Source organism: Rhipicephalus sanguineus, chromosome 1, assembly GCF_013339695.2.
Source record: "Rhipicephalus sanguineus isolate Rsan-2018 chromosome 1, BIME_Rsan_1.4, whole genome shotgun sequence".
NCBI lineage: Eukaryota > Metazoa > Arthropoda > Arachnida > Ixodida > Ixodidae > Rhipicephalus > Rhipicephalus sanguineus.
The window spans coordinates 219,416,219-219,477,483 of record NC_051176.1 but is presented as its reverse complement, the minus strand read 5'-3'; the positions used below and the strand labels follow the sequence as shown (position 1 = coordinate 219,477,483).

The following is a 61,265-nucleotide window of genomic DNA, read 5'->3' as shown; positions in this document are numbered from 1 at the left end:
AAGAAAGAAAGAAAGAAAGAAAGAAAGAAAGAAAGAAAGAAAGAAACATTCTTGCGAAAAAATATTCTTCATGAGGCGGGATTTGAACCCACGTGCCTTCGATCCCAAGGCGAGCCTCCTAACCACTCGAATATCCAGGCACGCTATCAGAGCATAGCATAGCCATGTATATATAGTATAGTGTAGCAAGGGGGTGGGAAAGGGAAGTGAGCGTGAGGAGATGTGATGGTGAGGAGGAGGAAATTCCACTACTCACCACTAGTTCACTAAGAGAGAGAGAGAAAGATACAGAAAGAAAAAGGCAGAGAAAAATAGAGAGAAATAATGGGAATAAAGATATAAAAAAGATAGAAAGATTTGACACGACTAGTACGAAGCTGCCATAATAGGGAACCGGGGAAAGGCAACGGCGGCTGCGAGAGGAGCTAGGAGCGATGGAAGCCCTACGCCAACGACGACGTGCCCATAGATCTATGAGGGGGGCGAACGCTCGGTTCTGGAGTTTGGACATCCGTGCCGTGACTAGCCTAGCTAAAGTCTAGCAACAACATATATAAGCAACCAGATTAGACTTCAGAATCATCCAGTTTCGCTGTTTCAAGCCTTGCGTGACTTAGCGCAAGCTTCGCCCAATTTTTTTGTCAATATTTCGGACGATGACGACGATTTATTGTTTTTATGGCTCAAAGGATTATTCCGGATGAATACGTTAGAACTAAGCAATCTTTCCGTATAAACAAACAGTACAAGAAATACAAACTATGAGAAACAAATAAAGAGAGAAAATGTTTATTAAAAAAAAACCTAAGATCATTTCACTCGGTGAAGGTGAATGACCAATGAAGCTGAGGGGCGCGAAAACTATAGCATATAACGGCCCCGCTGTAAAATAAAAAGCAAAAAAATAAATAAAAAGCAAAACAAAATTCTGGACCTAGCTTTTAGCAGTAATCTTAGAATGACAGAAAGCTTACCTAGTGCTAGTTAGTTTTTGTGTTAAGTTTTTATGCTATAAGTGAGAAGTTCTTGTGCCCACTTTCTTTTGCGCCGCTGTGCGCCTTTTCAGTTGTTATAGTCGGCGTTTGTGTTGTCCTGACTTCTCTCGTGTGTCCGTGTTTGCACGCACGCCGTCTTTTAACATTTAGCAGTAATTGTTCCTTTTCCTTCCTGTCAGACCTAGATAGCCTAAAAAAATGTAACTTGGACAGGGATTAGAGCCGGAAATCTTGGGAGAGCCATAAACGCTGCCTTTTACGATGCTACTTTGTAGATACACGAACAACTCCAACTGGCCCCGCCACGGTGGTCTAGTGGTTATGGCACTCGACTGCTGACCCGAAGGTCGCGGGATCGAATCCCGGCCGCGGCGGCTGCATTTTCGATGGAGGCGAAAATGTTTGAGGCCCGTGTACTTAGATTTAGGTGCACGTTAAATAACCCCAGGTGATCGAAATTTCCGGAGCCCTCCACTACGGCGTCTCTCATAATCATATGGTGGTTTTGGGACGTTAAACCCCAGATATTATTATTATTATTAACAACTCCAACTGATCGAGGACACGTCCTTACATACACATACAGTGTGTCAGACATTGGCACTCAACGCGGATTTCTGGGCTTGCAGCATGTTGAGCGACCGACTACGCAATGATGCTTCATGGAATCCCGAAGGCAGGAAATGCGATGAAGCGCCCTAAGTCATTTATTCTTCCCCTCGCACCTTAAAAAGGAGTTTGCGCTGATGACCCAATTAAGCGTATATAGGCTTCTATGTGTCAATCTATACATACAACATTCGAACGTAAATTTTGTGGAGGTGAAAATGCTTGAGGCCCATGTACTTAGATTCAGGTGCACTTTAAAGAACCCCGAGTGGTCGAAATTTCCGGAGCCCTCCACGGCGTCCCTCATAATCACATCGCGGCTTTGGGACGGAAAACCCCAACAATTATAACGTAAATTTTACGTCCTTGCGCACTTTGCACGCCACTCAGTGCAGCTATCGCGTGCGCAGTAACCCGGCATCCGCTTTACATATACTATGCGAGCTGAGTTGATGAACACGACGTGTAAACATTGCCCGAAACACGCATATCACATGGTCTCATTGTCGACGCTCGCAGCAATATACGCAGGGCGGAAGCGGCACAGCGACCTTAGTCGGGCAGTCAGTCAGTCGGACCGCGAGAAGTGATGCTGTTAATTGTTTCCCAACGTATAACCCGCAGGGCGGGCGTCTCCGCACTTCACCTACATAACACGCGTGGTCCCCGCGGCGCGCGTGCCAAAAATACATCGCCGCGAGTCGACCGTGCCCGCGTTCTGGTTTGCAGTGCGGCCGCCGGCTGCTGTCTGCCGCTGTGTTGCGCTGCGAGGAGACAACCACACGCGTGCAATAGAAACCATGGTCGATATCAGCAGCCCTTTTCTCAACCTCCAGAAGGGGACGTCGGTCCTTCTTAACGTGAGTGAACGCTCGAGGTCGACAGAGCGAGTCGCGGCTGCATGCGTGAGCATTCGACCGCCTGTTTGCGGCCGCACATGTAGAGCTCGATGGTCACTCCGCACATATTCTTTTTCGTAAGCAAATAATTTTTTGTTTTCGCGCAGGTCCTGAACCGTGCTGATACCAATGGTGAGTGTATTTGCGCTCTATACAGGAGAGCGGATAACTAGGGATGTGTAAATGGCGAGTTCAATCTCTGTCGCTTCGCTTGGTACGTTACGAGAACCCGTATTGCCGGCTTAATTAGCTCCCTTGGGCCCCCGGTCAACTCGTACACATTCGATTATGTGGATTAAGCATCGTCGCACTCAACGCACTTCCTTCTGTCGGACCGTTTGACCATGCATTCATATTATTTGAACGACAGAGAGTTGAGGACACAAGAGAAGAGATCAACACAAGCGCCGGCGTTTGTGTCGTCTTGATCTCTTCTCTCGTGTCCGTGCCTGCACGCCAACTTATTTTATCGTGAATCATATTACTTGTAAATACGTGGAATGCAGACGAAATTCCGTGTGACTGCGTGCTCCGACACACAGTTTGCGCATGTGGCGATGCTTTGAAATCCCTACATGACCCTTTCCAATGGTGAGTCTCTATAGCTCACTCTTCGTCTAGCCTCTGAAACGAAGGAGCGCGTGCCCTATATGAGCATCGTATCCAACATGTATTCCATTCCATGTAGCAGTGCGCTGCCTCAGCTCTCGGTCTGGGTGATACGATTAGATTATGCAAACGTCAGCGCGCACCTTAATGTTGGATTACTGTGCACACGCGTCTCACGGCCGCCTGGGTTCCTCCCCACTCTGCCATTTTACCCCCTGCTTCGACAGGAGACGGCGTACTTGCAAAAGAAGAATTCCTCAATTTTTTCTGGGATGCTGTACTCACGGAAGATGAACTCTGCGAACTTTTTGAAGAAATCAACATTCACAGAACCGGGTAAGTAAAGGTTAGTCTCTCTTTAGGCAACACTAAGGAGGGCGCAGACGAAAGCCTGTGCTCACACGAGAGACACTCATTACATTAAATTGCTATCACGTTTTCAGTCGATTGCATTTCCCCCTCCCCCCCCCTCCACACACACAGGCTTTCGGCACTGCACGTGGCATTGCACAACCTAAGGGATCGGCCCACCTTTAACCAAGCGACGATGTGATTCGGCAACGTCATTGATGACGCCATGATGACGTTACAAATTCTGGTAGTCTGTGACATCATAATGGCGTCGCGTGACGACGTCCTTGATTTTATGACGTCACACGACGTAATTTTGTTACCGCTCGTGTTGACGACGCCGGACGCCCGATTTTTCGACTCATGAGGCATACGAGACTTTCTCTATTAATAGGTCGATTTAGTTAAACGCGAGTTAGCAGTGGGTCTTGACAATCGAATCTTGCTCGTGATGGCCTTGCTGAATACTATCGAAACCATGCTAACCGTCGCGTTCCATTCGCATACGAAACTTTTTTGTCTTTTGCTGCGAGAAGTATTTATATAAAAATTTCGTGTATACGTTTATCTCAACTTCGATCGTGATCGCAGCTAAAGCGAGTGCTACTTTAAGGAAATTGTCTGTTTTCTTCGCAGAGCTTTTTTATCGCGCGTTTTTCGTCGTTGTGTGCTTGCTGTAATAAACGTGTAGCACATGCTCGTAACGTTCCTTCTAGCCGAAAAAAAAAAAAACAATGTAGGCGACAAAGCCATATAGTGTCAATGAAACAGCGCTATGAATGCAAATGTATTGCCACAGTTGGCAGCGACATGCTTTGAGTGTCAATGAACGTTGCAGTGATGGACGATCGATTGATGGAATACCCTCGGTTTAGCTTTATAGATGCCGGTGAGCTCAGCGCCTTCGTGTGGAAGCACATGGGGAACTTCCCGGGACTTCTCGCTGCTCTGGAGGACCTGAGCGTGGCTGTTACAAAAGGACTGCAACAAATGGAAAAGGTCGGCGCATGCCTTTTTTTTTTTTTTTTGTGCCCACCATATATAAAATCGAATACCTACGCTAACGCGTGCGTGTGCAACGCAGCTGCATCCGTGCGCCAAATATTGCGATTTTAAATTGCGTCATTATTCGTGCCCATGCTTGGTCTAAGTCACTAAAATAATATCCGCTTGATATCCTTTGGACATGCAAGAAAGGAGAATGTGTCGCATATATGTGCTGAATGCATCTTGCGGCGGACGCCGCACTCACACGACAGCTTGCTGTGTGCAGGGACATTTGCGGGGATCATCAGGGACTATAGGCTCCGCCAAACATATTTTTTTGGGGGGTAGGTGGCTTCGAGCACCCCCCCCCCCTCCCAATCTCACCGCCCACCGTAGAAAAAAAAATCTGAGCATCTGAAAAGTTTGACTGCGCATACTAGCCTATATTTTGCCAAAAGGTAGGACGCTTCACCACGGGAAATGTACATAAGTCATCACTAGAGACTGGATTTTAGGCAAATGCCTATTTCGTCCCTTACGCTCCTATCGCGCCGTTTTGATATGAGCATCAATTAGAGGCTGAGGAGGACTTTTATAATGTTTTTATATTGCCTATAAGTGCCTATTTTTGGCGTTCGTGCCTATATGCCTATAAGTGCCTGTAAATGCCTATTTTCAAAACTGGCACCTATATGAACACTATTTAACCTCAAGTTTTGCTTCCCGGTGCAGTTTGAGCCCGGTATTCATGCTACCGCGCAACACTGACTGTTCGAAACTCTACGGGTTTCAGCCTACTCTCGGAAAGAATCGCTAGCAGCAGTGAAATGGGATGCACCGGCGAGCACATACGCCGCTGCGCTGACGGTGCGAGTGGTTGGCGAATGCGGAATCGGAGAGCCACCAGGGGAGAGTGAAGAGCAAAAGAAGAAAGAAAAATGTGATGTGCACGCGGCATTTGTTTAGTTTGTAGTTTACTTTTAACCCTTTCCCCACCGAAGACGAGCTGAGCTCGCCCACAAAGTTTGTACCGCTCCTATATACCGAAGACGAGCTGCAATCGTCCACGCTGAAAGAAGCGTTTGCGGGCAGCGAAATTAAGCTACCCTGATTCATTTTGCTGAGTTCTCTTTGGCTTGAACAGATGGTGCAGTAAAAAAAATTTAAGAACGCGCTCGAAGCATCCATTTTGGTCGACAGTGCACACTCGACTCACCATGTTACAGAATAAGCGGACGTGCCGTTTTCTGCAAAGCGTGCGTGACAAAGGACAATTGAACGGCTACGTTCAACTGTTTGTGCCTGTGTGCCACCTTAAACAACAACATTTCTTGTTTTCCTGTCGTAAATAGACGTCGCGCACGTCTTCCTTTGAAATTATTTGCATTTATGTCAACATTTATTGTGCCTATATTCACGATATTGGAGTCCGAAAACGTCGCCTTGCCTGCCTATTTTTGGCGCTTAAAACACGCTTTTAATGCCTAAAAATCCGGCCTCCAGCCCTCACGTATGATCGCACCAATAGCTGTTCTCGGTTTTAAGGAAAAACAAACTTCCACCTAGACATAGGCACCCTCACGAGGGCGTTATCACCCTCGCCTGCCCTCATCCCCTCCTGATGAGGTGAATTGAGGATTGACACTGCAAAATTAGTGACTATGGAGGAGGGTGCACATGGTGAGGTGAGGGCGAGGGAAGACACGCTGATGACGTGAGGCTAAGTGAGAAAGTTCATTTTGATTAAGTTCAAGCAGTCATTTAACAGGCTTTAATGGCGCAGAGGAGTCAGTTCAATACTATATGTGATGGTTCTGAAGCCTGAAGTTCTTGAAGCGCACTGATGCTCCAGAGGTTGGATGTACGATATGTCGCAGTCCGCTTGTAACTGTACAACTTAATCGTAAATGGCTGTTGATGCTAGTTGCAACTAAACCCTACTATATACTGGAAGCTGTTACAGGAACCACAGTCAGAACAATAATGCCGACTTTTTGGCATCACTCCAACGTTTAATGCTTTTCCAGTGATTACTACGTTTCACTATACAGTGCTTTATCCGAATTAAACATTCAGGAATTCACATTCACTTGCTCTGATTTGAAAGGGGCAAAAACTTGAAGATTTAGAGTGTTAAGACTTTGACAGCAACGGATGCGCCATGAATTTGTGCGAGTCGCCGATCCTTCAGCGTTCACGCGGGCATACGTGCATCTGTATGAGCATAGCAAAAAGTGTGGGTGCTCACCGCTCTTTGGTGATACTTCGATTATGTTCAGACATAGAAATCAAAGGGCACGTGAGCTTGTTGAAGCTGCGTATATCCACAAGCAGTCGCAGATGTGCCCCAGTGTACGCTCGACTTTGCATGAAAAAGAACTAACTTATCTTGGACTTGTTTGAAAGGTGTGCCTTGCTTGGTGTATCGTAGGTTTTTGCGTTGTGTGCGTATGAAAAGCTCTGGACACCATATTCTACAAACATAGGCGTGCGCATGGTTCCCCATCAGGGGGGGCGAAGGTTCATCGCAGCGCCCCCCCCCCCCTACTAAGTCAATGTATGGAGCAGATTTCGCGCCCTCCCCCCCCCCCCCCGTCTTTGGTGACTAAGGGTCAATGTACGGGGCAGATTTCGCGCCCCCCCCTCTTACAAATGCCTAACGTTTCTTCCATTTCGTGGCGACGAACTCCGCAGACATACGATGCCAGCAGCATCCAAGAACAGTTCGTCTCCAGATTCTTGGTGAGAGAAACGGTGTTTCAACTCTCCAAGCTGACCGCAGCGCTGGACACCTCTCAGAAGAGGCTCCAGGAAGAGGGCATCCCGCTCATCGACGGAAGCGACAGCAGCGAAGATGACGGCGACGCTCGACGGATTCCCAAGTGGTTAGAGAGCTCGGATGCTTCTTTTTTCTTTGTTTGTTTCGCAGTTATCCGCGGGAGGCACTCACGAACGACCAACTAGCAACAGTACAAAAGGGTCACCGAATAGAAATACAGATTCGATTCGGACTACAGTAGTAGACTCCGGCGCGCAACCGGCGTATAGAAGTGGGCTGCGGTCACTGTCCACTTACTAGGGCATGCTACACTGTGGTGTATGTATATATATATATATATATATATATTATTAGGTCGCGACTTCGAGAGTGAACAAGCGCCACGGCCACGATGATCCAGAGCACACACCCGAAGACGATGATGATGAAAGGCGAACGCGTGTTGATGAGAACAATAACGCAGCGATGAGGAAGAAGTGTATAATAGATGCCTACAATATATATATATATATATATATATATATATATATATATATATATATATATATATATATATATATATATATATATATATATATATATAGCTTCACGGTGAGTACAGCATCTCTAGATGTCGACCAGTGTGTCCAGGGACACACTAACGCTACTAAAGAATCGGCCGCGCGCACGCTTTCGAGGACTCAAAATAGCCTTTTCTTGGTTAGTTGACTAATAGTTTAGCGCAAATAAAAGATGAAAGGAACACAAGAACTGGCACCCGCAAACTGTAAACTGTAGCGTCCGTGCTGACCGGTCTTGGTGCCGTTTGTGAGTTTGGGTCATTGGTGCAGGCAGAGGATTCACCGGCCTTTCAAAAATTTACAGCGTTTATACAAGTCGAAATTCACGACGCTTGAACCATTTCGCTAAATCGACAAGTTCCGAAAATTTGTTTGGCTATTCGAAATATGCGATCGTAACGTATCGACAGCCAAAACCTACCGCGGCGTTGTATTCCCCGCTAAGCCACGTCTGCGCGCGTGAAAAGCGAGCGAGAGCGGCTCGACGGACATGGAGCCACCCACAGCACCCGGACGCGGGAGGCTCTATAGTCGGGCGATGCAGATAAAGAACACGGTCGCGTGAAGCTATGGCATGCTGCCGGAATGAAAGCACGAGGAGAACGAACGCAGTGATCGTGTGAGCAGGCCGAGCGGGAGGAATAAACTTTATCGATATGTAATGGGAGGCTGGACGGGGTGCTAGATTGGGACCCAGGGGCCACATATTATGGGGGTGCCCCAACAACCCGGCGCCCTCCAGCTCCCTCACCAGAAGCACGGGAGAGATCATTAAGGAGCACAAGATGGCCTACACAGACCAGGCTGGCGGACTGGTCTGCTAGAGTGGCAGGCTGAGCAACAATGCTGCGAGATGACAATTGTGCCATCTGTAGCATAACCATGACATGACGAAAGCAACCGCAGCCGCCCCTAGCGACGTCATCGATTGCTCAGTACGTAGTTCCGTGCATGGACACGGCGAACAGCCTCGTAAAAATAACGCTAGAGTCGTGACTAGCGCGTCTAGAAAAGCCACACTGAAAAACATAACATTTATTCTGAGCTTTTGATAAAGGCCTGTCCCCGGCCGGAAGCTCAGAATAAATGTTATGTTTTTCACTGTGACTTTCTGTTTTATATTTTAACTGATAGCCAGGAATATTCTTAATATATATATATATATATATATATATATATATATATATATATATATATATATATATATATATATATATATATATATATATATATATATATATATATATATATATATATATATACTTACTTTAGCGTGCGAGGTTTAGTGCTTATCTGTTTTTTTCGGGCTGTGCGCAAGAAATCCATAACATTCACCTTTTCATTCTCTGCAAAGCAGTGACATAGCCAAAGGAGTGGGGGCTGCTGATCGGGCTTCAGCAGCACCCCACCCCTTCCCGCAATTTTTATTGCGATAGCAATGATATGGACAGTCTCGACGAGTTTTTGCCATCGCCGTTGCCCTCATGTCCCTTCCGTATGAAGTCCAAATTGATAAGATCCCCCCGCGCATCGTATGTTCTACCGCGGGTAAAAGCGCGCGAGCGGGGCCGACGAACGCGGCCGAAGCAGAGCTCAAACGAGCCGACCCATTTCCGTCACTCGGAGGGTGCATGCGATAACATCACCCCACTCGGGAGGCCTGCCGTCGAAGCAGACAGGAAACACCACGCCCTTCTTTAACGAGCATGAAACGACGCATACACCCTCCGTCGCTCGGAGGGGGGGGGGGTGGTGGGTGTCGCGCGGGCAGCAACTTTGAACTTTGAATCTAAGGGCGCGGTCGCGATCGCGGACGCGCGCGCTGTCTCTAAAGCCGTCACAGCGGGCGGCTCGTACAACCTTCTACGTGCTGCACTCTCAACGCGAAGTGACTTCGGAGAGCATCTCTACCTGGAGCGGCCGTATTCTCTTACACGAGCGTTTTGTAGTTACGCGAGATCGGATACAAAACAGTTAGCTGCCAGCCTCACTTAGTATAACACTACAATTTGTTGCTATCGCATTCATTGCTTCGCCCTTGCGGTGAAACTGTGACTTTTCTCGCGCTGTCATGCATCACCGACCAAAACAAACACCTGCGCCTGAAATCATCCTGGATTTTTTTTTCTAATAAAATTCCTCTTCACACTCGAGAAGACACTTCGGCGCGAGCGTTAAGTTCTCGGGCTGGCTGTCATAGCCACGACCATGCACCCGGAGCCACATCACCCATATTATGTAGCCCAATCAGACAGAGCACGAGGCTTTCACAGCGTTCCGATGGCGAGCGCGCTCTTCGCGGCTACCCATGGCGACGCTGTGTCTTGCTGCGCAGGGCATGGCTGTCAAAACTACCCCTCAAACAGAGGCATAGCTGCTTTGTTTGCCCAGGGGGATCGCAAGATGTTGTTCCTTGAGGGAGGCACAGAAAGGAATTTCGTTATCGTTAGTCAAAATTTGGAAGCGTATTAGGTTGATTCCAGGAGCGTACTATAGTTTTCTAGAATAAAATACAGCCGGTAATTGGGGCTGCTATAGAATTCCAACCAGGGGTCAATGGGGGGTCGTAACCCCCCGTGGATCAGTGCAGGGTGCGGGTGGGGGGCGAGGGGACGAGCGCACTAATTTCCAATGCGATTCCGTCAGCATGCTTTGCTTGAGTTCCTCGCAAATAAACCATATAATGGTAAGTGGGCACATTTCGCGGGCGAGCTTCTTCCAAATATGAGAAGAATAGCACACTATGAAAAATTTAGCGCGCGATCTACAGTTTAATATATCAAATTTAGCTCCCTCCTCGTATGCTGTTTCTCTGTCCATGTTTAAGTTAGCGCTGTGTTTTTATGATGGATCCGTACCAACGAGCTCGCATCCAAACTCTTCTAAGTATCCGAAATGAACGAATACACGTTTTTTTTTACCGCATGTACTTCCTGTAAAGGTGGTTTCACTGCAGCTTGGGGCTGCTATGCCGTGAAACCACCTATCCTGGAGAAATCCGCACTGCCGCGAAGCCATGCTTCAAGGTTAAGCGTGCACACTACCTGCACCTCGATTACTATTATTATTTTCTTTTTTTTTTATTTCAAAAGCTTGTGCATGGCTTTATATGCACTGAGCAAAGCCAATTTTAAAGCGTACCGTATTTTACCACTTATAACTTGCACCCTACTGCTGTTCAAATCCTGATAATATTCGAAGTTGCTTCCACTTTGCTTCAAACCAAATAACTTGGAGGACGCTTGAGCTTCGCCTTCAAGAGTAGAACGCGTTAGCGTAATCGGGCACCGTTCGCATCGCCTTCTCAATTGCTAGCCCGGCTTCGGCTCTCTGTGTATGCCTCAACCGTGCCGTAAGGAAACAAACGACTGTGCGCGTAACATTGGCCGTTTCAAACTATTCTAGAATGCCTACTGCAAGTACAGTTGTTTAATGCCCACTACGCCATAATTCTTCATTTTGCGCATCCGTAAGGCAACACGCGAACCTACGCAGCTACTAACTTTGTTGATGCTTTTGCAGCTGATGAAGATTAAATATGTCTGAGTGCTTTGTAGTGCTTGGGCCGTTAAAACACCCACTCGTCGCGAAATTCGCGTTTTGACGCCTAGCGCGATTCTACGCTTCTGCCACAGAGTATTACATGCATTAAAGAGACTCCTTCCACTACATGACATTCATAAAGTGTTTTTTTTCCCCGAAGCAGTTTCAAGCAATAGCAACGCTCTGTGGTAGAACACATGCTTGCCACGCAGACGACCTGTGTTCAATTATCAGTTTTTTTTATTTATTTTATTTGCATCTTTCTCGATTTTTCGGTCATGAACAAAATGATGATTTTTCGCTCACAACCAACAACGGCGACAACAGAGTTTCTGCGAAACGAGCTCTTTAACGCTACCGCGTTAAAAAGTGACATTCGCATAAGCCTTGTTCGAATTCTTGAACATACTATTGTGCAAGTAAGTTGGGTCATGACCAAAATGCTTATTATTCTTTTAAATATGTGATTTAAACTATTCAAAATTATTCGACCAAATCACTATTCTCCTCGAATTCGCTTCGAACCTCAAGTTTACTATTCGCCCATGCCTAATATAAACATGCATGTCGACTCCGGTGCATGATTGATCCTGTTCCAACTAATGCTTGAGACGAACTGCTGGTAATGAAAATTATGATAGCATTCTTGTTAGCAAACGTGTTACATTGCAACACCAAGTGACTAGAATAAGGAGGGAAATTAAAATTTCTGTAGGACTACAACCCTGCTGATAGACACGAAGTTTTGCGAATGAGCCTCTATGATTATGCTTCATTTACAGAGTTGCATAGACTTTCGTGCACTTGCTTAAGCTGCTCCACTTAAACGAGTCTTATTTGCTCCCGCAACAGTAAGTGGTTACATTTCACGGGAAGCGTGCTGCCAACGATGCGAAGCATAAAACAGATGAGAAAAGGAAACCATGCAATTCATTAGATCGCTGATCTGCTATAAGCGCGTCATAGTGAAAGAGAAAATTAAGAAGTTTATATATATATATATATATATATATATATATATATATATATATATATATATATATATATATATATATATATATATATATATATATCGAAAGAGACGCGTGATTGTCAAGCCAGCTCCCCCAGCCCCCTCTTCACACACACACACACAAAAAAACGCCAGGCCTGCGCTGAAACCGCAGCACAGTCACAGCGAAAGCTGGAATAGCGGCGTTTCTAGAGCCCGTTGTAAGCTCTCTTAAGGCTACTAATACAAGTACACTAGCAAGGTACCCACTACGCCATAAATCACAATTTTACAGCGAACGCTGTTATGAGGTCATATCAACGGCCGTTTTTGGCGCCGTAGTTGTCCGCCGCCGGTGTCCGTAACCGCTATCGCACGAAATAAGAAAAAGAAAGGATATAAGAAAATATTTCCAGGATGCAACGAGGTTCGAACCTGGGCCCTCGGCGTGGGAGCCCAGTGCTCTACCTCGGAGCCATGCCGGTGCTTGAAACTGCGTTGCAAAAGGACCCTATACAGGCTTCGTGTCGCGAAGGAACCACATTAACGTATGTAATATAGTGTGGTCACACAAACGCGAATTCTGTAACCGGGCGTCACACAATGCGAATTGCACAACGAGTGGGTTGTTGAATACTTCCAACCCATTACAAAGGCCTCTGCGATAATTCTACACCGTCATCAGCCACAGCATCAACAAAGTGCACATAATGCATTACAGGTGTTTACGGAGTACCATGGTTCTCCGCAGAATGACGAAAAATTGCATATTGACTGCTTCCCTACTTCACAAAAATTATGATGATTTATGGCGTAGTGGGTTCCTCGCAAGTGCACTTCTATTGGTTGCCAAGGAAGCCCATAAGGCTCCCATGATCCATTTCCTCAGGGTTCTAATAAAGTTAATTCCCTCTCTCTCTCGCTCTCCGTTTCTCTGGTTAACTTATGTTATAAAGCATGGTGGGACAGTTAAATAACGACCGGGCGTCACACAATATGAATTACGTAACTGGTGGGTCGTTTAAAGCTCCCAGTCCATTACAAAGGGCTCAGCCATAATTCTTCATCGTCATCAACCGTCGCATCAACAAAATGCACATAATACCCTACAGATGTTACCTCGCTTCTCCGCAGAATAACGAATAATGTCGTGGTGGGTGCTTCGCAACTTCACAAAAATTATGATTTGTGGCGTTGTGGGTACGTTGCTAATGTACTTGTATTATTAGCCACAAGAGAGTGTATAACGGGCTCTACAAATGCCGCTCCCTGCAGCTTTCGCTGTGACTGTGCTGCGCTTTCCGCGCAGCTAGGCCTGGCGATTTTTTTGTGAAGTTGGGAAGCACCTACTAAGCCATTATTCGTCATTCTGTGGAGAAGCGAGGCACGAGCTACACGTCTGTAAGGCATTATGTGCACTTTGTTGACGCGACGACTGATGACGATGAAGAATTATGGCTCAGCCCTTTGTAATGGGTGGGAAGCTTTAAACGGCCCACCAGTTACGCAATTTGCATTGGGTGACGCCCGGTCGCTATTTTCCTCTCCCGCCATGCTGTATAACATACGTTGACGTGGGAGAGAGGGGGGGGGGGGGGCGAAGAACTTTACTGAGACCCCGAGGAAATGGATCATGCGCTTATGGGCTTCCTTGGCAACCAATACAAGTGCACTTGAGAGGAACCCACTACGCTATAAATCATTGTAATTTTTGAGAAGTAGGGAAGCAGGCACTATGCCATTTTTCGTCATTCTACGGAGAGCCGTGGTACCTGCTAAACGCATGTAAGGCATTACGCGCTTTTTTGATGTTGTGCCTGATGACGATGAAGAATTATCCGGAGTCCTTTGTAATGGGTTGGAAGCATTCAACAACCTACTCGTTGCGCAATTCGCATTGTGTGACGCCTGGTTACAGAATTCGCGTTGTGCGACGCTTGGTGCTTATTGTGCTCTTCTACCACGCTATATTACATATGTTAATGCGATTCCTTCCCGACATGAAGCCTGTATAGGACCTTTTCGCAAAGTAGTTGCAAGCGCCGGCATGGCTCAGAGGTTGAATACTGGGCTCTCACGCAGAGGGCCCAGGTTCGAACCTCGTTCCATCCTGGAATGTTTTTCTTTCGTTTTTTTTTTCTTATTTCGAGCGATAGTGGTTACGGACACCGGCGGCCGCGGCGGACAACTACGGCGCCAAAAACGGCCGCTGAAATGATCTCATAACAGCTTTCGCTGTAAAAAAGGCTACGCCACTGCTACACCGCATTAAACTCAGCGGCAACCGCTGTGGCGCTTCTCGAGGGCAGGCGACATAGTTCTTTGTACCTGTTTATAAGGGCCGTAGCCAGGGGGGGGGGGGGAGGGTTGGGGGCTTCAACTCCCCCCCCCCCCCGAAATTTTTCAGTTTTGCTTGCGTATATATACAGGCGCACATACAAACACACGCACGAACATACATAGGTATGGTTGAACCCCCCCCCCCCCCCCGAAAAAAATTTCTGGCTACGCCTCTGCTGTTTATAATTCAAGAAACAGGTTAGCACCACACATCGCATGCAAAGGTAAGGCGATCCGCTGGCGCAAGCGACATGATTTGCTGCTTTTCACGCCAAGATATTGCCGTGACGCGCCTCCATTCAAATTTCGTCACTTCCTCGACATGGGCAGTTCCGATCTAACGTAACAGAGTGGTCGCGTTTTCTGTGCGCCGGGTGCGGTCGCTTTCGATATCACCATTAAAATTCCATATGTCACATTACGTGCAACTTTCGAGATTTCTAAAAAAATATGGGTATGCCACAAATTTCGACGCCCTAGAACTTTTCCATACAAACAACTGCCCTCTAGTCAATAATTAAAAAGTTAAGTTTTAGTTAGTCACTTCAATATCACTTTGGCTGTGACAAAGTATTTCTGCCTCGACAAAGAGCTCGTGCGCAAAGACATGCAGCCAGACTGTCATACGGTTTTTATAAAAAATCTATTTTGTCTAAAAGGTAAAAAACACCCTGTATACTGCATGCATACCACAACAGCGCTTTGATGCTGTTGCTGAATTGCATAGTTCAAAAATGGAAAGAGTGCCTGAATTGTACGTATGGTTTTTGCAAGTTAGACAGTGAGCACTATGCCCTCGTGCTGTTTGCCCTGTAAACAATGCCCTCAAAATCAATAATCATGACACAAGCTTTGTATATAACTTTTATTAAACAAGCGGCTGTACATGTGCAACAGCAATTTTCAGGCTGCAGCTGGTCCCCAAAGCCTCCAAGTGTACAAGCCTTGCCCTAGTCGCCTGCTCCCCGTCAGACTACGAAAACAGGTGGTGACGCAAACATCGCTTCACTTAGAAGGTGTGATATTGCACTTCCTTAGAAGACTGCCTGCGATCTAGGCACATGTTATTCGACTCAGACTTTTCCGTTTTTATTTTCAGAATCCAGTCAAGACCTGAATGCTCAAATCAAGAAGTTGGAGGCAATTGTAGAAAAGCTCGCAAATCAGGTTGACAGATTCTCTCTTACAAATACTGCCTCAATAGCCAGATATGCAGCTGACCTCAGTCCCACAGTTCATATATTAAATGCTAGGCCACTCATATTAATCAGTTATAACACACAGTGCTCTGTAGTCCACATTTTTAAAGATTAAAATATTGATTTCTCGAGCACTGACTAAAGATTAATACAATAGCTGTAGGCAGAAAGGCTACGCAAAAGTAAACTAAACTGTAGTTTCATGAGAATTGTGCCCAAATAATTCGTCAGCTGCACAAACTACAGCGTACATTTTCATGCTTTCTTGTTGAAGCTGTAAGAAAAATTGCATTTTCAAAGATATGGGCTTGGCATGGGCTTTTTTCAGCCGAAATTTCAGAAACCACAAGAAGACGAACTGGACATCACAGAGGAAAGCTTGGTAAGCCAAAAAAGGTCACCACCTCTCTGACATTGCAACAATGCCTAATAAAGGCAGCTGTGTAGAAAACTACATAACAACCACTTCAGTCTTGCTCATGTATCACAGGAATAAGACACACCATGGTGTACCCTCTGCAATGTTCACAGTTATTTCTAGTGCAGCAAACAATGCCAGTGGAGGAAGGGCAGTTGGAAGGGTACAAGGAGTCACTGAAAACTTATTCTGAAAAAACTGCTGCCTGCGCTGGATGTCTCTTGTAAGTCACTTCTCATCAAAGTCTGTTATGTACCAAAATGAAACTTCTCTTCCAGTGTGTCTGTTCGTTTCTACAAGGACATAATCACATACGCAGTTTATGAAGTATGGGAAAATGAAGATACTTGGAACAAGTAAGAGGCTTCATTCCATACACTTCATTGAACAGCATTCCCGAGCGTTTTGGAATAATTTGACAGGAAGACAGAACAAAAAATGGCAGAGAAATGTAGCTATTTAGATGCAAAGAATCTCCCATCTGCATTTTGTGCTGGCACGTTTCATCTGGAACTTTATTTCACATTTTAGGCACTTACGGTCACATATATACAAGACACTACAGCATCAAAACATTGAGTGCCTGCGAAAGCCTGAATTCCTGAACACTATGGAGATACCAGGTAGGTACAGCAGCCATTCTATGAAAGAAGAGTGCCAAATTCTGAATACTGCAGGATCATGGTGGAAAACTGGATCAGAAGTTTGACATTCCACACCTTTAGACAGAACAAGTGCCTCTGCATTCAAGAAAACTCAGCCTTTCAAGGACCACACCTTTGCACACCGAAATAAACTAGCAGATATGTCTGTGCATGGTGTTGCATATCTGTCTGATTTCACGACATTTAGAACCCAAGACCAAATCAGCAACAGCCACATGACTGCATCAACTAACAGCGAGCTGAATGGAAATAAGTGGTCCAGAACATATACTCCTAAAGCATCAGCACTAAGCCTACTACTTCTAACAAAAGAACAAAGCATTGCGCAGCAAAAAAAAAAAAAGCAAAAGAGATATCTATTGCCATAAAAATGCACATTTTATAAAAAATGAAAACATCGAAGACAGAGAATTACAGGGTGCAATTACTTTGCACCATTTAAACACCATTAGTAGCTTGGCCAAATGCTAAACTGCACTGAGATCCACTTAGCAGAAATGTGAAACTGCAGCACACAAAGCATTTTAATCACAATTTTGCCAAGCCATGTATTAGCTTTTTGGGATGTGCAGCCACCAGCACTCAGTGTTCCAGGAAAAATAGAAGGCGTAACAAAGAATACACCATATTTAGCAGCCTGGCAAGCCAATAAATCACAGCAAAGCCAAAGTGCTAAGGTTAAGAAAGCAATTTCTCGCTGACACACATTAGTTCTCCTAAATGCAGGCATTCTATGCAGCATAAACACCTATAGAGTGCTTCAGCCGATCAAGTAGCAGGAATTGTAGAAAAAGATCGTTGATTGATGTTTTGACCTTTTATATGCCTAGGCAAAATGAAAGGAAAAGTACCTTCTCTAAAGACTGACTAAAGCTTAGTGTAACGAAGCTTTGCAATTGCTTAAACACCTCACCTGAGACCTTAACTGGACAGCCAAGCTAGGCACCATGCACTATGCGCGACAAGAGAAGGCATCATTGCAAAACTGGCAGCAATGCGTAATTCCCTGTGCAACCGAGCCGCTTGAGCAATACAATGTACACAGCTGCAGTGAGTGAAGCTCAATTTGCCAAGAAAGTTGTCAAAGCATTGATGGCACCATAGATGCGGTGCCATTGAAGGTCTGCGGCTGTAGGTGACCTCTGGGAGGCTCAATGTTAGAATAGGCTGTGCACAGGGGGCCCTGCACTTCCATACGGTGAAGGTTCTGGCAGCGCTTGCGGAGCTCCTCAAGGCTGAATGGGTATTCAGGACCAGGGCCACGGCCAAAGTAGTCTGGCTCCTCTGGGTAGAGGTCATCACCTGCGAAAGGGCCTTTCTGAATGCTTGAACATGGGAGACATGGGGGATACAAAGTGCATACCACTTAAACATGCATTGCTTAAACTGTAGGTTTTATGAAAGTGTTCTAACTATTAAGCATATGTAAGTTTTCCAGAGTAAGTTTTGAGTTTGATGTGAACAGAAAGAATGAACCTCAAGCGATAATAAAAGAATATGTAAAGTTGGTCCCCATGGCTGCTCTAAAGACCACAAGCATGTGTAGATTTATTAAAGAACAATGGGAAAGTTGCTGTTTTCTAATGTGCAAAAGTAACCACACTAGCAGAAACTTATTTCAGATATTAAAAGACAACTGCATAGAACATCAACCGAAAACTCCTACTGACAAAAAGATTGAGTCTCGTATTGAATAAAATTAGCACTGTTTTCCTTATTAAACGAGGATGTACATTTTTACTTCCTGATAACCAGTAGTGGTACCAGTCGTGATAACCAGTCGGGGGGACAGAAATTGCAGAAGCCTCTTTAAATATAACCCGAACTGTTATCAGGAGCTTCAGTTACCAGCACAATTTGCAGGTGAACAGACATGACACAGCTTTGAATCCAAAACTTCACATGCTTGACTTAATGAATACATATAATAAATAAAACTTTATAGTGCCAAACAATGACAAACGAATTGCTGGTAGCCATATTTGCACAATTTTGTTACTGCAAATAACATCCCAATTTGAGTTGTCAGAAATGATGCAATGAATAAATAATTTTATCTCTTCTTTAGCTCTTGCTTTGGCCTTGTAACGCCTGAACCACAGTCGAAACACAACATCAAGGACAATTAAAACATGTTAAGAACATTATCCTATTCCAGCGATAAAGTTACTCATGTGCATGGATTTCATAGCCAACCTTGTCTCTTTCATAACAAGGCGTGGCAGCCTTGTTATGAAACAAACAGGTTTCCCAAACATAGATGCCTGTAAGCACATTTCCCCTTACTAAGAACATCATTAGAAAGCCCTCCACTGTGCATGTAACCATTGTTCACTAGTATAGTCAGCTGTTTTGAAGCGACATCAACTGTTAACTCTTGCATGCAGCGGCACATTGACATACTGCCTGCTGATGGCCATGAACTATGATTTGATAAGCATATCTGCTTGAGAGATAAGCATCCAGATGACAGAGGCTGCCTGTTCACTGTTAATTTTAGAACTCTTGTGTAAAGACAGTAGACTAGTGAACTCATTAATTGGTTCTTTAGTCTGTGTATGATCTGCACTAGTAATTCCATGTTCCTACGCATAATTCACCACAGGTTATATTGTCGAAATCCAGCAGAAAAAAACCATAACGAATTCTTATTCTCTCAAAGTGTGTCTCCTCATGTGCTGCTCAATCATCTTGAAGAATTTCAAGATGATTGCCCTGATGGATTTCAAAGGCTTTAAAATTTTCACAAAGAAAAGGTGCAATTCAAACAACCTTAACAAAGAACATCTCTTCACAGAGCCAATGGTGTCACATGCACGAGATTAAGAAAAGAGGGCCATGGTACAGTGTGCCCAAGAGCGAAACGTGAGAAAAATTGTGAAGGAAACCAATCGATCGCAAATAGGAGTATGTCGCTGGTTTCCAATATTGAAAGGGCCTAATTGATCTTCAGGCACAGGGAACAGTCGCCTGCCTACAGGCTGGCTATGTGACTGCACAAGGCTCTTAACTGATAATAATAATATCTGGTGTTAAACGTTCCAAAACCACGATATGATTATGAGGGACGCCGTAGTGGAGGGCTCCGGAAATTTAGACCACCTGGGGTTCTTTAACATGCACCTAAGTTTAAGTACACGGGCCTCAAACATTTTCGCCTGCATTGAAAACGCAGCCGCTGCGGCCGGGATTCAATCCCACTACCTTCGGTTCAGCAGTCGAGCGCCATAACCACTAGACCAGTACGGCGGGGAAAAGCTTTGAACTGAACCTCCAGTTAAAGAAACAGGCAACATAAAGGAAGGAGAGTTAATAAGGAAGCAAATGGATAGTAAGATAGATTCAACAGATGGCCTTTAGACTTACCTGAACATTAAGTGCTTACACCATGGCATTAAACACAAAGAATTAATATTTTGTGATTTGATAATATCATTATTAAATTGCTGGTAGCTATTTACAGCGAAACTGAGGCGACCTCAATGAGCTACCAGCACCCATGTGCTCCAAGCAGGCACGTAGTCAAGCCCCCGGCCCCCTGAAATTCGTCCAGCCTTTTATATTCCCAGACAACTTTTTTTTTCTTTTTGCCATGAAAACAATTTCTTTCGAATAATTAGGCCTTGGGCCCCCCCCCCCCCCCCTAAAGAAAATCCTGGCTACGTGCCTGGCTCCAAGTATCTCACGAGTACCATACATGTGAAGCCTGTTTCATACGGTGCAACTTCACTTGGGATTTGAAGTTTGTAAACATGCATGTATTGCAAAACAAATATGCAAAAACACAACAACAAAGATTCCAACCACATATGAGGGCTGTTATATCTTGTTGGCAGCATCTTATAATATTGCCACTTTACAGTGTGCATGAATAACCTGAAAGGCTTGCAAAGCACTCACTGTCAACAACTGAAGCCAATGTGAAAATGTGCTTCATTTGCTATGTAGCACGAGAGAACAGAATCCAAAGTAAAAGTCTCATTTCTCGTCATCTAGATGTTGATGCTGATGGTATGTTCAAGATATCAAAGTCTACAGCTGCCCTGGTCCCTTTATAAATAGTTTTCTGTAGGCTTGTGCAAATATTCGAGCACTTCGAATATTCGGACGAATATTACAGTATTCGAATTCTCTTTGATTCTAATTTAAATTCCGAGAAATTTTGAAGTATTCGAAATGAACGAATAGGTGTATATTAGTCAAATAATTCAGGTGTTGACACTCCACTCCACGGCACGTCCAGATAATGTTCGGTGCTTTCGGTCCCTTCGTCGCAGCGCCCCCCATGAAACTGCGGACGGCGCATGTACTATGACGATGAGCTGCGTATGTAGAGAACGCAGTGTTAGAACCACGGTGTAAGAAGCTGACACCATGCCGTGGAGGCAGCTGCGGCGTTCGCCGCACGTGACGTTTTTCGGTCGCGAAAAAACTCGGCATGCGTTTTTAGCTCTAGTTGCTAGCGTGCACGGCGCTTTAAGAAAAAAGCAAGGAGAAAAACAAAAAGAAAAAAAAATGCCCCCACCTCCCCGAAGGGAATCGTGAGGAAATGCGAATGCATTTCTTGCGCCGAGAGTACACGGCGTAGTAATTTTAATGGCGTAAAGCTGGACACATCGACACGCTCAAGTGTCTCCCTTTTGGGCGCCTCTTTCAACGAACGCTTCCTACGTGCGTTCGTAATCACCTCAGTGATGTTGCCACCGCCTTCAATGCAGCACAAACGCGTTTTAGAACGCGCTGTTTTCAGGCTGTGCCAAGGCAGCACAAACGCTACAGACGCGTTTCAAACGCACTGCATTGAGGCGGTGGCGCAGGGAGGAGAGAGAGCGAACGGGGAGAGAAGGAGCGGCGAAGCACTGCACCTAAAGTCCCTAGATTTTTCCCTGTTCTTTCTTAAGTACCGACAACCATTGAAACGCCGCGACGAATCTCATTGGCTAACGCTCGTTTTCGGCAGCCATGTTCTTCCTAACTCTTTTCCAGCACCTGGTGAAACGCGTCCCCCATTCACTAATGACAGGGGGTTGACGGGAGGAGAAAGGCGCGTCGCGGTAGCATATTGTCCGCTGAAAGGTGCGTGGCTAATGTACTTAGACGCGCATGGCTTTGTAAATCTTCCAAGTTAGGAAGAAAATGGCGTCGGACGCCAGCTGCGCGTTAGAGAGGGCCGTGAAAGGAGGCAGTTGTCGGTACTTAAGTAAAAGCGAAAAATCTAGGGACTTTAATTGCACCTACCCTCTCCTACACTCTCTCCACACACGCGGGAGCTCCGCCGAGCTCCCGCGATGCGAGCGCCCTCACACGCCAGAGCGCGCTCCTCCTCTCCACTCACTCTCCGCTACTCCGCCCGCACCACCTGCTCCGGTAGCTAGGGGCGAGGATAAGCGCGCGCGCCCGCAGCTGTTGCTATGGGAAAGGGAGTGAGAGCGGAGAGGCGTGCGGACACCGACGCCTGGCATAGCCCGACTAAGAAATGCATTCGCATTTAAAACATGCGTCAGCCTCGTCGCGCTCGGTCCCTAAGTCGCAGCGGCCCCACGAAACTGCGGCCGGCGCATGTACTATAGCCGAACATTATCTGGACACGCTCTCCGTCGCGGCGGGCGGAGAGTGTCAACATCTTAGTTTTCTTACACCGTAGTCCGCAAGTAACCCACCTGTAAAGGTTTCACTGCAGTGGAGGGGTGCTATGCCGTGAATGCACCTTGCCAGGAAAAAATCCGTACTGCCGCGAAGCCCCACTTCAAGGTTAAATGAGCATATTACCCTCACATCGATTCGTAATATTTAAAATTTAAAAGCTTGTTATACCGGCTTATATGCTCTAAGTATAGTAAAATTTAAAATGTAACATATTTTACAGGTTATTACTTGCATTCTATAGAAAGTCGAATCCTGCTACTATTCAAAGTTGCTTCCACTTTGAACCAAAAAGAATGACATTTTCGCATGCCTTGTTTTAAACACAATATATATATATATATATTGTGCAGGTTACTTGGGTCATGACAAACATGCTCATTTTTCTATACACTATTCGAATCTGATTTCAAATTATTCAACCAAATCACTATTCGCTTCGAACTTAAAATTTGCTATTTGCACAAGCCTAGTTATCTGAATTTGCTGAATGAGAAATGACATTTCACAACAACCATCATAATCAAAACAAACCACAAGATGGCTCTTGGAACAATTTCTATAAATCTTCCCCATTTTTATGGCAATGGCAGGGAAATCGTCCCCCCCCCCCTCTCCCAACTCCCCATCCTAGGAAGTTGTGTATCGTAGGATATCTGCCATAAGAAGACTGACGAGCTTCGGCCCTTACCTCCCTCCCATTTGATAAAAATTACTCGCTACGCCACTAGGCGTCGAAAATTAAAAATCGCGTCAATCGTCACGACAGGTAACCAACTTTGTGGAATTCTGTCGCTGGAGGCCTGTAACAACCGCAACTGTTATTAAGGCGAAAGCCTTAGATGCCCCATCAAACGCGAAAATTGACCGTCGGTGTCCCGCGGCGTCGGGGACGACACGAGTGATGCAAAAAAAAAATTACACCATCTCCCGCTAAAGGGGACCATGAGGCGATGCGAAGCTGGAGCACTTGCACGATTACGTTCCGTTGGCGTTCGTTGGGCATGCTACCGACCTCGGGTCGTGGAACGCGAAGAGGAACACTACGCGCGTCGTGTCTTCCCTCTAGTCTGGCCGTTAATTCTCACAGGGCGAGCGGGGAACGCGGTCGACAGGCGCGCGAGAGGGGGGGGGGCAGCGTAGGAGAGGAGAGGGGGAGGGGACGCGCATGCGCTGGCGCTCATCGCGGCGTTGCGCAGGAGAGAATTTCGGCATGTCGAGCCCGCATTTCAGAGGAGTCAACCGAAGCAAGCGCTGGACTGAACGAGCGCAGCGCTCTACCCGCTTTATATTCAACTTGAAGGAGAGGAGACTAGAGGAGGAGAGTAGCGCATGCGCCGCGAGAGCAGAAGCGAGAACGCAGGAGAAGCGCAAGCAGGTGCTGGGAGAGAAGCGGAGAGAGTAACGCGCAGCTGTTGGAGAGAGGGAAGGAGGAGAGTTGCGCATGCGTAGTGTGAGTGCGGACGCCAACGCCAAAGCCGCGAGACATACCCCCAAGCAAGAGATGCTTCGCATCTAAAAATCATCACGCTGTGCCGTCACAGATAGCCAAAATTTCCGACGTCATCACATGACATTGTAGCTTGGTCGAAGGTGGGCCGATCACAGAGGCAGTGCAAAACCACGTTCGGTGCAGTAAGCTTTCGGAGGGAGGCGGGGCAAGATCACTACATCGACTCAGAAGAAAAGGAAGATGGCTTTCGCCTTCGAGTCGTCTTAGGCGAATGCATTAGGGTCCCTGTAAGTTTTCTCCGTCGCAAGTGATGGAAATCGCATTATGGGACGACCTTGAAAAGTTCGGACTTGCGAAAATTACAGCTGCGAAAAACGTAGCCCGAAGTTTTGGCATAAGGAACGGTTACTTATTTTGCACAGTTCCATTAGCGTTGAATCATTTCGTGCAAGCGGTGCGGATGCTGCTCAGTGGAATGAGAGCCGGCTTCTGCAGAGCAGCGTGAAAGGCGGGCACACGCGGACCAGCGATTCGGCTTCTCTGCAGCCAGGCCGGCGAAGGAGAGGGAGCAGACAGAGATGGCGGGGGGAGGGGGGGGTGGGTTTCGCGGCGCTGTTACGAATAAAAACAATGCAACAAAAGAGAGTCGCCCCATCGAAACAAGGTCAAGGAAACGGGGCCGCCCACCGGGGCGAAGGCCCGCCGGACGCCTCGGGAGGAATGCAGCCGACGGTTCCCCATGGGAATGTTTTGTTTCTGTCGTGTTTGCGCGGTGCGCCCAAGCGCAGGTTTTGCGGAAGTCTCCTTTGGAAAGCGAGGTCAATCGCCGCGCCTCCGTTTCTGTGGTTCCTTTGAAAAAAAGAAGAAAAAAAAAAAAACGCGCTCGCCGGTCGTGGCTACGGAGAGGAAAGAGGGGGGCGCGATCGCTAACGGGCTCTGGCAGCTAGGGCGCTTCGAAAGCACGCGTCTCAACTGTACAGCGACGCTCGCATTGAGACACCTCACTAAAAGACAATGCAGTGACTGACCTGGCAGTAGGGACAACGCGCCGTCACTGGCCGAGGCGATGACGGGCATCCACTGCTCGCAGCCTTCGGCGCCCCTACGGTAGGCGAACTGGCTCAGCTCTGCGAAACTTGCCACGTTCAGCAACCGCGAGGTTTCGTAGACCTGTGGTGGCGCCAGGAAAACCGCCCCGGTAGAGTAGTCTTGCAGCATGCCCTCAGGGGTGCACCACTGAAGTGAAGAAAATATACAACAAAAGTAAAATTAAGCACGCCGCCCAGCACTGCGGTCAGTGGCGGCAGTCGTGACCACCGACCGCATCACACACGATCCTGTGTTGTAAAAGCAGTCAAAATAGGTGGAATAGTTAGCACAACGAAAATATACAGCGGGCCACAGAGATCGAGTAAAATTGTCAAGGGTTCTTGTGGCAAATATTGCTAACCGAGACAGTAGCATGCTTTCTCTGCTGCTTATTTAATTCCTACCACCAGATAATTTGACCAATTTCATTGGTGTCATTGAGGTTGAATTAACAGAAGTCAACTGCACTACTTTTTCAAATTTTGAGAGCTTAGAGAAAGATAACCAACATACAGTCGAACACCTCCGCAACGAAACCCTCTACATAATGACTGCTTCTTAGGCACGGCTATATTGAAAGCGTTACAGTGTGTGACCTTTGAACAAAATGACCTGTATACTGAAGCATTTTGAATGTCACAAGCACTTTGAACAGCCAATGCCTTTATGACAATCATTATAAAGGCATTTGACTGTACTGATATTTACACAAAAGTTCTTGCCTAATGCCCTCTGTCTCTCTTTTCCACTTGTGACTTGCACAATGGTTAATCAAGATATACAGCATAACCTTTTGAATTTAAGAACTATACTAAAATGCCTGAGCAACCATGTACAAAGTATGCGTGCCATGTTGAAAGAGTGCATCAGTATGACATTTTTGTGGTACTCATGCAAGGGATGTCCCTTAGACAATGAAATTGAACTGAAACATGAACAATAATGAGAAAGAGCCACTAGCTGCATAATTAATAAAAAGCAGAACACATGACTCTCAGAGGTGTTGGGCTTGAGGGTGAAATGTGTGTTTACTCTAGTGGGACCTCGATCATTTCCATTAAATGTGTACTCAGGTATGGTGAAGGAAGCATATGGTTAAGCTAGTTTGGTAGATTCAATATTTGCAATACCAGATAAGTCGTTTTTACCATATATAGAAGAGTTATGACAGAAAAACACCATAGGAACAGACATGTTGCAACACCACTCAGGAATCCCATACATTTAGCCACAATGGAAGCTTGTCTATTAAAATTCAAAGGTACTAATCTGAAACTTCCACAAGTTCATGACATCAGACTTGCAACACCTGAGCAAGGCTGACACTACCTTATGTGATGACTTGAATGCATGCGTACATTAAAAATGATCCCTTTAGATTTGTAACAAAGAATCAACTCCCATGATGCATAGAAGAAAAGGCTGCCACACACTATGTGAAATCACAGGACCTTCCAGAAGCTTCTCAAGGCTTACTGATCCGTTGAAGTAAGATGTATGGTTGCAGCAAGCCTTGCCAATCCGATTGTTGGTTGGCCAGTTTTCAGTGTCACTTGCACAGCAATCCAGCACAGATTTCACTTTTTTTCTCGTCACTATTTCTACACGTGCAACTTTTATTCATTTTTCACCAGCACTGCTACACAACAGCAGACAGCATGCAGTACTTTCATCATTGTCCTCAGCCCACTCTATGCCACTGCAGGACGAAGGCTTCAATATTTTATATATTCAGTTTATTTTATGTTGTGTCAGCAAACTGAATTTTATATCTGCGAGCTTAATTTCATCCAACTCTCTGCCGCCCTCAGCTATGTTTACAATCACTTGGTATCCATTTCAATGCTCTAACTGACCACCGGTTGCCTGCACAATGCATTGCGTGGCCCGCCCAGGTCCATTTTTTTTTCTTGATGTCAATTAGAATGTGGGCTACCCTGTTTGTTCTCCAATACATTCTGCTGCCCTCCTATCTTTTAATATTAGACCTGTCATTTTCCATGCCCTCACACACTATGTGGTTCTCAACTCCTCTACACTCAAACATAATTGATGACCATAAAGCATTTCAATGTCTATCTTCTGCCGACATACCACTGTAGTGCTATCTCAGATTTTTGTGCTGCTTAGCTTGAGGACGCGGGTTCGATTGATGGCCACGACGGCCATATTTCTATGGCAGCCAAATGCGATAACACCAGCGTACCTAGACTGAAGTGCACAATGAAGAACACCAGGTGGTCAAAATTAATCAAGAGCCCCCCACTATGGCGTGCCTCAGGTAGTATGCGAGGGTTCCTTAGTCTAAGTCTTTTCACGCTGCTTCGAGGATGCATTTGTACCAACTAACCCAACTTTCTATCCTGACGCGAGGGCTTATCAGTCAGTTGTCTGCTTGTTAAGGGATCACGTGCTACGTGACACCAGCTGGCAAAGAAACAGTCTTCCACACTCGCCGTCACAGCTACAAGCGGTGCTGACTAACACTCCCAGGTTTGCATGCACATAAATGCCTGATAAAGTGGACGACAGGACGACCACCGCCGTAGCTCAATTGGTAGAGCATCGAGCGTGTTATCCAAAGGTTGCAGGTTCGGTCCCTGCCAGTGGCAAGTTGTCTATTCGTCCACTTTACTTTGTTCACATCTATATCACAATTACTACAATACACTTAAAACAGTGCAATTAGCATTCCCTATACCTTCCTTGGCTTCATTACTTACTGCTTTTCATTAAGGTTGTGTGAAACAAAAAAAAAAGCCCTCCAAATTCCTCCTCCTTTCGTTCATTCATAACCGTATCGCGGTTTACGCACGCAAGACCCAAGCAATCATTATTATTATTCTCACTTTTGTAAGATACGAATACCATGAGTAACTTATGCTTCACAGCTTTGACAGCTTCTCTTCATTAATAAGAATATGAAGCAGAGAAGGACAACATATTTAATACAGGACATAATGAATAGATCTTAGGAATTTAACATTGCAACAGGACACAAGAACTGGAACAGCTCTAGCTACAGCCTGCCAGGCTAAAGAAAGAATTGAAGTGGCCACTACAAATGTGTAACACATCTTACCTTCAGTGTGATGACTTCGCTCTGGTCGAGCACTACTTGTGGCTGCTTATCCATGCAGCATATGTAGAACATTGTGTCATAACGTCTGTGACCCACTGAGATGGGCGTCAACCAGTCCCACCACTCGTGCAGGGCCCAGACATTAGGACAGAGACGATTTTCACGGCACATGCGCAACAGGTTCACTGGATCCTCTCGCAATCGCTGACGCCATAGCGTTGTGTCTATGCCTTCGCTGATAGAATCGGCGAGAACGGCTTCACCATGAGCAGGGGCAGCTTGTGTCAGCAACAAGACTCCTGTTTCTTCGAAAGTCTCCCGAATGGCTGAGATACGGTAAGCCAAGTCACCTGGCAAATGGTTTTCAGAACTGAGCTGATTGTGAGACAATGTCATGGGTTTTGTGATCATTGGAGGCCGTGGGCCCTTAGCCCTGTTACAGACATCCCTGAGAAGAGCTTCTTTTGTGGCACCTACAGCTGCAAACACCTCCCACCAATCAGACGAGAAGTCACACGGCTCACAGAGGCCACCTGGATATACATAAGCATTGGCCATGAACGAGCTCAGGCTTGATCGCTTCACCATCAGCACACGGTAGTCGCAGCGTGACACACGCTCAGTCTGGTTGTTCCACACGGTGGCCATCATAGCTGTTGCCAAGTCTTTTCCCACTACATCTCGCAATGGTGCACGGCTAACTACGATGAGGCTGGCCGCCTCCTTCCATGGTGGCGCTGACATGGCTGCAATGAAATAAAAGAAGCACCCAATTCTACATTATACTGCAGTAAGATGTTTCCATAATGCTTAACTATGAACACCGACTCAGAACCTGAAGCAAGCCAACAATTAAAATCGGAAAAGTATGCCTTGAGATTTTCACAGTTCAACATAAAGACGAGCACTGAACTTGTATATTCCCATCAATGAAAGAGCCAACAAACAGCTTCTGCTGTGACCATGGGAGGGTATACTCGATATTTACTGCCAAGAGGAAACTGAAACCACAAGATTTTGCACAGTGGCAGGTACGACGACGGGTAATGCAGAACGCAAACGTGTCGCGCGCGTCATGCACTTTGTCGTTTGTGAACTTTCCAGAATGTCATGCGCATCCACCAGGGCAATTATGAGCATTGACCGACCGCCTTTGTAGCACGCTGTAAAATGTTTCGATTCTGCATGACCACGATGGGCACTCGCGAAGCAATGTCTGAAAGTGAATAAAAAAAATCAATTATGGGGTTCACGTCTCGCAACGACGTCGCGTTAGGAGACTTTGGCTTATTTTTGACCACCTAATGAAGTAGTGCATTTAAGCGGACGAGCGCTTTTGCATGTCCCCCCGACCCCTGAATAAATAAGGTCGCTTCGAATGTTCAGGAGTCACGCAACACACTAAACACCCCACAATGTTTTTTTTTTGTTTTTTTTTTTTCAACATGCTTTTAATTTTAACACAACGCTAACTACAACCTTCAAACTGTTCAAGACAATCAACTGTCACGACAAGAGGGGGGTCAAGGTCATTAAAGTTTTGCTTTGCAATACACATTCCAAACACGTCTTTAACCTAAACATGTGCTCAAAGCGACGGTCTTACCTGCACGCTCTGTACACTCAACAAGGTATGTCACTGAAAACAGCTGACACATAGCACACCTGATTTGGTGCCGGAGTTTTTCGAGCCAGGAAGATTAGTTGCATGTCTCACTTGCATTGCCGTAAACATATTGCTGCACGTAGATAAGTCAGAACACCTATTTAGTCGAAACGTCCTGAAGTTTGCGAGAGCAAAACTTGCCGCACACCACTGGCTACCGCGCAACGAGCAGGAGCGCCACAATGATCTGCACAGAACCGCCGCCATATCGGACCGGTGTGGACTGATAGGAGGCGCTGTAGTAGAGCAGGTTGGTGATGATGGTGATAGCTGTGCTAGCTGTGCGCAGCAATATTTACGTAATTACAGAGAGAGAGAGAGGAGAGGGGTAGAGGTAGAGGCACGGTGTAAGAATATTCTTACACCGTGGGTAGAGGCATAGCCTCTACCCACGGTATAGAGGAGGCTATGGTAGAGGGTACCAACCGCGTCACATCACATCGCTAGCGCGTTGCTTGGCCGCTGGCGTTGCGTTGACGATGTACTACGTACGATGCAAACGAGCGAAAGAGCAAGCGGCCACGCACCTGGTTACTGATGTTCGTGATTTCTTAAGTGTGTTTCGTAACACACTTAAGTGTGTTCTCCCTCTTCTAATATTTAGCTTTATCCGTGTGCTTGGATTTAGGTGCACGTTAAAGAACCCAGTTAAGTCTATGCCCTCCACTACGGCGTACCCCATAATCATATCGTGGTTTCGGTGCGCGTAAATGATTAAAGTGCCGGCATGGATTAACCTGTTCCCAATCGTCCCGACGTTTCATTATTCAGCACTTCTTCTAACATATTATTTCGGTATTCCCACCATCTGATTGCATATACGGATCGCACATCGAGTCACACTGCTGTGTTTGCGTTGTGTGCACGGTGTGGTTGTGTGGCACCCGTGATCGTACGTTATCACGTGGACAAACGATTCCAACAGACACTTCTTTTCTTTCCCGCTCACCCGTTAACGCTCAGACAAGTGCAAAGATTGCGGGAGGAATGCAAAATAAACGCCTAGCTGTCGACACGAGGCAAGGTCGCGGCAGACTTCAAGAGGAGCGTTATTCAGGGCTCGGCAGCTTGAGCTTCGCGGAAAGCAAACCAAGCGAAGCCGCCATCGTAGCAGTGTCAAAGTTGGACGCGCTGCAACGAGCCGCAGCCTGCGCCCGCTTCACACGGCAGCGCCCAAAACACGTTCAGACAAAGAACAGGAAACTTCCTCAAAGCAGCACATCCCCTCGTGGCAGGTTTTCCTGCTCAAAGTAAGAAGAGCGAGTTCGAGTTTTCTTTTCCTCAAAGACGCCTTACAATGGCAGCAGATCTCCGTGGTGACGCTAAAGAGTGGCGCTGCACTGTTCTGCCAGGAAGATGGGCGCTGTGCGACCAAGTAGTAAGCCAGTGTGCGGGACAGGCTATAGTCAGTGGATTAGGACCGTGTAAATAAGTTCACCGTCAGCGTGTCCATACTATATATTACTGTTTGGTGTAACGGTTGCTGTTTACAAACTGAATCGATCCTGCATATCCGCTTATGATGTACCAGCGCGCATAATCGAAGCCAATTCTGCTTACGGAAACGCGGAATTCCCCGGACGATACAGTATACCGGATCGAGATGGGTGTTATTCAGGAATCGTTTCTTTCTTTTTTTTTTCTCGATATCGCCTATTCTAACCTGCAGCGACGACTCAGTGCGATTTACTTTCGCTGCCACAAATTTATGGATGCTTTTTCTTTCATAAAATTTATAAGCTTCGCTAAAGCTGGTTTACGAAGCCTCCTAGTTGCTACTGGTGGAAAAGGCAAGAGGATCAAGAGCACTTGCTGGTTTCAACAGCTAGGGAAGAAATCACAGGTGAATCAATTTTCCGAGCCTGAAATTCGGCGACAATAAGAACCAAATGCAGAAACCGAAACTGGGCTAAATTTCACGGGAGCGTAAAGCGCGCCTAAGTATCTTTAACTTCTAGAACAGTTGGAATCAAAATGTGGCCATTCCCGATTGTAACATGAACTCAAAAAGGCAGTTTCTAAAAAAAAAATAATAAGCCAAATCCTGCATCTGTTTCAATTAAACTGAGCCACATTCATTAAACCAGCGCGCGTCAATGATCGCGACCAAAACAACCAATATGATCTCATCCAATCTGTTTCATTTGTGTCCTAGTTGCTTTGATATCGTGTTTACGTTCCACAATTAGTTTTTCTAGGGTTAGTTGGCACTTACTGAAGGACGGGATGTTGTAGGGCAAAACTCGAATGTAAAGAGGCCGACTTTCCTATACTTCTTTTTTGCCTCTTAGTCTTTCTTTTCGAGTTTAGCGCTACAGCATCGTGTCCTTCTCTCGCTCCAAGAAAGTATATTTTAAATAAAAGACATGTGAAATGAAGATATTGGGAACCGATCTATTCCTTGAAGAAGAAGAAGTGGTCCGAAACGGCACGGCATAAAACGAGCTCAGAAGAAGAAGAGCACTTTTCAAGGCCTTGTGCGATTTTTTACGGGAAACAAAAAGAATAGAATGTTAAGTTTTTGAAAATCTGGATTGTACCAGTGAATTTATTTTTAAACCATTCATTCCTAAACATATTCGGATTGTAAACAATTTTATTTCTAAAATAAGGTACCACCCGTTTCATGGCCGATCCCCCACGGTGGGTTGCGCCGAGTAGCTGAGGATCAACCAACCAACCAACCTTTAATAGATTCCAAAAACAAGAAAACGCTGCCGACAGTCCAGAATAGTGCGCTTTTGCCAGGAAGGACCACTCGCTCTTCTAGTCTAGTAATCGCCTTACGCCCATGCGACGAAGGACGGCACCGACGGAAGCACAAGGATGATGTTAATTTTATCGCAAAATATTGCTATACCGTACATTCGAATCGTTTTAGACTTGTTTTACGAGCTAATTCAAGCCCAAATGAAATGTTCCAATCTATAAGAGCCAAATACAAATTGTACTCCTGAATACCCACGATGGTGGGCTATATAGATTTTAGCCGTAAAATAGATTTGACAGGGGCATAGCCAGGAGGGGGGGGGGGGGGGCGTTCAACCACCTTCCCCCCGAAAATGTTGTCTTGCTTGCGTATATATACACGCACACATACAAACGCACACACGAACATAAAGCATCTTTGAACCCCCCCCCCCCCCCCCCCCCCCGAAAAAAATTTCTGGCTACGCCCCTGAGATTTGAGGTGTTTAGGGGACAGGAACACATTGGCAAAAAGTTATTGGAGCAGGCCTTGACCATGTTGTCAGTAGCAAAAAAGTGCGTTTTTCTCAGTTTCAGTTCAAGTGCACTTGGCTCTTTTAGAAAAAAAAAAAAAAAACGCCACATACAACAGCTATAGCTCTTACTTCTTGTAGTGACGCATATATGTACTACGCTTTACCAACCTCGTACAGCACATAATCCAGCACACCACGCGCAATGCATGGCCAACATGACAGAAAGTTATTTCGCATAACCTGTGGACTTATTCAACTGTACTTTGCAGACTGTAGTTCAGAAATTACGAAAAATCTCAAGAGGTGCTCACGTAGCGGTGTGTATATGAGGGCCTGCTCAGAATCAGTCGCTTGCCACGAAACAGTTTAAAGTTCGTTGTGCCTGGTACAAGAGCAGGCTGACACTACGTGGCCTGCTCGAACGCAGCCGGTGTCAATTTTTGGGAAATCCGCTATATGACCGAAACATAATACAATGTTGGCAGCTTGCACTAGTGGTGCAGGACTGGATTATGGACTAACAGCGGAGCTTGTGTCCAACCTAGATTATCAGCAAGGTCTTAATTAGTATAGCGTTAATTAGCACGGCCATAATAAGCGTTGTCCTAATTAGCAAGGTCCTCTCTCTCTCTCTCTCTGTTCCATTCTGTTTCTTCCTCTCTGTTTCTGCCCTTTCTCTTCCGTTTATCTGTTCTGTGCTTTCCTTTCGTTTGCCTCAGAAGGCACACGCATTGAAGAAACGCCTACATTGCACATCCATCGTGTCAACCCTCAATAAATGTGCTGGTCACAGGTCTTCTTATCCCTAGGCGATACATAAAAAAAAAGTACTACAATTATCCTCATTTCTCGAATCTACGTCGCCAAGAGCAAACTGCATTTGTTGTCAATCCTAAGATGAAGAAGAGGACGAAGAGAGCGCGCGCCGGCCAAGTTATTCCGTTTCACGCTCTAGGCGCAGCTTAGTTTTCTAGTCCAGGGGCGTGGGCAGAAATGTTTTTCGGGGTGGGGGGGGGGGGGGGGGGGGAGGGGGGCACCTCCTTGAGCTGAAGTGGGGGCCGGGCAAGCAGATGAGGTTGAGCGCCATTTTGTGCTCTGTATGCCATGGCAAAAAAATTTCGAGAGGGGGGCACGGGCCCGGTGTGCCACCCCCTGGCTACGCCACTGGGTGACTTGAAACGGCGGAACGAAAAGCTTAAACAGCTCCCCTATGTAAACGTTCAATTAGCATGTGGTATTTAACCTCCTAAAGCTACACACGCGCTATTCGAGGCGCTATGTAGTGGGGTGCTTCATATTCTAAGTATATATATATATATATATATATATATATATATATATATATATATATAGATATATATATATATATATATATATATATATATATATATATATATATAAATGTATATAAATGTATATATATAGTTATTCTAACTTAAACTATGCATGAACGCTTATCAGAATACAGCCGTCGCTGCAGTGAATCGAACCCGCGACCTCGCGCTCAGAAGCAGAGCTCTTAAAAACTACTGATTCACCGCGGTGGGTCGTCGAAATAACAGGTCGCTCTACGAATCCCAGAAAATTGAAAGAGCTTGCCTCCAAGCCAAGAAGATTATACTCCCCAAACATCCATACAGATATCATCAGGGATTTATAGGTTCATCGCGCTGCGATGAACCTTCGCCCCCCTGATGGGGAACCCTGCGCCCGCCTATGATATTTTCGAGTCTGTGGTAAAGAAAATGCTAACCTAGGGGCACCGTTACAAGAAATATTCTTACGTTAACTGAAGATGACTGCGAAATATACTTCGAGGTTATCATTCGCTTATATGATGCACATCGCATGGTGTATATAATTTGAGAATATGTATGATATGCTATGAAATGTTCGGTTCAAGTTACGTGAACCACCCCCATAGAAGGAAATGAGGAAGGCGAAATTCGTAACTGAGAAGCCGCGCTTTTGGTAGTGCCTGGAGCAGTCAGCTCTTGCCTCGAGAAAGATGTTCGGCCGAAATACAACGGTCGAGATATGTTTAGTACGACCATTGCTATAACGGCAACACGCTTCCGTGTACAGCACGCAGCTTCCCGGACCTAGATACCACTACACCAGAGCAGGCCTGCAGGCGCTGAATCTGTTTCGCCAATCGGAAAGAAAGCCAAGGAGGGAAACCCGTCGACAGGAAAAGTTGGGAATAGGAAGCGGCGGCAGGCGAGGAAAACTCTATAATAGTTCCTGCTTAGTCGTTGAGAGGCCTATACGCTATATATGTCGTGCCGCTGGCCCGCCAACTTTGTCTCCTATAAGCTGGTTCCAGTCGAAGTGGCAAAATAATTCTGGTGATTGGTGAGATGTTGCGGTATCCGAATCGCTTTTTCGGGCGGTGCTACGGCGCCCAAATTTGTGCACTAAAACTCGCTACATGCAGTGCAAGCTCACGGAAGAAGTCTACGCAGCGGCCACAGGCGCTGTTTGCTCAAGAATGTGCGAGATTAAAGTTTTAAAAGGAGAAACAAGAGAAAAGAAGAGCGAGAGACAGAGAGAGAGAGAGAAAGAAGTGTTCGCCCATCGTCGGGACACCGCCAATAGCACTCGTGCACTATATATATATATATATATATATATATATATATATATATATATATATATATATATATATATATATATATATATACTGTGTTTAGAGTGAAACAAATCGCTTTTTGGACATCAGATCGCATACGGCAGACATTCCCAAATTATAAGAGGCAGTTTACCACTTTTCCTGAAGCGGAAGGTGTACAAACATTGCGTTCTAGTACGAGGAAGAAACCAGGAGGATAAGAAATAAACCCGAGAATAAATTAAAGACCACGCTGTGCGCGATGGGAAGGAAAATGAAAGGCGTAAGAGACAGGAAGAGAGCAGAGTGGGTCAGAGAACAAACAGGGATCGCTGATATCCTTGAGCGAGTCACGTAATGCGTAACACCGATGGTCACGGTGAGAACGACGGAATGGATACTGGACAGGAAACGCAATCGAGGACTGCAGAGAGTTAGGCGGGGTATTTAAAATAAGAAGTTCGCAGGAATAAAATGGAATCGTCTTGCGCAAGCCATGGTAAATTCAAGATCATTGGGAAAGACCTTCGTCCTGTAGTTAACATAGAATAGGGTGATAACGATGACGGCGACTCATTCTATACGTTCTCATTCTATAAGTTCATAGCAGATCATAGCATAAGAGTAGGGGGAGGATTTATCAAGGGTCATTGTTCCGCATTTGCAGTCTCCGAAGCTTCCTTTCAGGATTACCTGCTTTACCCTTGAGATAGGCAGCAGGTGTGTCCAGTACCGGTCAGGTCTTCGATCCGCGTATCTCGCGGTTGGCCACTTCGCCTTGGAGGCTTCGAGAGGACTACAGGACGGAGGGTGCGAAGAGGTAAGACGCCGAGGCAGGAAACGTGACCCAGGAAGGGCGCCCTACGGCAGATCCTCTGCCGCCGCCGCCGCCACCGCCGCAGGTGTGCGGTAGAGGAAGGTTGCTGTGCGTGTATTTTGTGTGACAGGAGCGCAAATTGAGGCTGAGACGAACGAGGGGAGGGGTAGTCGCTAGGCGAAAGTGGGCACGTGCGGCAGACTCAGGAGAAAGGTAACTTGCATCGGGACGTCTGACAGGCGCCAGTCGAAAGAGAGCTCTGCGCAGTCAGTGGGTCATCAGTCACGGCGCCTCCACACCGGATGGGCCGGGACACTCTAGCCCAGTACTGGCGGGTGAACGAACGGAGCCCGGTTTACTTTTCACACTCATCACAACAGATGGTTGTTTGCACACACATCGAACGGCGCGCCGCCCCTTGCTCTTAGAAACACGGACGGCACCAAACCGTACATCTTTGGAAAGTTTTGCATAACGTATTCCGACAAGTTGTCCCGCTGCAGTGCGCCTGTACAGCTCCCTGTCAGAAAACCCGTTCCCGTGCTGAACATAAAAAGCCGCAATTAGTGCCGAAACATGGTGCGGCTCCATTGTTACCCAGGAGCTTTAGTTTCGCCGAGGAAGTTGCGGACGTTCTTTTTCTTGTTAAATTATTTGAACATCCAGACGGACTTTCCTGGGAAATTCTTTGTTTTGAAGCGCTTTCGAACTACCTCTATCTTATATTGGCACTGTGTCATGAAGTTTATGTTGCTGAAGACACTGTAGACGTTGCTGCTGGGTTTCCTCTGCGTTTTTATATTTTATCTCAGAGCTGACCTATATGCATGGTTGCATCGGTCTTTTCAGATATGAATATAAACGTTCGTGCTGAGATATGAACTCTCATTGAATGTCTTCTGCCCACAATTGGATTGAAGACTTCCTTCGCCTCGAGCGACATAAGCTTGGTCAATCTATCATCGTTGCAGTTCATCCGTGCCCTTGAAGATTGGAACGATTCCTTACCTTTTCTTGCGAGGTGCTCGTTAATCTCGGTCTTGGCGACGCACAGTGTGCTTACACCTGCCCCCGTCGTCCTTCAGGCTTCTACTGGAGATATGTGGGGTCACACTGTTTGTTTGTTTCCCCAACGCTATGGCACATACCCACTCTGGGGGGATTGGCCAAGACTTCGTATCTTAACATTTAGATGATAATTTCGAGAATGCTTTTTGATTAAAAAAAAACGAAAATAACCGCTCTTCCGTTCTTCTACTTCGTTAGTGATACTGCAGAAACCTTCTCCTCCCGATCTACTGCGTACATCAAACAATTCATCCTCGAGTTACACGAGTCTGCGCAGATCAGTCCTTCATCTCTTGTAGTTATTTGGGGCTCCTTTTTAGCCTTCCTTCAGCTTCTTTCATCTGCTTCACCTGGATCATCTACGCTTTGATATTCTCGCGCGTATAATATATTCTATACTACCTGCCCCGTATGTATTCAAAAGAATTTAGCACACTTTTACTTGCAATATTTTTATGTGTCTGTTTCACTAATTCATAATAATAATAATAATAATAATAATAATAATAATAATAATAATAATAATAATAATAATAATAATAATAATAATAATAATAATAATAATAATAACGTTATTATTATTATTAACGAAAAGAAAAACACATGTATCTACTGGAGCCATGGACTCGTCCACTTTGTTAGTGCCTCAAATCCCCCAACGACCCAAGCGGCAGTGGGCTGTATTTGTGTCCAAGTTGAGCCCTGACACTACATCTGCTGACCTCAAGAAACACATTGAGTCTGTTGACCTTTCTGCCATTTCCTGCCGGCGGCTCAAAACAAAATATCCCTCTTACTCCTCGTTTTGTGTTACAGTTGACGAAGATACATTGAAACGTCTGAATGACCCGTCAATGTGGCCGTGCGGTTGCATTTTCAAACCATTCCGTGGGGTCCTCCACGAAGACATGCTCCATCCCTCAGAGTGCGCACCCGCAAGCAACGGTGCCGTGTAATTTGAATATATTTTATCAGAACGCTCGTGGTCTTCGCACTAAGACGCGCGAATTCTTTGCTAATGTTGTTTCGTCTTCTTTTGACCTTATTGCGATTTCTGAAACGTGGCTGTGCAGTGAAATTCCTTCCTGTGACTATCTTCCGTCGAACTACACCACCTTCCGCAGTGATCGGGACTTCCGTGCAACTAAACAAAAAGGTGGTGGTGTATTGATGGCTATAGACAGTTCTCTAAGATCTGTTAGACGCAAGGACATAGAAACAATTTCTGAATCAATTTGGGTCGAAATTAGTCTTGAGCACTGTGAAAAATTGTTGATTGGATGTTTCTATGCATCGCCTAGCGTTTCACCAGTTGCTTTTAATCAGATCGTCTCTTCTATTGAAAATGTGGTAATCTCACATAAGAAGCACAAAATTCTTGTACTTGGCGATTTTAACACACCTGGAATTGACTGGACCACACTTATTTTTTCTCATTATCATCATTTCTTAAAGAACAAATGCAGCGTATTGTTAGATTTTCTCGCTTTTAATTCCCTACAGCAGCACAATAGTATTGCCAATTCCTGTGGTAACGTCTTAGATCTGTGTATTTCTAATAATCAACCTATCGAAGTATCACTCTCTCACATCTCTCTTGTTCGTCCTGACAGATTTCACCCACCACTCAAACTAACACTCTGTATTTCACCAGAAAAACCAATCTTTCCCAGAAAAATCGACAAAACGCCCAGATTTGCCTTTAAGCGAGGTGACTACGTTGGCTTGTACCATGACTTGTCCACCACAGATTGGTCACTGGTAACTGACAAACCCAATGTTGATGATCAAGTCGATCAGTTTACGGAACTTATCTTGACCAGCATGCGCAAGTTAATTCCCCAGTATACACCTAATCATTGTAAATATCCCTCCTGGTTCTCATCAGAACTTATAAGTGCACTGAAATATAAAGATCGTGCACACAGGAAGTATAAATGTTCTCCATCAACTCATTTGAAGGAAGAATTCTGTCGTTTTCGTACTCTTTGTAAACGCCTTTATAAACGGGATCAGTCTATATATTTCATTTTTAGAAAAAAGCGCGTCTGACAGGCCGGCTGAGTTTTGGAAGTATGTGCGCAAACGGTCGTGCAAAAGTGGCGAGTCCTTCAGGATACTGAACCCAAATGGAGTAGAAGTTCAAGCCGTTGCTGACTGTTTTGCCATGTATTTCTCATCTGTTTATAAGTCTCCAGCCTCTGTAGCTAGTAACGGTCGACAGGTTAAGGCAGTTGGCACAGCTGATGCTGTGTCGCTAGATGAAGATTCCATTTCAGAATGCATTAAGCGCCTGAAACCATCCTTTTCAGCTGTCCCAGATGGCATCCCCACTGCCATACTAAGAGCGTATGGCAGTATACTTGTACCATCATTGACTACCATATTTAATAAGCGTCTGCATACTTCAACTTTTCCTAGCATGTGGAAAACTGCTCGTGTTTTCCCAGTATTTAAGTCTGGCTGTAAAAGTGACGTCTCGAACTACCGCCCTATTTCCCTTCTTTGTGCCGCATCCAAAATCTTTGAGCTTGCTCTTCACAAAATATTGTCTTTTGATGTAAAAAAATTATTGATTGTGAATCAGCATGGGTTTCTCGCTGGCCGCTCAACTGTCGCTAATCTTGCCAGTTTCATGATGCAAGTCTCCACGCCTATTTCGCAGAGAGGGCAGGTTGACGCTATTTACTGTGACCTCAGCAAAGCTTTTGACGTTGTCAGTCATTCGCTGCTTTTGGATAAACTTGCACACTTTGATGTTGATTCCTCAATTGTGAATCTCCTCCATAGCTATCTTCTTGATAGATCATGTTATGTTGCCGTTAATGGCCAATCGTCCTCTTTGTACAAAGCTACTAGTGGGGTTCCTCAAGGGTCGGTACTGGGCCCGCTCCTCTTTTTAATTTATGTTAATGATGTTTCTTCTGTCATTCGGAATTCTTCTTTCCTTTTGTATGTCGATGACATAAAGATGGATTGTCGCTTGCTGCAATCTGATTTGTGTTCTTTTTCTGAATGGTGCAGGAACAATAACCTCTCCCTAAATATTTCAAAAACCAGGGTAATGAGTTTCACTCGAAAAACATCTAGTGTGCCATTTTTATATTCCGTCAATTCTGTGTCGTTGTGTAAGGTATGTGAGATCAATGATCTAGGTGTTCTTTTTGATAGCACCTTACACTTTTCTGCTCACGCTAAGCGTGTTGCTTTGCGGGGTCTTCGCACCCTAGGCTGTGTTTGCAGAATGTCTAGAGAATTTCGTTCTCTTATGCCCTTCCGAAAATTGTACACCGTGCTATGTCTTCCTCAACTTGAGTATGCATCTGTGATCTGGAATGGCATTCCTAATTCCAGCAGCAACGCCATTGAGCGAGTCCAGAAAAAAAATTCCTAAGCATTTACAACCATTGTTTCGCTAGAAATGACTGGATCTCGTTCTAACGCTGCTGGATTATTATCATTGCCATCACTTTGCTGCCGACGAAATCGCGCTGATCTGTTATTTCTTTACAAGCTTGTGCATGGTATCATATCCTGCCCTGTACTGCTCAACTGTCTTAATTTCCGAATTCCACGTAAGCTGACCAGAGAGAATAGACCTTTTCATGTAACCGCCTGCCTCTGTGAACATTCGACCATTGGCAGGATACAACGTCTTTACAATGCTTACTTTTTGGAGCTAGATGTTTTTCACAGCTCCCAGTCGTTGTTCTGCTCCGAGCTTTGCACTGTACTTACATAGCCTCGTACACTGTTGACCTTTTTTTTTCCTGCGCATAGCTGTATATGTGCAATTTTATAACGTTTTTTATCCATGATATTTTATCATGAATGTTGGCCTTTTTTTTTTTTTCGTGCGCCAGTACAAAGACCTTATGGTTGCTCCTGGGCACGTTAAATAAATGTTTGATTATTATTATTATTATTATTATTATTATTATTATTATTATTATTATTATTATTATTATTATTATTATTATTATTATTATTATTATTTCGTAGTTTGAAGTACCGGGAAGACTAATTATCGTCGTGATTTCATGTGCTAGCTTGGTATGACCACGCAGTGCCTGTTCGCATCAAGTCTCACCATAGGTAAATGCTAGAGCTACTGTATATGCTACCTTTAGGTAGCAGAGTTGCGCATCTGTCTTCCAAACGCCGCTAGCAACCATGCATTGCGGAGAAGCTGACGCTCGGGTCAATTTTTGTATTTTTCGACGCCGCCGTTGCAGCGAACTGAATTAACACTAGACATCGATAAACAATGTTTATTGCCGGTCTTTGACACGCCAGACATGATAATTGGCGACGCGGTAGACATGTCGCCAGCACAAACGGAGTGCGACTTCACCGCATAGCTGTGGTTGCTAGCCAGACCTATGCGCAACTCTGCTACCTAACGGTAGCATATACAGTAACTCTAGTAAATACTGGCGTCAGAATAACGCAGTGAAAAGAACGCATTCTAATCTCACGTCACTGTCTGCGTGGGACGAAGCGAAATCCAGTTTTATTTTAATCCGTCTATCAGACCTACCTTTCGCAGCGTGTAGATCACTTGCCAATGTGGTATCGCTTATCTTGAATCCCTTCCCTAAGAGGCCATTGTGTTGCAGTATATGAAACATGTACCTTGAGTGGTTCGTCAATCGAGAGATATAAAATAATGACCTCAAAGGCTTTCGGGGCCCCAAAGAAATAGCGTCGAAGCCACTTTGAATGCGCTAGACGCAAACTGCGTTTGGGTTTTGCGTAAGGCCAGCTATGTGCAGTGAGATCAAATTGGGTACCCGGGCCTTAGGTTCCTCGGTTTGCGTAAGCGCACCGTAGATGTTTTCGAATAGACTTTGTCCTCTGTATAAATGCAAGAGAATCGCGCTAGGATCTTGCATGAGATCAACGGAAAATAACTTTGGGAGTGGCTGGGGTACTCACGAAAAATATGGTTCGGAACGCTAAACCAAAGAGGGGTTAGCGTATGGCGCATGTGCAGTGGCACTAAAAGGCGAATGTGTACGCAAAGCTCTGGCTACCATATTCTAAAACTGTGTAATGGTTGCGTTGTCGAGCTGTGGAGGACGCGTTGGCTTTTCACAGATGTATAAAAATAGATTTAATTTCCGCCAGTGCAGCACATTTTTGTTGCTCTTGCTCACTCCTTTAATCTCACGTGTAGGCATCACCGTTGTTTGAGTCTGCAACTGCTTATGGAACTGGTGCGGAACGGCCGCGTTGACGCAACGGCATCTTCTCTGCGGAACTTCTTTTCGAAGAGGGCCTTGTGCACCCTCATAACAAGCCCGAACAACCTATAGCAACCGCGCCGAGCGAGCGTGCTCGGCGCTACAATAAGAACTCGTATATTTAAGCAAAAGCGCTGCGAGGCGAACGAGGCAGCAGCGACGGGGCGACTGGCGTAGCTTCGGCCCGGCGGCTGTGTTTACAACACCCGGCTGACCCGGCCGCCGTAACTCGAGTTCCCAGGCCACTCTCCGTGACTGCACAGTAAACACAACACGATGCGAACGTGGACTCCGAGCGCCGAGCACGCTCGCTCGGCGCGGTTGCTATAAACCTATATAAAAGAGAACACGCACTCGTACCTTCTCCGTCGTAATCATAGCATCAGCCACTGCACAGATGACGATACTGTTGCTGCGCCGACGTATATAGCTCGCTAGCGACCTATGGGAAGACGCACGTGAGGCAGTGGAAAACCAAAACCAGTTCGCGATTCCCAGCTGTATGCCATAGCGGCTCGCCGTAAGCGCATCTGTGGTCACGAGGAGGTGAGATCAGGGGGAAGTCGGACTGTTCTTTCTGCCCTGGGGGTCTTTATCGATGTCGACCACGCACCACGGGAGTGCGCGGGTCAAGGAAGTGGAGCGGGAATCGGGGGCCGGCGAGTAGGTTCGTGCCGGAGCCAAGGCGCTAGGGCGAATGACCCCTTTTATTTGGCGCAATTCGTGCTCCACTATACATACCGTGAGCGCCAAAAATAGAGGATAGAGAGATGGGAGGGCAAGGAGGTGTACCTCGCCATTCTGCTCGGACCGCTGCGCGATCGCCAGGGCTTTCGGTTATCACCATTCGACGCACTCGAGAAGAGCATGCATGTTTAGGCTCAAACCAGAATTCGACGTTCAGTAAGTGTGGTACCGGTGCGATGCAGGACTACATGCTTGACGCACCGACCTTTCGTAATCTAGCTAGCTCGCACCCAGAATCAGAAACACTACCCAGCTGCCTGCAGGAAAAAATAACTAAATAAATAACGTTCTCACGCACGGCGCGATCTACGTGAGGCATGATGATTTCGTGGTCTCTGGAAGGAGGTGAACGGCCCGCGAGACATTTATTCCTGGCCTAATGACACGAATCACTGCACTCTCAGCTATACCTCGATCGTGCGTACGGCGGTGCCGTTGTTGATTCGCTGCCTGTGTTTGTGAACGCGTGCCGACAGCGCCGCGAAAGTTTTGCCGACACTCGCGCGCAAGTTCTCGACATGCATTATCCAGAGCCCATAGCTATCCTGTCCATCATCTCGTGTGCCCCTATTTAGACAGCTGAAACACATTTGCGTAATCAACAAAGATTGTGCGCGCGGCTGCGCACAATAAAGTCTTGTTACAAACAAGACACTTAGCGGAACACAGGTCCGTTACGCGGTTCTGCTCCGTTACGCGGTTGGATCGTCATGTAGCAGGAAGGTGACTCGTGTCCTGCGTAGTATATGAATCATAAGCGCCTGTAGGCCGCGGATTAGTGCGGAAACCACCTCGAGTAGGCCAGTCAGATAAATCCGACTAATGACAGCTCGTCCACTTCCGCATCGACACGGAGGGAAGTAAAGCGTTGTAAACAGAAATGTTAAATAGAAGAAAATAAAAAAAGAGGGAGATATAGAAGCAGGTGCAACCTTAGAACTATCGCTCAAGCGGAAAGAACGGTTATACCTTAAGGGTTCTCGTTGTCAGTTCCCTTAAGCTATAGCCATATTCACACCAGCCGTGGGCGCCGTGGACCGTGCACGGAGTGAAGCGCCTGTCCTGGACGGCAGCTCACCTGCAGTTCTCCGGTTCCCTTTGCGCGTCAGGGTGACGGTGGATGCGGCGCTGTGCTGGTGAACAAGTGTGGCCGTCAGCGCAGTGGCGCTTCAAGCATGCCGTCGGGCGAAGCGCGGTAGTGGCAGGCGGCGACGCGCGCGAAACACGTCCTGGGCCAAGCACGGTCACTGGTGTGGCCGAGGCACGATCGCGGAACTCTGACTGCAACGGGCCAAGTGCGGCCGTCGCGCTCGACCATGAGTGGCGGTGGGGCGAGGGAAATCTAGGTTGGCGAGAGGACCAGTCAGACGGGATGCCGCGGGGGCCGCGGCGGTGACGTTATTTTTTTCTCCCCCGGCTCACGCTCCGCGCAATGTTCCGACGGGACCGGAGCTCTCCGCCGGGACCCGCGCTCGGCGGCCAGCTGGCCGGCTTGACCCCGATGTATAGCGGGCCGGTGATACACGTGGTAGTCGTCTCGCCATGGAGGGAGTGCTTCCCTGCGCGAATTGCACGCCAGCTCATCGATACGACGCGTCGTCAATTGGAGCGCCGGTGTGCGCGCGCGCTGTTTCCATTCACTGGCAATGTCCGTAGGAGCGCTGACAGTGGGTCACTAGATACCACGTGAAAATATATGCTCATGCATAGGGGGCGGGTGTTCGGAGTTCTGACCTTCCTTTTTTTTTTCAAGGGGGGGGGGGGGGGGGGGTTGTGGGGGGGTGGAGATGGGGTCAATCACCATATATGTATGTTCATGGCCCGTCAAAAACTCATGAAGTCATTTTTCGAGGAATTTGTACACGCACGACTAACACCTCCTCTGGAGGATTTCCCCTCCCCCCACCCCTGTTCCGAAAGAAAGAACACGAAATTCTGGATAAAATACGCGTTTGTGTTGTCTTCACCTCTTGTGTCCGTGCTTGCACGCCTATCTTCTTTTCTTTTAGGAAAATGATGACGATGATGATGAAGGTGCTCCTGGGATGATTGGCACCTACTCACTCAGGGGGATCGGCCAAGAGTCGGGCAGATCGTAAAGTCTGGATAAGCTCCTGCTTCTTCCCAACTGTAACTATCACTGAAACGATAATTAGAGCGCGAGTAAACTTCTGTTTCCTATTATTATTATTATTATTATTATTATTATTATTATTATTATTATTATTATTATTATTATTATTATTATTATTATCATCATCATCATCACCATGCAATCACTATGCCAAAATTGGACCCCCGGCCCCCCTAGAAGAGAACCTGAATCGGCGCCCGTGCTCACATGGATGCTGATAATATATGAGCAAAAGTCACGAGGTATCTAACATGGTTATCTTTTCGAAAATTAATTAATAAAAGGAATCACGTAGTCGCCCCATCAGAAATGATCGCGGAGCAACGCGTGTGTGCAGACATTTGAGGGTGCACAGAGAAAGTCTGCTCAACAGTCCATGCTAGTACGCGGTTACACAGTTTGTTTCCACTTCGAAAATAAGCGTACTTGAGTGCGATCGCTGCAGGAAATAGAAGTGACTATCTGTCTAAGACCACGTCACAAGTGCATTGAGGCGGTGGTCCTGCCTCCCAGTGGTGCCGCTAGCGGACGGCTCATGATCATGTGCGACTGTGCGACGAGTTGGGTGCCTTTGCATTCCACCGTTGTCTGCCCCCTTGACTGTGAGTCAAACCCACGACTTTACCGCCACTTTTCGGACGTAAAGCAAAGTATATACATGCGTTTGGTTTGGAATTCACAGACGTTTAGTGAATGTAATCCAAAAAATTAAGGCAGCTTCGCGCTAGTGTTGCCAAGCCTGAAGGAAGTGCGCAGCTAGACGACCTTTTTTTCTTTTCAGTTAATTTTCTTTCTTTCTTTCTTTCTTTCTTTCTTTCTTTCTTTCTTTCTTTCTTTCTTTCTTTCTTTCTTTCTTTCTTTCTTTCTTTCTTTCTTTCTTTCTTTCTTTCTTTCTTTCTTTCTTTTAAATGCGAAGCAGCTCTTTGACTAGCCTGTGTAACGCTGTCCCTCCGTCCGCACAAACGCGAGGCAACGCGCTTTCCTCGGCGCAGGTGTTGGAGCGGTGCCAAGTAGGCCACGCCGCAGCTGGGCATTGACGTCACGCTCCCCTCGCACGCTTCCCTCGCAGGTGCGCGCGTACGTCACTCTCTCCCTCACCCGCCGGAGCGCCCGCAGCTGCCGGCTCCAACGCCCGCTCGCCTCCCGTGTCTGCGTTTCACACAAACGTTTACACCAGTAAACGGTACACCGAGTTTCGCTTGAAACGAATCTTCCAGCGCTCACCGCAGCACCCGCGTTAGCGCCGTTCAACCCGTGACGCCACCCGTGCGCAACGCTGCTGCTTCGCATCCCATCAGGGTTCCCTTCGGGGAAATGGTCCAATTTTCTTTCTTTCTTTCTTTCTTTCTTTCTTTCTTTCTTTCTTTCTTTCTTTCTTTCTTTTTTCTTTCTTTTTTCTTTCTTTCTTTCTTTCTTTCTTTCTTTCTTTCTTTCTTTCTTTCACATCGTCGCACCGTAAAGTGCACTTCGTTTCGATGATACTCACGTCTGTGCTCTAAAGTGAGTGCTTACGTTACGTTAGACCATAAGTTACCCTTTAAACGCCAGTGCAGTCGACGTGCCTGGTAAGGCCACGATGTCCACACAATTACTACGCTTGCAAAAACACGTCGATCCACCTCGTAACGCTAGGCTTAAAGAAAAAGAAATGCAGTATAGACAACTACTCGCTGATTGCTTCGCATGAAACCGATTCCCACAAGGCGGGGGATCTGCCGAATTTTTTTCTCTCTCTCTATTTCTTTGATGCTCTCTCTTTCTTTCCCTTTCTGTCTTTCCCTCTCTATTTCTCTATTTCCCATTCTTTCTATGCTACGCTTTACTCTGTCCCCTGCTCCACACCCTCACATCTGTCCTCCTCACGCACAATTCCCATTCCCAACCCTTTGCTATACTATAGTGTACTATACTATACTATGCTATACTATACTATACTATACTATACTATACTATACTATACTATACTATACTATACTATACTATACTATACTATACTATACAAGGCTATGCTATGATCTGCTAGCGCCTTCGGATCGCGTGTACGCGGGTTCGAATCTCGCCTCGCGAAGAAATTTGTTTCCCCTAGAATTTCTCTCTTTCTTTTCATTTATTTCTCTTTCTCTCTCTTCCTCTCTGTACTCGTTCTCTCACGCATCGGAGTTATTGCAACCCACGCTGGACAAATCGACGCACATGTTCTGGGAGCGAAGCAGACGAGGAAGAGGAGGACGAAGAGAGCACGTGTCGGTTCGTGGTGACGATCATTTATGTTCACCCGTCACGGACCACTGCTCGGCTCAAACAGCTTCGCTGTTAACAAAATGCGCCACCCCCTCAGCACAGGACACGGCTTTCCTAAGAATTTTAACCACCAGAATCACCATCACGAATCAATTTTGCAACACCATGTGTACATAATCCGCTCACTTTTTGCGCCACGAAAATGAACTAAGTCTCTTCGAGAGGCGTTCGAGAGACACCTTGATCTTCCGATGACATCACGTATGCAAAAAGAACTGCAAGTTTCTGCGTTAAGGTTTTTCTGAATGATTGTCATGCAAGCAGCGAGCAAAAAAAAAAATAATAAAAAAAATCACCGCCGATTGCGATACTGCCTAATGCGAATTCTGAGCGCAGCTTCGTGTTGGGGCAAGGCCATCTGTGTTTCAAGTTTTGGCTTTTCTAAAAGGAATCGACTACGCCATAAATCATAATTTTTGTGAAGTAGGACAGCACCCACTACGCCATTATTCGTCTTTCTGCGGATAAGCGAGGTACCCGCTGCACGTCTGTGAGGTATTATGTGCACTTTGTTGATGCTGCATGTGGCTGATGACGACGAAGAATTATGGCTGAGCACTTTGCTGTGGATGGGAAGCATTAAACCACACTCTCGTTGCGCAATTAGCATTGTGTGATGGCTGGTTGTTTATTCTACTCTTCTGCCAAGTTATATTACATAGGTTAACGCGATTCCTTGCCCGACATGACGCCTGTGTAGGGTCTTTTTGCAAGTGAGTTTCAAGCATCAACGTGGCTCTGTGGTAGAATACTCGACTGCCACGCAAAGGGCCCGGGTTTAAATCCCATTTGACCCTGGGTACTTCTTTCTCATTTTATTCTTTTCATGTCTATCGGTTACTTTTTCATGTCTGTCGGTTATGCCACCGACGGCGACGCCGCTCAACACAGGAACGGGCGCCTAAGAGGTGCGCTTTAAAAATTCGGGCGAAGCTTGCACTAAGCCGCGCAATAAGGCTTGAAACTAATCTGGTTGCGTCTACGTTGTTTCTATAGGCCTGAGATATAGGTGAGGCAGGTTGTTTGTAGGTTACTTCTAGGTCGTAGCTATAGGCTTTAGCTAGGTTGTTTCCGCGTTGATCCTCAGCGCAGAGAGGTTCGAGTTAAACCACAGACAGTCGCAGACACGACACGGATGTCCGAACTCCAGAGACAGAACCTCGCGCTGAAAGCAAGCGTTCGCACCTCTCATAGATCTACGGGCACGTCGTCGTTAACGTAGGCCTTCCATTGCTTCGCGGTCTTCAGCCGCCCTGCCTTTCTCGTTTCCTAGTATTCTCTCCTTATACGTACTCGTGGTCGATTCGGCTCGCCGTCGTCGCTTCGCAGCCATTTGGTGGGCTAACTGTTGCCTTCTTCCTTTTTACTGGAAGTTATGTGTAGTGGGGTTTACCCAATTTCTGTGGCGCATATCCCTTCATGATGATGATAGTTTGTTGGTACGGGGTGAACAAGGAACGACTTGCTGAACAGCTTCGTTATTAAAAGAGCCAGGCCAGCACGGAATGCGCAGCAGAGACACAGGGTAAGGTGGAGGAGCAATCTTCATGTGACCCTTTGTAAACACTCTTAGGGCGACTATACTGCAAGCACAGTTGCGCGTAGTAAAGTACCCACTACGCCATAATTCACCATTTTGCGAGGTAGCGAGGTACCCACTACGCGTGTCTATAGGCAACGTGTGCACCTGGTGCTGCAAACTTTGCTGATTGACTGATGATGCTTGAGAATTATGGCTGCGCCCTTTGTGATGGGTGGGAAACTTTAAGCCAACCACTCGTTACGCAGTTTACATTGTGTGACGCCTGGTGGTATTTAATTCTTCTGCCACGCAACATGACATCTTTTAACGCGATTCCTTGCCCAATATGACGCCAGCATAGAGTCTTTTTGCGAAGTTTAAAGCACAGGCGTGGCTCTGTGGTAGAATGCTCGACTGCCACGCAGGGTGCCTGGGTACGATTCCCGCTCGAACCCTGGATTTTTTTTTCTCCTATGATTGCGCGATAGCTGCGACGGACACCGGCGGCGACGACGGACAACTATACGCCACCAAAACAGCTGTTGCTGTGAGCTCATAACAGCGTACGCTGTAATAAAGTGTATAATATAAGCGCGTTTGCCGGGATGTGCGTCGTCTATCTTCTGATTTTCACTCCACGGAACAACAATATAAACAGCCCCAATGACGCACGCGAGGAATTGTAACCTGAGTTTGGCGAATGTGCGAGAATGATCGAGCGATGTGCACACCTAATTTTAATTTGTGGACTGTCTCTTTTGCAGAGGTGATCAGGCGCGTGCAGGAAACGGTGGGTGACACATTCATGGTATGCATGCTTTCGCCCAATGTGCGCCACAAACCGAACGAAAACATAAGGCGAAGAGAGGGAACAAAGAGAAGTGAATAGTGTATTCTTTGACATCGCCACGTATACCTCTATAGCTTAGGCAGGGAATTCAACGGAACGCAAACACAAGAGGTAGTGGACGTATCAGTTTTTTTTTTTTTTTTAAACAGCCACTGGGATAAATTTGCGCCGAATTTCGGAAAACTATAGACTTTATACTGGCATGCTCAACACTGTAGCACAGGGGTCTCAAACTTACCTCAGTTAGCGTACCGCAGTAGTCTCCCGCAAGGGCCGGATATACAGTGAATAAGTTCGGAGCGGTAGGGGGGAGGACGCGGGGCTTCCCAACATCTCACATATGAGTCATTTCTGAAAGCATTTGACGTCAGGATTCGAGAAATGTATCGGTACTGATCTCCAGTATGACTGAAATGTGGGCGCCGATTATTAAATATAGATTTTTTTCGAAGATCGTGTTTCATGGTGACCGTATGGGATGGCTCACAAAAAGAAAAGGAAATGATTTAGGTCAGTTACGTATATATATATATTATGTTACGAAGATCGTCATGTGTAGGCGGAGCTGCTAGCGAAAGGTCGGCGGGCCGCGTGTTCGAGACCCCTGCTGTAGCACTTCGAAGAGGTTGTGGGGAGGGGGTGGGGACGAGGCGTCGTAATGCGCATGGAGTGCGTCGGAGTGTGTCACCATTCACCAGCATATTGCATAAGGATTATTGAGTACACACAACAACGGCAAAGACCACAAAGACATGCCTGCATTCTCGTACACGGAGGTCGCGATGGCAATGCTGCATCGAATTCAATGAGAGGAAATCACTGGGGCATGCATCCGGAGCCACACACACACACGAACGCATACGTATAGGGGGGTCGTACCAGATATAAAATCCTAGGCCACGCGCCTGAGCCGCACGCAAGCGCCTGTTCACGGTGTCGTAATATTTAGATCTCGCACGTTCCTTTTTTTTTGCAACCCTAAAGAATTAAACCAACAGTTCAATCAATTCGTGGAATTTTCATGAAACCGATTCACGGTATAAGACACCTGAAACTTGGTTAAGTAACTTTGTTATTTATTAATCAAGTTCCAAACTAGAACACTTCGAGTTGCTTAAGAGAACTGGTAAGGATACTAATTTGGTTTCATTGTTGTTGAGCAAATAAGTTCGAACGCCTTGCACGTGTTAAATGTCTTTGCATACATGCAAAGTGTGATTTATTGTCAGGATGCCCTTTCACCGCCTCATGTGCCGAATTTTTAATGGGAGGCTAGAAAAAAGAAAAGTTTTTTCTTCTAAAAATTTTAAACTACAATTTCACAATACAAAAAAAAAACAAAAAGCACCACTCTTGCCGCGACGAGACGATCGCAGGTGGATACTCCGCCGTTGATGCTCCCGCATCAAATCGGCGTAATGTCATAGATTTTGGCGGCCTTCATGACTGCTTGTCTGTAAGAATAAACTATGTCGTTATCTAATGAAACAAGACACTTAACACTGTAAATTTAAGAAAACTTTATTGAGTCAATGTGACCAATAAAAAAAATCGAAATCCGTGATGTCACACTGACATTCAGGGTCTGAAGTTTCGGGGCCGTATTCAAGAGCCAAACTTTGATATTCATTTTATCAATTAATAATGAACCTTTGCTGGCAATTTTTGTCAATTAGAGTTCTCAAACAATAATTTGTGCTTCACTTCAGTGTCACTTTAATGAATGGGAAGAAGCCGATTCGACTAAACGATTCGAACGTCATCCTAATATTTTATAAACGTAACGTGGCGTTGGTATTCCCGAGCATAAAGATGCAAAATGGGTGTTCGACCATTTTTTTATAAGTGATGAAGAACTCTTGATTTAATTTGGCAACTTATGTCAAAGTACACGAGTGCCTTTTCTTTCTTTCTTTTTTGCATTTCGCCCCTGTTCATAAACGCATAAAGCTCGCGCAAGAGTGTCCTTTTACTTGGTCACGCTCCATGGCCTCAAGTGCGAGAATAAGTGCTGCGCACAATTTCCATCTGTGCGTGCACACGTGAAGAAAACATTTCATATATGTAAAGGACATGCGGCACGATCCTCTGAATGTTTTCTGACCTTCCGACCTTCTGATCTTCTTTATAGTATCCTGTTCGTCGCTCTTTTGACGCTCGTCGTCACTGCCTCAAGCGCAGCTACATTTGCGTCTTTCATATGGTTGAACTTTCGCAGAATCGAGGGAAAAGGCGACACTGAGAATATTGAAGACAAGATTTTCTTAGTGAACGCTTTAAATTTGTCCAGTGCGGTGAAATGATTCGCGATTACTCACTTGCATACGTTCAGAAGAAAAAAAATTGAAGGGCACTTTGTAAATTCCAAAGTGTGTTCGGCGAAAGCCTGTGGCCATTCGACTGACTATGCCATGGTATCGGGGAATCCACATTCTTGGGGCACTTCTCCGAACCGCTTGCCGTGGCGTCATCACCGGGCCACTTGGGAGCCATCCGACTAACTCGGCTGCTGCAACGAGACGTCTGACGAAGGAGCGTTGCCGCGCGCGCCGCTGTGCCACCGCGTGATTGCTGAAAGTGTGTGAGGGCACGGACGGACGCCGCCGCTAGACGCCGCCGCCGCGTTGCGGAACAGTTGCGCAATGCTCGTTGGAAGGAGCAACGTGTAACTGCTGCTATGCGCCGCTGTGCCATCACGTGATTGCCGAGAGAGTGTGAGGGGGAGACGCCACAGCTTGCACCGTTCCAGGGCACGGACGAACGCCACGAGTAGGAGACATTAACGGCTTTCGCCTTAAGAGTCATATCCTTGTCAAAGCAACGCGTGATGGTTAAATTAATTGAATTCTGGCGCTTTGAGTGCCGGAGCCATAATCTGATGATTACGAGACAGGCCGTATTGTGGAAGACTCTGTAATAATTTTGGCCACATGACGTTATTTAACCTGAAACTAAGTCTAAACACGAGGGTGTTTTTTTTTTCTGTCACCTTTTGTCTCACAGGGGCACCAGACTTACCAGGCTGAATATATATATGCGAGGAAGGGATTACGATACTTTCTGGAGAGCGTATACTGAGAGTTTTAACACAAAAGTGTTTTATGCCGGGGTCCGCCAAGATTTTCATGACGTATTTCCGTCACGGAAATACGTCAGCAAAATGAACGCCATCAAGTGGCAAAGGAAAAAAACTATAAGAAAAGGTTTCGTCGAACCTATGACCTCTCGGTCCGCGACGATGGCTGGCGGGCGTTTAGCCCACTGAGCTACCGCCAAATATTTTTTTGGCTACAGAACGCGCCTTTTATCTTTCGCACTTTCCTCTCACAATGCTCTTGCGTGGATGGATGGATGGATGGACGCGTCCCCTTTATAATGGGGTGGTGACATGTGTGCCACCAGGCTCGAAAAAGAAAAAAAAAAAACGCGATGTTGCTGCGACCGTCCAATTCGGCGAGTTTCCAAGAGAAGTGTAATTTCGTTTAACACACCGCGAGGTGGTGGCTTTAGCCCAAGCCTCGCTCATAGCATCCATTCATATCGAAAAATAGCTCTCCGACGCCCGCCTGGCTGTCGCACCGCGTTCCCCGCTTGCCCTGTGAGAATTAACTGCCAGGCTAGAGGGAAGACACGACGCGCGTAGCGTTTCGCTTCCCGTTTCACGACGCTTTGGAGGAGTGCATATCGAGTATCAGTGTTTATTATGTGCTTGTTGATGCCATATTTGCGCGGGATTCACCATACGCGGTGTCCAAGTATATGTTAACTTCAGCTACCGCAAGGGTTAAATCATGATCATGGGCGTTAGTCGTCGGTACGGAGATGTGCCACTAGGCGTCAACGTGTGTGCGTGCACATCAGGCGGTGCTACATCTGCCAAACAACAATAGACATTATACAAGCTCTCATATACCAATGCACTAAAACAATCAACTACTTCTGTGACGACACGTTTCACTTTCGTGCCGATTCCTATGACAGAGGGATCAACAATCTTTTTTTTTTTTTTTTCAGCTGGCGGGCCAGCCTTCGTCAGAGCAATATGATTATGAGGCACACCGTATTGGGGGACGCCGGATTAATTTCGCCCACCTGGGCTCCTTTAACACGCACCGACATCCCACAGTACACGGGCCTCTTGCATTTAGCCGCTATCGAAATGCGACCGCCGCGGCCGGAATCAAACCCGCTTATTTCAGGTCACCAGCTGAGCACTGTATCCGCTGTATATCACCGCGGCGGCAATGACTATCGGCAGAACGAGTGCGTTATCGGAAGGGAGTTTTTTTCCTGCCCATTACAAGGTGATCATACTAAGGTGGTCATCAAGGTGTTTTTGTTTTCCTCCGCTCATTACAAGGTGGTCATAAATGAGCTTTTTTTGTATCGCGGGTCTTAAGAACTCCTTGTTCTGCTGATGGTACACACCTCATAAAGCGAATTGTGGCTATATTTTTTGGCAGGGCAAGTTTTCCGCAAAACATTTAATATACAGGGGCCTTGAAGTCATCATTTGTAAGGTTATACTGGACCATCTGCAAGTTGGCTAGAGCATCCCAAAATAGATGCTTAAGAAAAATTTTGCTGTTGCACCTTGTATGCACACTACGTGCCGCTTCGCACAGAGCTGAGAAATTTGGGAATGAGTAAGGCATGGTCTTTTCAGCACCGAATAAATTTGGACGCATTTTGTCTCCGACGCCTCTCCGACAGCGCCGTAGCAACTGGTTGTATTGATAGCAATTCTAACAATTTCATTCCTCGCGAATGTGGTGTGGTCTGTAGGCTACGTTTATCTTGTGGAGCTGCGTACAGTGGACAAACGGGGAGATGTTTCAGTAAGCTGATGAAACGCGTAGATTCTGTGCAAGCCTCGCAGGGCCATCTGTCGTTCCATAACAGCAAATGGTGGATGCACCCGCTGTTATTCATTGAAAGTGACACTGTGTTATATCATTGAAATAACGAGAGTTCAGGGAAGCCGCGGAAACATGCCATATCGCCACCCACGACGGCATGTGTATACGCGTATATAAGCCAGACGTCGGTTGCGCTCGGCAGCAAAGAAATACAGCAGCCCCATAGCAGTGGCGCATGCGGCCACGGATTCTATATGCATTACAGAAATCTGCACCGATTCCCAAAGCGCATATCGATATTTCCTTCAAGGCAAAGCGCCAAACGTGGTTTCACACATTTTACGAAACATTCCTTCGCTTCCACATTCGCCGACTCTCACGTGGGTGCCTGGGCTTGAACGTATCCCCGGGAATGAGCGCGTTAAGGGGCACTAAAGAGCAAAACGATTTTTCTTGCATTAGTAAAGTAGTCTTCCACGACACCAAAAACACGCTTGCTGCGAGAAGACGCTTAATAAGCGAGAAAACGCGCAAAAAGAAAATACAGGTGGCGACGCCACCTTGGAATTCCCGCACCATTTGCCGTGACGTCACATATTTTTGATGGCGCCTGCTTGGGCCTACGTAGTTCCTAATCGGTTAAATCGAAGTACATTGTCCTCTGAGGGCAGGGGCGTAGCCAGAAATTTTTTTCGGGGGGGGGGGGGGGGGTTCAACCAAACTTTATGTATGTTCGTGCGTGCGTTTGTATGCGTGCGTGCCTATATAAGCAAGCAAAACTGAAAAATTTCGGGGGGGGGGGGGGCTGAGCCCCCCCCCCAACCCCCCCCCCTTGGCTACGCCCCTGTCTGAGGGGGCCAGAGACTTGACATAACGAGTTTGTGGAAATTTCGTCGAGCCAGTGGCGCCACAATACGTTAAATGCTCTTTGAAATCTTTTACGTCACGAATTACAAAGTTCGGCGCGAAATTTAAAAATGAAACTTTGAACTTGGTTTTCTCCTGTAATAATAAACCTATGGTGGTGAAATAAGCTACACAAGAGTTCTCCAAGCACACTTTATCAATCTAAACCAAATCATTGTTTCTCTTTAGTGTCCCTTTAATGCGCATGTCCGAGGTCTTTCCATCCAGACCCTGGAGGACCGCTCTCCCAAACCTGTGAACATACCAGTAGAGGGAATCTGCTCCTACCATCAGATTACAGGAACGGGAGACGAGATTTGCCTGCCCCTCACTACTTACCTCCATCAGAGCTCGGTCTGGCCGCAAATGCAGACAAAAACATTAATTTCGCCCTATCTGGCACGTCTGTTTTACCCCACTCTCCGTCAACCACACTGCACCACCTGCCGGGCGCCCCGGTCGGATCTTTTCCACTGTTTGTGGAGCTTCTCTAAGCCCCTGGCGGTAGATCATATTCCCAATAATTTCCTTTCCTCGTGGGAGGCCGCTCTTCGGGCCACTGGCTCGCATGACCAGTTGTGGATGGCTGCCCGGACAGAGATGCCGGCCAGGGGAGCTCCCGGACGTCTAGGGGCCCAACCACATTTACTTAGATGGTTTTAAACAAAGTTCTATCCATCATCCATCCGGCGGGACGTGTGGCGCAAATTCCGCAATAATAAAAATAGAAAGTACCACCATGCATATTAATCTTCCTATGTCATGATTAACCTAGCATGTTTTATTCGTCCACCGTTATCAATACTTTCTAAATCACCATCAGCAGCAGTATATATTATGTCCACCACAGGACGAAGGCCTCTCCCAGTGATCTCAAACGCACCCTGCCCTGCGCGAGTTGGGAATGAATATCTTCCAAGTTCTGTTGTCACCCTGAAAATTCGCTCAAAGTGAATACGTTTTGAGAACTCAATGGCTACAATTGGTCAATTCCAGTAGTATGTGCCGTATAAAGTATCTATGAAGTTATGTAGTGAATCTTAGTTAATCGACTACTGATTAAAGTGTGAATTTAGAATTTGGGGTGCCCGCCACACAGGACAGTTTACTTTTGAAGACATTTTTTAAAGTGTTCTGAAACGCACGGTATTACGATCTACTGCGTAACTATTTATTCACGTCCTTGCTGCGTGAAGTATTCTATAGTTACGATTAGTGTTCTTTCATTTGGCTGTCATCGTCTCGTCAATACTGCACAATTTTGGCGGATGTAATACATGCGGCCGAATAAATGTATAGTCGCGTACCACTGCATGATAAATAGACGCCTTTCAATATTGGCCGGCTGTTTCCACGTGCCGTTGAGTCTCTGGGAACCCCTTGTGACACCATGAGTACGTGAATGCCAACAATAACTATTTAATACAAGTTATTTAAGATCACCAATATGTTTTCGTGGCCTCAAGAATGCCATATAATCACCTTGTGCATGGCATGCCACTTTAACTCTTGACTTCAACTTTGGCTAGCATTAATTTCTGCTCCAGTGGACTGATGGCTCGAATCGCATGCGCCAGAATAAGAAGACGTGAGAAATTAGGGGAGGTGAGGAGACGTGAGACCAAAATAAGTAGACGTGAGTAAAAATAAGAGACCTGATAGCAAACAGGAGTAGCCGATATCCTAGCTGACATTAGCAGCAAAAAAGTGGACCGGGAGGGTCGCGCAATGCGTAGGAAAGATAAACGATGATCATTTAGAGCTGCTCAAAGGATACGAAGAGATGGGATAAGGAACTGAGGGCAGCAGAGAGTTATATGTGGGGTAATGAAATTAAGAAGTTCGCATGCACAAAATGGAATGAGCTCGCGCAGGACAGGGCGGACAGGAGATGATTGGGCGATGCCTTCATCCTTTAGTGAACATAGGCTATTCTGAAGATGATCATTAGTTAAAATAAAAAGATGATCGGCTTTTATGTGATCGTCTTGCATTTCGAAAGTGAACGTTGGAATTAGATGTTTTCTTCTGTTAAAGCGCTCGCATGTCGTGAGCCAGCTGTATAAACAAGATTGACGCGAGCGTTCGTGGAAACAAGGTATAACTGTGCGCCACGAATCATCCTCTGGCTCCCGCCGTCGACGCTGGCTCTTCTAGCAGCGCATTTTACGAGCCGTGGAAAGCTGACGGGACAAATTCTTAGTGGGCCGGGCTCGAATCTGCCTAGGTAAACGAGTAGAGAGCGCGTACCTTCCTCCTGGTCGTCGAGAAATGAGTGTGTGCCGAGCAAACAAAAGGAAAATTCGAGTCCGACGTCGCAGGCGCCCTCAAGGTCTCTACAGAGGGCCCTGCTTTGTTCACGGGCACCCACACGTCTTTCCCGCTTCCTGCATGCGCCGGGATACGACGACGCGCGCACACACAGCCATTCTTTTGTCCACGTCGCACAAACCGCGCATGCAATTGTTCCTCAGCGCGGGCGCTCCCGATACTCCGGAGCCACTGGCGCAGGAAAGAAGCACCGGGCTACCAACTGGCACCATTCTTACCTCCCAACCCGTTCGTTAAGCGCGGGGCGAAGAAACCATATACGGGCGCCGTATTTGATTGCTGCTCGGCCGCCACGGATCTCCGCTGGCCTGGCCGTAAACAATGAGCGCATTTTGTCGCACTCATTCGTGCAGAGAATCAAGGTTCGCGAGCGCGTGCGGAAAGACCAGAGCACGCATAACAGCTTAGCATTCTGTTGTCTCGGAGTAGTCTGCCGCAACGGAAACAAAAGAACGCATGAAGACGCGCAGCCTTTCTTCGCCCATTTCCTCTCTTTGTCCCTCTATTTCGTTTAACGTGATTACCTCCACCGCACAGAGCTAACGAGTCGACCTTCTTTCCGTCTTCGCGTCGTGGTTCAGACATGTCTGCAGCGAAGGTGCGGCTCATTTGAGAAACTAAGCCCATTGCGAAATGTTCCCTTTCTGCCGCCAAGGCGCGCTATACTACGCTGCGACTTTAATTGCCAGCTGGAATCCTTTAAGTGCTTGACATGCTATGTATAAACTCGTGAGAGCATATGTAACGGACTTATTTTGAGTTAACGCCAGGCACACTTGTTCCACACTACAACCTCGAATAATAAGTGAATCGCAAAAAAAAAAAAAAATCAAGAAACACTAAAATGCAAATAACACCCATCCCATTTCTTTTCTTTTTTTCATTTTCACTCCTACATGCCCCACCTCTCACCAAGAAAAAATAATAAAGAGAACGCATCCTGGACGTTTTATATGGTGATATGTTTTCTTGTGTAATTTACGGATGTTCTGCGTGCATATCTTCCACAAAGACGGAATTTCACAGTCCCCCTTGCATAACAATATACTTGTATGCTTCGGTTCACAAAATGACAATGTTTTCGATACTAATGCTGAAATCTGCAAAAAAAAAAAAAATCACCGACGATTACGATACTGCCTAATGCGAATTCTGAGCGCAGCTTCGTGTTGGGGGCAAGGCCAACTATGTTTGATGTTTTGGCTTTTCTAAAGGCATCGACTACGCCATAAGTCATAATTTTTGTGAAGTAGGACAGCACCCACTACGCCATTATTCGTCTTTCTGCGGATAAGCGAGGTACCCGCTACACATCTGTAAGGTATTATGTGCACTTTGTTGATGCTGCATGTGGCTGAAGGCGATGAAGAATTATGGCTGAGCACTTGCAGTGGGTGGGAAGCATTAAAGCACACACTCGTTGCGGAATTAGCATTGTGTGATGACTGGTTGTTATTTTACTCTTCTGTCACGCTATAACACATAGGTTAACTCGAGTCCTTGTTCGACATGACGCCTGTATAGGGCCTTTTTGCAAGTGAGTTCAAGGTACCAACGTGGCTCTGTGGTAGAATACTAGACTTCCACGCAAAGGGCCCGGGTTTAAATTCCATTTGACTCAGGGTATTTCTTTCTCATTTTATTTTTTCATGTCTATCGGTTACGCCACCGACAGCAACGGCGACGGCGACGCCGCTCAACGCAGGGACGGGCGCCTAAGAGCTGCGCTCTAAAATCGGGGCAGCTACGGACTACTGGTGCGAACACTGGGGAAAACAGCGGAGCTGGTGGCCTAGCCCTCCTCCTTTACCTCATCCTCACCCTCACTTCCATTTTCCTCCCCTTTCCCACCAAATTGCTATACTATACTATACTATACTATACTATACTATACTATACTATACTATACTATACTATACTATACTATACTATACTATACTACACATATGGCTACGCTATGCTTTCTTACTCTTTCTCTCTATTTCTTTCCCTTTCTCTTATCTTTCTTTCGTTCTCTCACCCATAGCAACGCAATCATATGGTTCCTATAAATGCTTGTTCTGCTCACGGTCACTCTTTTGTAACTTAAAGACCTGGGGCCTAATTCCCAATGTGTTTCGTTCATAAGTGTTCTTTGTCAGTGACCGCCTCACAGTGATATGCCCGGCGTCAACATTGGCTTACATTTTCCCTTAAAAGCGATTCCAGCGTTAGAAGGTTTTTGTGAAAAGGGGCCGTGGCCTTTGCGTCATTAAATAACATAACTTCGTCATCATCGTGATCACCATCATCACAGTGGGCGTATGGAGTGTTATCTTTTGAATGAGCTTCTCTTTTCACTGCGTCGTAGAACGTGCGTCAAACATCCTCATTCAAGATTAACAAGAAACAAGATATGCTAGAAGTGATGCAGAAACACGTTTTCACGCGTCACATTCATCCTTCTACCAAAATGCAGATTTATGCGCAGCTCTCGCGGTGAGACAAATTTCAAACAAGCCACATAGCAACTTCAGCGTTTAGAGACGTTACGTCACGTTATGATGCAGCGGTCTCTTCTGAATGCTGTAAATGCTACCATCACCGTAACCTATATACACCGTGCAACTCAGATGTAGGTCCGAATTCGGGCTTGGTGTGCCGCCAGAATACGAACTCGCCTGCATGGGGATTTCGATCGAGACAGCCAAGACAACAATATATGCATGATCAGAATATATGCGCGAGAACGTTATAATCTGTGCAGCTTCGGGGCTCGCAAGCTTGAATCC

At 46.2% G+C, this 61,265-nt stretch overlaps 2 protein-coding genes across 5 annotated transcripts; one reads left to right on the top strand and one right to left on the bottom strand.

The window, feature by feature from the left end:
* The first annotated feature begins 2,303 nt into the window (after positions 1–2,303).
* Positions 2,304–17,094, top strand: LOC119372357 (N-terminal EF-hand calcium-binding protein 1-like). 2 transcript variants are annotated; one of them, XM_049419543.1, is made up of 12 exons: positions 2,304–2,464; positions 2,611–2,635; positions 3,340–3,448; positions 4,339–4,462; positions 7,145–7,335; positions 15,561–15,679; positions 15,763–15,830; positions 16,191–16,244; positions 16,394–16,503; positions 16,559–16,636; positions 16,812–16,903; positions 16,958–17,094. In XM_049419543.1, the coding sequence occupies exons 1-12, from the start codon at positions 2,405–2,407 to the stop codon at positions 16,987–16,989; spliced, it is 1,062 nt and encodes a 353-aa protein (XP_049275500.1). In that variant the 5' UTR covers positions 2,304–2,404; the 3' UTR covers positions 16,990–17,094. The 2 variants fall into 2 exon arrangements, with proteins under 2 accessions (XP_049275500.1, XP_037498761.1); XM_037642833.2 differs by having other exon boundaries at positions 2,313–2,464; positions 16,812–17,094.
* LOC119372334 (acyl-coenzyme A diphosphatase NUDT19) lies at positions 15,515–44,894 on the bottom strand. 3 transcript variants are annotated; one of them, XM_037642825.2, is made up of 4 exons: positions 44,670–44,894; positions 28,213–28,958; positions 25,070–25,277; positions 15,515–18,247 (listed from the first exon to the last, which is right to left on the bottom strand). In XM_037642825.2, the coding sequence occupies exons 2-4, from the start codon at positions 28,954–28,956 to the stop codon at positions 18,027–18,029; spliced, it is 1,173 nt and encodes a 390-aa protein (XP_037498753.1). In that variant the 5' UTR covers positions 28,957–28,958; positions 44,670–44,894; the 3' UTR covers positions 15,515–18,026. The 3 variants fall into 3 exon arrangements, with proteins under 3 accessions (XP_037498753.1, XP_037498745.1, XP_037498737.1); XM_037642817.1 differs by lacking the exon at positions 44,670–44,894 and adding an exon at positions 29,819–30,090; XM_037642809.1 differs by lacking the exon at positions 44,670–44,894 and adding an exon at positions 29,878–30,090.
* Positions 44,895–61,265: the final 16,371 nt, after the last annotated feature.

What these genes read in the sequence shown, in the direction of transcription:
- LOC119372357 (XM_037642833.2), top strand. Translation starts at nt 2,405, where the DNA reads ATGGTCGATATCAGCAGCCCTTTTCTCAACCTCCAGAAGGGGACGTCG. An exon ending in ATCAACATTCACAGAACCGG is followed by an intron (nt 3,449 to 4,338) that starts GTAAGTAAAGGT and finishes CCCTCGGTTTAG; the next exon opens with CTTTATAGATGCCGGTGAGC. An exon ending in GCTCGACGGATTCCCAAGTG is followed by an intron (nt 7,336 to 15,560) that starts GTTAGAGAGCTC and finishes CATGTGCAACAG; the next exon opens with CAATTTTCAGGCTGCAGCTG.
- LOC119372334 (XM_037642809.1), bottom strand. Translation starts at nt 30,085, where the DNA reads ATGGCGGCGGTTCTGTGCAGATCATTGTGGCGCTCCTGCTCGTTGCGC. An exon ending in AAACTCCGGCACCAAATCAG is followed by an intron (nt 28,959 to 29,877) that starts GTGTGCTATGTG and finishes ATTTCATTGCAG; the next exon opens with CCATGTCAGCGCCACCATGG. An exon ending in GCGAAGTCATCACACTGAAG is followed by an intron (nt 25,278 to 28,212) that starts GTAAGATGTGTT and finishes TCTTCACTTCAG; the next exon opens with TGGTGCACCCCTGAGGGCAT.